The sequence below is a fragment of the Sphaerodactylus townsendi genome, linkage group LG10, assembly GCF_021028975.2.
Source record: "Sphaerodactylus townsendi isolate TG3544 linkage group LG10, MPM_Stown_v2.3, whole genome shotgun sequence".
NCBI lineage: Eukaryota > Metazoa > Chordata > Lepidosauria > Squamata > Sphaerodactylidae > Sphaerodactylus > Sphaerodactylus townsendi.
This window is the reverse complement of record NC_059434.1, coordinates 84,596,398-84,667,579: the sequence shown is the minus strand read 5'-3', so window position 1 is coordinate 84,667,579 and position 71,182 is coordinate 84,596,398. Positions and strand designations below refer to the sequence as shown.

Here is a 71,182-nt window from a genome sequence, read left to right as displayed (position 1 = left end):
AGGTAGGTGGGGCTGAGAGAGCTCCGAGAAGCTGTGACTAGCCCAAGGTCACCCAGCTGGCGTGTGTGGGAGTGTACAGGCTAATCTGAATTCCCCAGATCAGCCTCCACAGCTCAGGCGGCAGAGCTGGGAATCAAACCCGGTTCCTCCAGATTAGATACACGAGCTCTTAATCTCCTACGCCACTGCTGCTCCCTCCCACTGCTGGATTCTGTTCAGTTCTAGAATTTTGGGATAAGGAAAAAAAAATTCTGCTTGTTGGCTCACTCCACCCCATGTGTAATCTTGTAAACTTCTACCATGTCCCTACATAGTCGTCTCCAGGGACGCAGCTACCTAAAGGGGCACCCAGGGGAAGTGCTGAAATTGTGAACCCCCTCCCACCTGGACTCTGCTCCAAAGAACTGTGACCAGCCCAAGGTCACCCAGCAAGAGCGTAGGAGCAGGGAAACAAATCCAGTTCACCAGATAAGAGTCTTCCGCCCATGTGGAGGAGTGGGGAATTGAACCGGGTTCTCCAGATTAGACTCCACCTGCTCTTATCCACTACACCTTGCTGACTCTACACCAATAAAGTGTTTGTTGTTTGGAGGGGAAAGGGAAATGATTGCAAACGTGCTTTGAGGCTGAGAAAAGCGGGGCATAAAAACGAACTCTTCTTCTGTTCCTGTGTACGTCCGCTCTGCTAGCTGCAGATTTGTGGAGGAGCTTCAGTGATTGTTGAAGTATTGGGATTGTAAGGTGAAGGGCATTTCTCCACAATATGTGTCAGCACTAGCTAGGGTTATGTTGAAAAAGAAAATGCTGCATTTCATGACTACTTTTGCTTCTTGAGAAAAAGATCCTCTTTGGCCCCTTCCACACAGGCAGAATAACGCACTTTCGATCCACTTTCACAATTGTTTGAAAGTGGATTTTGCTATTCCGCACAGTGAAATCCAGCTGCAAAGTGCATTGAAAGTGGATTGAAAGTGCCTTATTCTGCATGTGCGGAAGGGGCCTTAGAAGGGGAGACAGTGGAATAAACAGGTGCGAGTATGTAACCCCCATGCTCAGAATGGGTTGACCCAGAAAGGGGTGGAGACTCAAAGCAGCAAGAGGCTGCAGCAGACCTCATGTAGTTGGAGGAGACAAGGCTACCAGACTCGGACCTTGGTTGTATAAGCCCTGAACACCTTGTTAAGGTAACTGCAATATTGTTGGGAACTACTGGGAAGGTCGTTGTTTATTTTTGCTATGTTGTAAATGTTGCAGTTTATTGTTTCAGGGTTTCTTTTTTGTGGTTGTAATGGGTGAGAGTTCTCCTGGAAACCTTTATCTTGTTGAATCCTGTTCATCAAGCCCTTGGAGTCTTCAGGAGCCAACCCACTTGCAAAGAAGAATTGGACTTGGCAGTTATCAGTAGACTGTAAATATAAGGACTTGAAAATGCAACCTGAACAGGACCTTGAAATGTGATGTTATGTGTTAAGAAAGTAAACCATTTTGTTTTAAAAATTTGTTGTTGCAAACTCATTCCAAGATCTGCCCCACAGAACCCACAATCCTACAAGTACAGGTAGGAACAGCTGTTGTTCAGGGACTTCGGCAAGTAGCCAGTCCTACTAGGCTATGTGATTCCCGATTGGTTGGGATCACGTAATTAGTAAAGACATTTTTTAAAAACACAGTTGTTAGGAGGGGTGGTAAATTGGTAGAGAAGATAAATTAGAGAGCATTTGGAGAAGCCGGGAGAAGATATCAGGGAACATAGGTTTTTTTTAATGGCTATGTACCAGAGTGGCAGATAAGTACAGCCCACCCACCCTCCCATCTCAAAATAAGAGGCTCCCATCACAAATCCATGTTGATTAGACAAGGTTTGCCTGTAACTTCCAAATGCAAAAATGAAAGAAGACGAGGATGTGCCTGAAATCAAAGTGCCGACATTGGTGTACTTTGTCGGTAATGACACAGTGCATTTATAGATAAGTGCTTCTCGTCAATAACGCTTTGATAATAATACTTTCCGTGGAAGCAAAAAAGGAAGAAAGGAGCCGGAGAGAACAAACTGTCATAACTAATATTTGGCAGAGTGGGAGGCAAACAGACTCCAAGGTTATCTCGCCCAGCCCCCCAGCCCCAGAATAACAGTATTTGGGGATGAAGCACCTGGTAACCTCTTCCTTATGATCTCTGAGTAACATCCTCTGAATCACGCATAGTGGATGAGGGATACTGTTCCGGGTACCACTTTTTGTGATCAAGTCTGCCAAATTCTTCAAAGAGAACCAGGAAAAATATCTCCACCCCCCTCTCCTTCCTCTTTTTTCCCCCCCTAAAAAAGCATGAAGAACTTAAACCTGGCGCACTGTTTAGCCCTTTTCACACACCCGCCTCTTAATACTTTTCAAGGCAGGAAATAAAATATTTCCTCCATGGGTGTTCGCATTGTTCCCCACCCCACCCCCCTTTGGTTTTGAAAATGTTTCATTTCCAGCCTCAAAACATTTTCAGTGAATCCCTTTCAAACGATTCTTTAGACGGACATGTTTTCAAAACAACTTCGCTGCTGTGCGGTCACTTTAAGAAATGGTCCATCCCTCTCTGCCTTCTCTGAAAGAGTCGTTTTCTCAGTTCATTCACGGTTCCCCCACGCCTGTTTTATTGGCTCATTTCTGTTCCTTATCCTCACTGACAAGAGAGAGAACTTCAAATCAATTCTGCAGCTTCAAACTCACAGGATGCTCCCTGGTCCCTCTACTTCTATGTGCCGCATTCCTCCAAATGCCCACCTCCTGTGTTTGAGAGCTGCCCTCAGAGAACAACCCAGTCAGTGGGGCTTTCTGCACTGACAGAGTTGTACTGGTTTCTATCTAGGTTCACCTCAGTGTATCCGCACTGCAACTGAGCTCAACGTTGTTTTGTCTCAGTCCCACCCCCCCCCCCCCCCCCGCCCTCAGAACTGCGGCATCCCTGTCGCAGTTATGAACTGCACCTTTCCGCTGGAACAAGGTCGATACCGCTTCGAAGCTTCGAAGTGCGGACACATCGAAACGACACCTCATCCGTTCAACCAATCAGGATGCGGAGAACGGGAGAGTTGTGGCGGGCATGTAACTGTAAACTGTAAGCTGTGAAAACTGTAAAAAAAAAAAGAATGCTCCCGTTTCCCATGGTAACACAAGCTCCAATCACGATCGAGGAGCAAAACAGGCACCAAGATGATCCCGCCCACTTAGCTCGGTTCCAGGGGGCCAAGTAAGTTGCTGTGCGGACAGCCTGGAATCCCCCCCCACTGAAGGGAACCGAGTCGACCTTAGTTCCCTTCTGTAGTGCGGAAAGCCCCAGTGTGTTCTACACCCAGTATTGTCTGTTCCATTTTGTCCAGGAAATCCTCAATTCTTCTTCATGGGCTGAAGAGCAGATACTTGCACCTCCAGCTGCTAGAGCTTTTGCACTCCAAATCCCTTTCGCATGTGCTGTTGTCAAGCCACACGCAACCTCCAGCAAAAAAACAAACATACACAGCCGTTGCGGGGGACGGCATCAACATCCTGACCACCCATATTTAGTAGTAGTTGATTTTAGTGTTAAATTGTAAGCTACCCTGAGCTAGTTGACAGGGAAGGGGGCTCTATCAACCAAGCAAATAAACAAATAAAGATGTGACAATCCTGGGCAGGTTTTTTCCTTCTATTTGGAAGTGGTGTGCTGTGCTGCCATCTTGAGGACACCTATGTCACTGCACACGAGTGGGCTTTGAAATGCAGACTGATCAAGGTTCGCTTGGGCCAGGGGTTTGCAACCTGCGGCTCTCCAGATGTTCGTGGACTACAATTCCCATCAGCCCCCACCAGCATGGCCAATTGTAGTCCATGAACATCTGGAGAGCCGCAGGTTGCAGACCCCTGATGGGCATTTCTTCCTATTCTCCAAGTTGCGAAGAAGAAGAAGAAGAAGAAGAAGAAGAAAGAAGAAGAAAGAAGAAGAAGAAGAAGAAGAAGAAGACGTTATAATTAAACTATACATTATACGTTAAATATACATTAAAATGTTTTCAGACAGCATTTGTTCATGATTAATTTTGCATTTCAACTAGCATATCTGTAGAGGAACAGGAATACATATCCTCAGCCCTCATTCTGGATGGTGGTAGGGTTCCAGACCTGCCTGTCTTCAAAGCTATATATATATAAAAAAAACAAGCCAGTAGCACTAGGCAGCAGAATCCAAACTCTGAATCTGCATAGGGTTTGTTTTCATCTTCAGGGGCCAGTTAGGAAAAGTGAGACTCTTTAGTTTGGAGAGGAGACGTCTGAGGGGAGATATGATTGAAGTCTATAAAATTATGCATGGGGTAGAAAATGTTGACAGAGAGAAATTTTTTTCTCTTTCTCACAATACTAGAACCAGGGGGCATACATTGGAAATGCTGGGGGGAAGAATTAGGACTAATAAAAGGAAACACTTCTTCACGCAACGTGTGATTGGTGTTTGGAAGATGCTGCCACAGGAGGCGGTGATGGCCACTAACCTGGATAGCTTTAAAAAGGACTTGGACAGATTTATGGAGGAGAAGTCGATTTATGGCTACCCATCTTGATCCTCCTTGATCTCAGATTGCAAATGCCTTAGCAGGCCAGGTGCTCAGGAGCAGCAGCCGCAGAAGGACATTGCTTTCACATCCTGCATGTGAGCTCCCAAAGGCACCTGGTGGGCCACTGCGAGTAGCAGAGAGCTGGACTAGATGGACTCTGGTCTGATCCAGCTGGCTAGTTCTTATGTTCTTATGAGAGAAGTGTCCACCTCAATTGGACGCTGCTGGTAGCCCATGCAATGGTGTGATGTACACCTCCAATGCACAACTGGTCCAGATGCATAATAGAACAGCCAAATGAAATCCAGGTATCAGCTGGACCATGGAGAGTAAAATGCTTGAAGACCCGTTCACATTTTAGACAGCTCCTGGCGTTGGAAGTCACAGAATCAAAGATCTGGAAGAGACCGCAAGGGCCATCCAGTCCAACCCCCTGCCATTCAGGAACACACAATTGAAGCACTGCTGACTGATGGCCATCCAGCTTCTGTTTAAAAACTTTTAAAGGAGACTCCACCACCCTCTGAAGCTGCGTATTCCACTGTTGAACAGCCTTTACTGTCAAAAAGTTCTTCTTAATGTTTAGGTGGAACCTCTTTTCTTATAGTTTGAATCCATCACTCCTGGTCCTGGTCTCTGGAGCAGCAGAAAACAAGCTTGCTCCCTCTTTCAAATATTGAAACATGGCTATCAAGTCTGCCCTTAACCTCTTCTCCAGACTAAGCATACTCAGCTCTCTTACAAGGGGGCCGGTGTGTGTGCGTTGCACCGGGGGCACGTCTGGGGGGGGGGGGCAGCAAAAAGTTCAGGTTTGTTTTTTGTATTTTTTAGTGTTTTTCAGTTTTTGGCCTGCAGTGGGCACAGTTTTTAGGCCAGCAGCACCAATAATTTCAGGGAGTTTTTTGGGGACTCTCCTGATGATGCCACCCAAGTTAGGTGAGGCTTGGTTCGGGGGGTCCAAAGTTATGGACTCCCAAAGGGGGTGCCCCATCCCCCATTGTTTCCAATGGGAGCTAATAGGAGATGGGGGCTACACCTTTGAGAGTCCATAACTTTGGACCCCCTGAACCAAACTTCACCAAACCTGGGTGGTATCATCAGTAGGGTCTCACGAAGATACTCTGAAATTTTGATGTTGCTAGCCTAAAAACTGCGCCCCCTGCAGGCTTAAAACTGAAAAAAACTTAAAAATACAAACACAAACAAACATGGTGGGGGGGGGGGCAGCAAAACTCAGATTTTGCACCGGGCTCCATTTTCCCTAGATACTCCTCTGTCATAGGGCATGGAATCCAGATTTTTTACCATTTTGGTCACCCTCCTCTGGACTCATTCCAGCTTGTCAATTTCCTTCTTGAATTGCAGTGCACAGAACTGAACACAGTACTCCAGGTGAGAACAGAAGAACATAAGAACAAGCCAGCTGGATCAGACCAGAGTCCATCTAGTCCAGCATTCTGCTACTCGCAGTGGCCCACCAGGTGCCTTTGGGAGCTCACAGGCAGGATGTGAAAGCAATGTCCTTCTGCGGCTGCTGCTCCTGAGCACCTGGCCTGCTAAGGCATTTGCAATCTGAGATCAAGGAGGATCAAGATGGGTAGCCATAAATCGACTTCTCCTCCATAAATCTGTCCAAGCCCCTTTTAAAGCTATCCAGGTTAGTGGCCATCACCACCTCCTGTGGCAGCATATTCCAAACACCAATCACCCGTTGCGTGAAGAAGTGTTTCCTTATAAGAAGGTCTGACCAATGCAGAGTAGAGTGGTACAATTACTTTCCTCAATCTAGACACTATACTCTTATTGATAAATCCCAGAATTGCTTTTTGTCTTGTATTATTTTTGCCCTTTTATGTAATGCAGACTGCACATTATTTAATACACATATCTCTATTCATCAGCAGTATGTGTTTCTTTGATAGCTATTGTATAGTGATTGGGGTTTCATGTGCCCTTCTTTGTACACCTAGTAGTGCCTCACTATATTCCCTATTTGTGTGGCTATTTTCCATTTTAAACGTTTCACCACATCAGCCTCCAGAATCGGGAAGTAGACGCCAGTCTATGCCCATTAAAGAACAAGAGAAAATTATTATTTGGGTCATTTATATCTCACCTTCCTACGTTTACAGGAGTTGCTAAGAGGAACATATAATAGATACCTATTACTTTCAAATGTCTCTGACATGCACAGTCCTGGGGTTTACTCTACCTCGCTTTCTCCTGTGTCTCATATCAGTCGTTGGGTAATCTGGTCTCTGCCTGACCCTTTTCAGCAAAATAAGATAACATGGCTTAAACAAATAGCAGAGTAATCACGCTTCTGAGTAACTTGAAGGGTGTGTGAGAGTGAGAAAGAGAACAGGTAGTGTGTAGAAGCTGCCATCCATCCCCTGAGGGTAGGAAAATCACTCTCCTGAGAGGTTTGTGCAGAAGGCTTGGGGATGTGGTAGAGAGACCACCAGATTGCCAGGGACGACAGACGCAGATCAGCTTTGAAACCCTGTCAGGACATGCATGAAAAGGGGTCTTCTCCAGGGCTCTTCTCAGCATGATTCCCAATCTCATGTTTACCACCTCCATCCTGATTTACTTGTTATCCTTCATCGGCATGATCGGCAACTTGATCGTCCTGTTTGCCTTCATCAGCAACGCCGTCCGGCAGAAGTCGCTGCAGCCGCTGGACCGCATCATCGTCAATATGGCTCTGGTGAACCTCTTCCTCTGCTGCTACAAGGCCATCCCGGGGCTCCTCATTGTGAGCAGCACCAATGTTTTCGGAGAACTGGGCTGCAGGATCCTGCTGTATACGTACCACACGTTGAGACTGATCAGCATCTGGTCCGTCGAGAACCTGAGCTTCCTCCACCTGATCAAGATTCGAAGGCCCAACCACCGATGGTCAAAATTCATCTACAGGCATCAAGGGAAATATGTCAACGTCACCCTTGCCGGCTGTTGGATATTCAGCATCATCTTGCAGATCCCTTACATGCTGTATGAGAAGACCGCGGACGGGAGGAACAAGACAATAGCCTTCTTGGCCACCTCGACATGCTTGAGGTCCACGGAGAGCTTCGCCATGAAGTTCACCACGTACGCATCCGTCAGCTTGGACTTTGTCTTCATCATTCTGGTTGTCGTCCTCAACGGTTTCATCATCGACCTCCTCTGGAAGCACAGCCGGAAAGTGAAGGCCGTTTCCACGATCACCAACAGCGGCTGGAACAGGCACACGGCCCAGGCCACGAAGGTCTTGCTCTCGCTTCTCTCCATCTACGTGGTCTGCTGGATCTCCAACGACATCGTCTGGATCGCCATTGCCTCAGGGCACATCAAGAACAGCTTTGACAACAGTGTCCTCAATGCGATGTACGGCATCCTGTCTTCCGTTTATTACTCAGCCAGTTCGTTCGTTGTGGTGCTGGGATATAGGAAGGTCCGGGAGTACTTGACGGAAGCCTGCTGGTGTTTGAGGTGTGAAAAACCCACTGTGGTTCAGAGGGTGATTCTGAATGGGCCAAGCAAAACAGGTTGAGACCCTTTTTAAAAGCGATTTTTGGAGGGGGAGTTTCCACAGAACTCGCCCCCCAAATGCTGCGAACCCATTTTAGTGGCCAGAACCTGGGTTAAATGAAAGCTGCTAATTTAGCAACCTTTTTTTTCCCATTAAACCGGGTTGCAAACACTTCCTGCTTGCCTGTGCGAAGTGTGGATGAAGAATGTGGAACTCTATGGCGTTGCAGGAGAGGTCAGCACAAAGGATAAACAGGTTACCAGACCCAATGTAGGATTCTCTGACAAATTTTGACCCATGTGACATGCAGGAAGGGAAAGTTGAAACCTGGTTTGACCTCCATAGATAGCATCTGTGACATTTGAAGGTGAACTTGCTCACTGTAAAACAGCAATAGAAATAAACCGTGTTGAGGCTCAAGTGTATAAATGAGTTATTCATAAGCAAGCCACCGCGGTCATAATGGCATTTGCATTATGAGACACAGGAGAAAGCAACTGAACTTCCACAAGAAATGGCAATTTTGGTTTTTATGTCCCTATTCCTTTAAAATACTTTCTGACTGTGGGCATAGCTAATGCAGAGTTTATAAGTTTGCTAGCTTACATATTGGATTCTGCTTTAGCCGTAGCATAAGTTCACATTGGAGAATCTGCATGCTTGATGCCCTTATAAGAGCTTACACTTGATAATTTATTTTGCAGTGTTTACTTTGTGGCCACAGTGCCGTGCTTATGAATAATCCCTTTATACACTTGAGCCTCTACATGGTTTTCTTTGTTGAACTGATCTGATCACTATTTTCTGTGCTGCCCATTGTATTTGTGTAAACTTGCTCACTTTGCCAGCAAGGAGACAGTTTGCCGCCAGGCACTTATATGGTTGAGATCCTCCAGATATATTGTCGAAGGCTTTCATGGCCAGAATCGCTAGGGTGTTGTGGGTTTTCTGGGTTGTATGGCCATGTTCCAGTAACATTTTCTCCTGACGCTTCACCTGCATCTGTGGCTGGCATCTTCAGAGGATCCCGTGAAGATGCCAGCCATGGAGGCAGGTGAAACGTCAGGAGAAAATGCTACTGGAACACGGCCATACAACCCAGAAAACCCACAACACCCACCAGATCCTTAGACTATATCTTTTTAAAAAATAATTTTTTATTGATATTTTGGATTGTTACAGATTTATGTTAGACATCTTTATGTTTCATCCTCCATATCCTTTTACCCCCCCTTTCCCCCTTCTTCTTTTCTTCTTTAAATGTGCAGCAGCAGGTCCATTCTTTCTAGTCTTCTTTTCCAGTTTTCTTCTGTGATTCCAATTTCGTTGAACCAGTCTTTGAATTCAGTCCAGATCCGCTTCATATCCTTTTGTTTTTCTTGCCATATTTGCGGGGGATCATTAGGAAAGGAATTGATAATAAAACTGCAAAGATTGTCATGCCCTTATATAAAGCAGTGGTGCGACCGCACTTACTGTGTCCAGTTCTGGTTGCCGCATCTCAAAAAGGATATTGAGGAGATAGAAAAAGTGCAGAGAAGGGCAACGAGGATGATTGAAGGATTGGAGCACCTTCCTTATGAGGAGAGGCTGCAGCATTTGGGACTCTTTAGTTTGGAGAGGAGACGTCTGAGCGGGGATATGATTGAAGTCTATAAAATTATGCATGGGGTAGAAAATGTTGACAGAGAGACATTTTTCTCTCAATACTAGAACCAGGGGGCATTCATTGAAAATGCTGGGGGGAAGAATTAGGACTAATAAAAGGAAACACTTCTTCACGCAACGTGTGATTGGTGTTTGGAATATGCTGCCACAGGAGGTGGTGATGGCCACTAACCTGGATAGCTTTAAAAAGGGCTTGGACAGATTTATGGAGGAGAAGTCGATCTATGGCTACCAATCTTGATCCTCCTTGATCTGAGTTTGCAAATGCCTTAGCAGACCAGGTGCTCGGGAGCAGCAGCAGCAGCAGAAGGCCATTGCTTTCACCTCCTGCATGTGAGCTCCCAAAGGCACCTGGTGGGCCACTGCGAGCAGCAGAGTGCTGGACTAGATGGACTCTGGTCTGATCCAGCAGGCTAATTCTTATGTTCTTATGTTCTTATTTGGTTTCTTGACATACTTAAGACTATATCAACTCCCATGGTTGCACGGAACCAGCATGGGTAGAACACTGTGTACTCTTTGACGCTCACAGATTTCTGGGAAATGACACAGACTGCCCCTCTCCCCAGCAACACGGAAAGCTATCTGCCTCTGTAAAAGCATCTGTTCCATTCCTACCCTCCTAATGTTTGTAGTGAGTTTGCCCTGACACTTTTCTGCCGTTTTATTGCTGGATACAGATTCATGTTTGACCAGCAGAGACATTCAGTTGTAAATTAGTGCTGTTGAAAGGCCCAGGAGTAGGTCATGGCTGCTGCTGGATGCTTGCAAATGACGGTGGATCCAATTTTTCTTGGGGGATTCTCCCTTATTTTCTTTGAGGGACGAAGGGGTGGTCATCAGAGGCGTTCCTCCCATTGGGCAAAGTGGGCAGTTGCCCAGGGCGCCACCTTGTGGGGGGCACCAAAAATGCAGGTGGGATTTTTTGGAATTTTCAGTGTTTTTTCTGTTTTTGGCCTGCAGGGGGCGCAGTTTTTAGGCTAGCAACACCAAAATTTCAGGGATTTTTCAGGAGACTATCCTAATGATATCACCCAGGTTTGGTGAGATTTGCTTTAGGGAGTCCAAAGTTATGGACTCCCATAGGGAGTGTCCCCATCCCCCATTGTTTCCAATGGGAGCAAACAGGAGATGGGGCTACACTTTCGAGGAGTCCCATACCTTTGGCCCCTAGAACCCAAACTTCACCAAACCTGGGTGGTATCATCAGTAGGGGCTCATGAAGATACTCTGAAATGTTGGTGCTGCTATCTTAATAATTGCACCCCTGACAGCAGGCACACCCTAAATTTCCACAGATTCTCCTTTTAAATCCCCCCTTCCTGCCAATGCTTGTTTTCTTTCTTTCTTTTATTCGTTCAATGCCTAATAAAGGTTGTTGTTGTTGTTGGGGGGGGGGGGCATCAAACTCAGGTTTTGCCCAGGGCTCCAGTTTGCCTAGATACACCACTGGTGGTCGTCAATTTTCAGCTCAGCCTGTGTAACCTCTTTCTGTGGGTTCTGTGGGGCAGTACTTGGAAAGAGTTGCAAAGAACTAAGTTTAAACAAAACAGTTTACTTCTCTTAACAAAGAACACTTTTAAAACATTTAACATTTACACTTTACAGTCCTGTTAAGTTTGCATTTTCGAGTCCTTATATTTACAGTCTACTGATATTGCCCAGTCCAATTCTTCTTTGCTGGTGGTTGGCTTTTGAAGACTTCAGAGGCTTGGTGAACAGGATTCAAGGTGTTGAAGGTTCCCGGAAAACTCTTCAGCATTTACATACACAAAAACCCGGAAACAATAAATTCTAACATTTACAATATAACAAAAATAAATAAATAAACTCCCTTCCCACTAGTTCCCCACAACATTGCAGTTATCTTAAACAAGGTGTTAAGGGCTTAATAAAAATCAATCCAGGTCCCAGCCTGGTAGCCTCGCTTCCTCCAACCTCATGAGTTCTGCAGCCTTCTGCTTCTTTTCAGACTCCACCCCTTTCTGGGTCATCCCATTCTGACACAGGGGTTACACCTGCACCAAAGAGCAATAGCAGCACTTCATTTCTCCCTTGCAGTAGCTGCTTGGACGATGTTACCGCAGGGTGACGGGTTCAAAATATTTAAGCCAAAAAGCTCAAGCCAACAAAGAATAAAATCAAAGAAGTATTTTATTCGGCCAACCAACGGGCAAGACAGCATAAGAGGAGCCGCACCAAAATGGCTAAAAGTTCTTATTTTTATAGGTTACTTCCAAACAGTTCATCAAGAAGAATACACCCCAAAGGTAGCATCATCAATCAATCTTTGCAAAGGGTGGAGATCATCCCCTTACTCAAAACATTTAGGACAAACTAATGCTCTAATTGGAAGATATCAATTTGTCACCTTTGATGTATTATGAACTAAGGTCCAGCCCCACTTTATCAGTATTGTTCTTTGTTGCCCTATTTTCTAGACAAAGAGCCTAAACATTTGGCTGCCAGTGTTGAAAAATACTAGAGTCAAGACAGTGTCTAACCAGCTCCACACAAACACAGGATGACCATAGACAAAGGAAACAAAGGCCAGGATACTTCTATTCAGATGCTCCCACCAGCGACCTTGCTATCTCCATTGTTACTCCCATGCTATAGACTTCATTGTTACTCATACTTCTATTCAGATGCCCTCAACTATTGACCCGGTTGCCTTCTTTGTTACTCACAGACAATGTTTCTTCACCCACCCTGGACACTCCAACAGATATATATACTCCACTTGCTTTCCCAACATCAGATCCTCTGAAGATGCCAGCCACAGATGCAGGCGAAACGTCAGGAGAGAATGCTGCTAGAACACGGCCATACAGCCCAGAAACCACACAGCACCCAAATTTGTCTATGTCTCTTATTCTGTATCAGAAAAGGGCAACTTCAAGGTACTGTTAGAGACATTGAGACCTCAAAAACAGTTTAGCTCACATATTCTTTGGAATTGAGAACAAGGGGCATTCTTCAGGGTTTTTACAAGTCCGGTTAGCAACAGTGAAAGAACAGTAAGCATTAAGGCCTGCCTGAATTCTTTGGTCAGCATCTTTATAGTTGCCATCTCTCCATTATAAAAAAAACTAATGGGGGGGGGGGGAGAGAAGAAGAATCTTACTTATAGATGGAATTAAAATCCCTTTCCCTTTCTCTGCGCCTACAACAATACAGAAGTTAACTTCTTTGATGCTGGATTAAGGTAGGAAGGAGATATTGCAGGTAGGATTTGCACATCATTTGATACTGTGGTGGTGTAATCGTGCCTTGATCTGGGTGGCCCAGACTAGCCCAGTTTCATTAGATCTTGAAAGCTAAGCATGGAGGGTCCTGGTTAGTACTTCGGTGGGAGACTGTCCACGGTTAATATGCAGAGGCAGGCAACGGCAAACCATCTCTGTTCGTCTCTTCCCTTGAAAGATCTCCGGGGTTGCTGTGAAGCCGGTTGCAACTTGATAGTGTCCTCCACCACCATTTTTTGTACAGGCAATAAAATCCAGGACTGTGACAGCCCAACAGCCCAAAACACATGGATTTGACTGACCGTACTGCTGTTTGAAAAGGCGGGTACAAATCTCAAGGCAGTTGCTTCTGAGCAGGGACGGATCAAAACAGAAAAACAAGCCAGCAGCAACCCAATACAAGGCAAACCTAAGAGGCCTGATCAGGAGAGATAGCAACAAGCAATTTCTTCCATCCATTCATGAACACCGATGGCCCCCCGAGATAGCAGCCTCCAGGAATTGTCCCTGTAAGTCAGGGGTCCCCAAACTACGGCCCAGGGGCCAAATGTGGCCCCCTGAAGCCATTTATCCGGCCCGCCAGGCATGGCGGCAATGGCTCCATTCATGTGCAGTGGGGGCTCAAGGGAGAGGAGGAACCGGCCCCAACAGCTGTTGATTGCAATTACATGATGGCACCCCCAAATCTCCATGAATTTTCTGACCCAGAGTTGGAAACCTTACACGTGGCAACTCCTGCTCCGCCCTTCCCTCTCAGCTACTCCATGTGTTGCTCTCAGGCTTTCTGTTCCGCCTCACTCCCATTGGCATCAGCCAGACTGGCAAATCGTTCGCTGGCTGCTAGGGAGGAAAGAACCCAGGAAGATACCTGATCCTGGGTTAGATGGAATGTTTCATTGGGAAAGTTCTGCTTTTTTTTTTTTTTTACAGGGGAAGATATTCCACAGCCTCCCCAACAATATTTGGAGCCCACCCTGTACTTGACATACTTTGGTCACTGTTCTAAAAATAGACCATGACAGAAAGGCTGAAAGGTGAAATCAAACATTTTACAATCATTTGTGCATAGGAATTTGTTCATAGTTTTTTTTAGTCTGGCCCTCCAACAGTCTGAGGGACAGTGAACTGGCCCCCTGTTTAAAAAGTTTGGGGACTCCTGCTGTAAGTTAATGGGCCAACTCACCTGAATCTCCTGCTATATGGACATTCCCTTAACTGTTGATCTACTCTACCTTACTAACTCCATCACCGTCACCTACTTCTGAAATTACTGTTGGCAAAAGATTCCCCGTGATGTTCAACCATAACATGCGGACATCGTTCCGCAGTGGGAGCAGCAGTGGCGTAGTGGCTAAGAGCAGTGGCTAAGAGCAGGTGCACTCTGATCTGGAGGAACCGAGTGGCAGAGGCTTATCTAGTGAACCAGATGTGTTTCCGCACTCCTACATTCCTGCTGGGTGATCTTGGGCTAGTCACAGTTCTTCCAGAGTTTGGATTTCTACCCCTCTGTTAAAAACTTTGAGGAGTCTCCTAGCAACTTACAAACTCCTTCCCTTCCTCTCCCCACGGCAGACCCCTTGTGAGGTAGGTGGGGCTGAGGGAGTTCAGAGAGAACTGTGACTGGCCCAGCAGGCCAGCGTGGTGTAGTGGTTAAGAGCAGGTGCTCTCTGATCTGGAGAACTGGGTTTCATTCCCCCTCTCTGCCACTTGAGCTGTGGAGGCTTAACTGGTGAACCAGACTAGCTTGTGCACTCCGACACATGACAGCTGGGTGACCTTGGGCGAGTCACAGCTTCTCGGAGCTCTCTCAGCCCCACCCACCTCACAGGGTGTTTGTTGTGAGGGGGGGAAGGGCAAGGAGATTGTAAGCCCCTTTGAGTCTCCTGCAGGAGAGAAAGGGGGGATATAAATCCAAACTCCTCCTCCTCCTCCTCCTCCTCCATCTTCATCTTCATCTTCATCTTCTTCTTCTTTAAAATGGCTCTTGTGTTATCGAGCCTGAACTTTTGCTCGGGAGGTTGTGTTCTTCTGACGGGGGCGCCCTCTAAGCAAGGGAGGCCAAGGTGGCTATGCAGACAGCAAACACATTTACTAAAAGATTGTTGCCCGTCTGGCGGTCACCTGGAAAACACAAGCGCCTTTCCAAGGCAAACGGTGGGGGAAACTAGTGCTTACTGTCAGCTGTAGGCAAACGAATAGCTCCAAGCGCTACCATTCTCTCAGAGGTACGGGCTTTGAACAAAACCTTCATTCATAAGTGACCTTTGAGCTCTGAAATATCCTACTAAGTAAAAGGAAGGATGCTTTTTTGCTAGACCCCTCTCCTGACCTTATTCGACTCCGAGAGACAGGATTCCTGAAGCATCAAATGAATTACTAATGTTAGATGGACGATAAATGATATTTCCACCTGCTTGTTTATTGGTTAATGTTTGGAATTCAGCGCGAAAGTAGTAATTCTGACTAGCGTTGCTACGATCTAGATAAGGAGGCAAGCAGATCTCCCGGAATTACAACTGATCTCCAGATGAGTCTCCTTCTTTGGAGGTTTCAATGGCCACCTGTCAGGAGTGCTCTGATTGTGTGTGCCTTCATTGCAGAGGGTTGGACTTGATGGCCTTTGTGGTCTCTTCCAACTCTATGGTTCTATGACAAAGACCATCTCCCCTGGAGAAAATGGCTGCTTTGGAGGGTGGATAGTATGCCCATTCTAACCCATTCCCAAAGCCTGTTTTCCCCAAATCTCTAGGAATGTCCCAACCTGGCATTGGCAACCGTGTCACCCGACAAAAGCAGTTTGCATGATCGCTGATCCCTAGAAATGGAAGTCCCATATATGGACATCTGAGGCTGCCAGTCAAACCAGAGAGCCAGCGTGGTGTAGTGGTTAAGAGCAGGTGCACTCTAATCTGGAGAACCGGGTTTCATTCCCCGCTCTGCCACTTGAGCTGCGGAGGCTTATCTGGTGAACCAGATTAGCTTGTGCACTCCAACGCACGCCAGCTGGGTGACCTTGGGCTAGTCACAGTTCTTCAGAGCTCTCTCAGCCCCACCCACCTTGTTGGGGTGGGGAAGGGAAAGGAGATTGTCAGCCCCTTTGAGTCTCCTTACAGGAGAGAAAGGGGGATATAAATCCAAGTTAGGAGCAGCAGTGGCGTAGGAGGTTAAGAGCTTGTGTATATAATCTGGAGGAACCGGGTTTGATTCCCAGCTCTGCCTCCTGAGCTGTGGAGGTTTATCTGGGGAATTCAGATTAGCCTGTATGCTCCCACACACGCCAGCTGGGTGACCTTGGGCTAGTCACAGCTTCTCGGAGCTCTCTCAGCCCCACCTACCTCACAGGGTGTTTGTTGTGAGGGGAGAAGGGCAAGGAGATTGTAAGCCCCTTTGAGTCTCCTGCAGGAGAGAAAGGGGGGATATAAATCCAAACTCTCTCTCTCTCTCAAACTACTACTATTCCTCCTCCTCCTCACCTTCTTCTTCTCCTATAATGCCACCTTCTACAGCACCTTCTCTATAGCCTGGAGATCAGTTGTAATCCAAAGAGATCTCTAGGTCCCACCAGGAGACTCAGCCCTATTTACATGGAGATCTTCATGCCAGCCATTAAGATTTTGAAGGGGGAAGTCGTGTCAGTGGTATCCTGGCCGCTGCAGCAAGCAGCCGTGCTGTTCTTTCAGGTAGCTTCAAATGAGTGGTTCAAATTGAAAAGTAAACACAGCTGGTTGACTTAACAGGGGTTTGTTTAGCTGTCAGCAGACCGGACCCATGTCCACACCTGAGCCCCGAACAATAGGCAAGCGGGAAGGCGCTCTGCAAACAGCAACACATTAGGACCTGGCAGGACGCTTATCTGTAGATAGCGTTCTCCCTGCCGCTTGCTGTGACTTCCCCCATTAATCAAACCATTGTAAAATCATCAGTTTCCGGCCCTAGAATAAGCGTCAGCGGTTTGTGAAAGGGGCTCGGCATGAATAGGACATACGGCAGGGCTTTTCCCACGCATCAAGATCCGGTTGCCAGCCTACAGGTGGGCTCTGATGTCGACCCATGTAACCTTAGCTTGTGGGTTGCCCATGTAACCTCAGCTTGTGGGTTCTGTGGGGCAGAACCTGGAATGAGTTTGCAACAACAATTTTTAAAAAACAAAATGGTTTACTTTCTTAACATATAACATATAACATCAACATTTAACATCACATTTCAAGGTCCTGTTCAGGTTGCATTTTCAAGTCCTTATATTTACAGTCTACTGATACTGCCAAGTCCAATTCTTCTTTGCAAGTGGGTTGGCTCCTGAAGACTCCAAGGGCTTGGTGAACAGGATTCAACATAATGAAGGTTTCCAGGAGAACTCTCACCCATTACAACCACAAAAAGAAACCCTGAAACAATAAACTACAACATTTACAACATAGCAAAAACAAACAACTACCTTCCCAGTAGTTCCCAACAATATTACAAGGTGTTAAGGGCTTATACAACCAAGGTCCGAGTCCGGTAGCCTTGTCTCCTCCAACTACATGAGCTCTGCAGCCTCTTGCTGCTCTGAGTCTCCACCCCTTACTGGGTCAACCCATTCTGAGCATGGGGGTTACACCCGCTGTGGGTTGGGAAATACCTGGAGGCTTCAAAGTGTGGGGTTTGGAAAGGGGAAAGACTTCAGCGGCCCCTTCCGCACATGCAGAATAATGCACTTTCAATCCACTTTCAATGCACTTCGAAGCTGAATTTTACTGTGTGGAAAAGCAAAATCAACTTGCAAACCATTGGGAAAGTGGATTAAATGTGCATTATTCTACATGTGCGGAAGGGGCCAGTGGGATATAATGCCACAGAGTCCACGTTCCGAAGCTGTCATTTGCTCCAGGTGACCTCATCTCTGTCGCCGGGAGATCCCTCTAAAATCCCAGTTCTCCAGTCACCACCAGCCGGTTGGCCATTCTCTCACCAGATCAGAGACATCTGTTGCTCTGGAGAAAATGGCTGTTTTCTGGACTTCCCTAACACTCCTGAAGGATGTAATAAATATATTATCGAAGGCTTTCACGGCCAGAATCACTGGAGTGTGGTGTGGTTTCCAGGCTACGTGACCGTGTTCCAGTAGCATTTTCTCCTGACATTTCGCCTGCACCTAAGAACAGAAGAACATATCTCTGAAGATGCCGGCCACAGACGCAGGTGAAACGTCAGGAGAAAATGCTACCAGAACAGGATCACACAGCCCAGAAACTACACAACACCCCCGATCTAATGAGTACCTTATAGCAGAGGGGCGATAAGCAATATGACTACCTACCTTCTTATTTGGTAATGTTTGGAAATGAAATTACGTACAAAAGCTGCACTTCTGACTGGAGTTGCTAACCTCCAGGTGAGGCTTGGGGATATCCTAGTGTGGGGCCAGGGCTGCTCTCTGGTCCTACACAGCTGAGTTAGTTTTAAGAAAAACTTAAAATTTGAAATAAAGCAAAAGACATCTGACATTAGAAACAAACAAACAGTTTTACTTAGCAGAATTTGGATCAGTTTACAGAATGTGAACTCTCCCGAGGAAGAGACACGCCCCTGTGCCCTCGGGTGATAGACACGGATTTTAGAACGTTACAGAATACAGATAAGTTACAGAAGGTGACCTCTCCCGAAGGAGAGGCACGCCCTCCCGGGTGGCTCTCGAAGGAGGCACGGCCAGTAGAGGAAGAGCCTTAATTTTTGTAGATGCAAAGACGTCACATAGTCCTCCCCTTTTGTTCCACGTATGATGATTCATATACCTTAAAAATCTAATTGGTCAGAACTGGTCACATGAAGGCAGCCTATATTTCTACGTATCCACATTCCTTCTGTAATTCAAACGCTACATGCTGTTAGCTTATGGCCTCTATGCATATACAAAGAACTGCCATAAAAGCTAGCTTGTTCCTCCAAGAAAAACCCGTTTTGCTAGGTTTCTCCCAGAGAGATCTATGTCCCCAGGGCATCGCAGGTTTGAATCTACATACATTCCTTTAGATCATAAAACTTACTTTTCCCAGCATGAAATGTTTCTAACAATTCCCCAGTTTGAAATGTTAAAACATGGTTTTAACAATTATACAATGATTCTAAGACAATAGAATTATAGTAAAATCCAAATACATGTGAATCACTTATCATTTATGTGTTCATTTAACTATATAGAAAAACACTTTGTTGATTTAACTAATCACATTCATTTCTAACCCAAAAACCAAATAATAAAATGCATCTGTCTGCTGTCACGTAGGCCCTCAGTGCCAAGATGTCAAAGATGTTATCTTGCTGGCCTGCATATTCACCAGCAAGCTTTGACCTACTGCAAAAATGCAGGCTTTGGGTCACTTACACAGAAGCTCCCATTTTGATTCTTTGCTTCTTTGGTTCATTTGGATTTTCCATATTTCTTGATTAAATACAAATTATACACATTCTGGCCCGTCTCCACACTAGCGATACCATGGATCTCTGGACTATGGACATCAGTTCCTCTGGAGAAAATGGACACTTGAGGAAGATGAAGAAAAAAAGTTTGGATATATATCCCACTTTTCTCTCTTGTAAGGTGACTCAGGACGGCTTATAAACTCCTTCTCTTCCCCTCTCCACATGGGCAAGCGATAGTGGTAGAGTTTGCAGAAGGGATGGTCTTCAATGGGAGATAATGTCATAAAGCCCGCCTTCCAAAGTGGAAAGAGATCCTACGAGCAGCAGTGGCGTAGGAGGTTAAGAGCTCATGTATCTAATCTGGAGGAACCGGGTTTGATTCCCAGCTCTGCCACCTGAGCTGTGGAGGCTTATCTGGGGAATTCAGATTAGTCTGTGCACTCCCACACACACCAGCTGGGTGACCTTGGGCTAGTCACAGCTTCTCGGAGCTCTCTCAGCCCCACCTACCTCACAGGGTGTTTGTTGTGAGGGGGGAAGGGCAAGGAGATTTTAAGGCCCTTTCAGTCTCCTGCAGGAGAGAAAGGGGGGATATAAATCCAAACTCCTCCTCCTCCTCCTCCTCTTTCTTCTTCTTCTTCTTCTTCTTCTTCTTCTTCTTCTTCTTCTTCTTCTTCTTCTTCTTCTTCTTCTTCTATCCACCTCTTGGAGGTTGCCAGTTGTAGACTGGAAAATTCCTGGAGATTGGGGGTGGGGGACTCAGCAGGATTATAATTCTTGGAGATTTAGGGAGGAACCTGGGGAAAGGGGAGTTTGGGAAGGGGAGGGTCGGAACTCAACAGGAATATAATGTCAGGGAGTCCACCCTCTAAAGTAGCCATTTTCTCCTGCGGAACTGGTCTCTATTGCTTGGAGACCAGTTGTATCTTCAGGTGATCTCTAGATTCCACCTGGATGTTGGTAACTCTAAGGGATGGGGAAGCACCTTCTTTTGTCCTCCTTTGAGAATTATCCTCATCCGTGATATAAACTCCTCACCACCACCACTTTGGAATCCTGGTGACACCTGGTGGCATTAAGTTCTGATTGGGTAGCTATGTTACTGTAAATCTGTTAATCTGTTACTGTAAATCATGAACAAGAGGCCTGTGGAACTCTGAAGGCTACCCATTGTGGCCACAGCTTGCATGAGCCAAGTTATATTCCCTTCAGATGACACAACGCTGTTAATGTGTATATCTGCAAAAAAAAACCCCAACAACTGTGCAATATTTGCGTTACTTGTAGGCCGGCCAGTAACAAGATCACACATGGAGGAAAAGAGGCATTCCTAGAAGACAGCCAGTCGATTTAAGGAGACTGTTGTAAGGATCAGTGATTATGTAAAGTGCCTTGAAGACTGAACATTCTACATAAATGCCAAGTAACAAGGACTTTTGGGTTAGGGTTACTGTTAACGGAGCAGAACTTGATATGTTTATTTCTTCACTTCAAATATGATATCCCCCACTTTTCTCCCCAGTGGGGAGGGGCCTTTGAGGCTTTAATTTTATTCTCGCGACAACCCTACAAGGTAGGTGGAACTGAGAGAATTGGGGGTGGGGAGTGTTAGGCACAGGTCAAAAGCCCTGCCCTCAAGGCAATAGCCGGTTATGAATAACCATCCCAAAGCTTCTTCAGTGTTCAGAAATTTATTGTTTTCTTTCAATTCTGCGCAGAAGAGGGAACTCTCCTCTGTCAAGCAGGACAGAGAGAAGGTTCGGAGTGCTGCTGTCTGTGTAACATAATTTATAGCTGTAAAAACATACCTCCTTGTCTTTTGCTCATTGGTTTGAGTCAAGAAGACGTACAGACCTGGTTGTTTCATCCCACCTTTTATACACCTTGCCCACTCCCATTTTTAGTGAAACTTAAGTAAAAAACACCTTACATAAAAGGTTTCTATAACAACTACTGGTTTCTATACCAACTAAGATTCTACTTCATCTTTATCTGTATTTGTGAGCTTCTGCTAACTTCTTATCTCTACTGAGGAGCCCTGTTTTCCCAAATCAAAGCTCAGTGTCAGGCTGCTCTATGAGTTTCATTTCTTCCAACAAAAGTAAGTTTTTGAAATGCTTGGTGCCCCGTGAATTACACTCATATAACTTATATTATTAAATACAATGGCTTAAAACATTATAAGCTTAGCATATTTATATCAGGAGGTTCTGCACTGACGCAGGCAAAGGGCCTTGCCACATGGGGGCATCTTTCCTCCTCCCCCTTTCCTACATTTGGACATAAGGTAAGAGTCACTGGAAACAACAATAATGCAAGGAAAAATGGAAGGCAGTAGGAAAACAGGAAGACCCAACATGAGATGGACTGACCCTCTTATGGAAACAAAATTCTGAAGCTACATGCGCAGTTGTTCTCTCGTTGCAGTTTTCTTTACATTTAAAAGTCTGGGTTGCTTCTTAAATCCTGACATTTCTTCTTCCTTCTCCCACCAGCATTTTTTTAAAGCACCCTCTTTTTCCCCTTTATCAAAGCAACATCATTCCGTCCCAATCTTTTTTCTAACAGTTGCTTTAAAAGTACGTATTTCAAGGTATTTTTGCTACAGTGATATTTCAGTGTCACTTCCAAAAGGGTTCACGCCGTGGGGAATTACAGTTCTCCCTTCCACGTGGTGACTTTCCACATCGTGGTTTTGATATATCACGGGTTGGCATAAGAAATTAAACATGATTTTTTTGGAGGGGGGAATTGCATGGAAGTCACAGATTATATGCAAAGGCCAGCAGGCAACACAGAAAGTTTATTATTATTATTATTATTATTATTATTATTATTATATATTGTTGGTTAAGTATATATGTTGTTGTTATTATTATTATTGGCTATTATTGTTGTTGCATTGTTGTTGTTGTTGTTGTTATTGTGTATTATTATTATTATTGTTGTTGTTGTTGTTGTTGTTGTTGTTATTATTATTATTATTATTATTATTAATTTGATTTAATATACCGCCCTATCCCCGAAGGGCTCAGGGCGGTGTACAACATAAAAAACATCATATATAAAATCATCACAGTACTATTATTATATCAGTACTGAGTTTAAAAACTCAGATATGCATAAAATATGTGTATAGTACTGCATATCAACATACTGTAGTTTTTAATACCATAAATATACACAATTTCTTTTTTAAAGTTAGAATAAAATGAAAAAAAAAATCAAGACATTCTTTGGTACAAAGGCAGGGCCCAATTTTTTTTATTTGGATAGAGTGCTGAATCCCTTATGAGCAATATGGAAGGGATAACTGCATGATTTGCAAGTGCTGGTAGAATGCACTCTCTCTAGCAAAACATTGGCAGTTTTTGGAGAGGGGGAGAGAGGAAGAAGAGTTTGGATTTATATCCCCCCTTTCTCTCCTGCAGGAGACTCAAAGGGGCTGACAATCTCCTTGCCCTTCCCCTCTCACAACAAACACCCTGTGAGGTAGGTGGGGCTGAGAGAGCTCAGAAGAACTGTGACTAGCCCAAGGTCACCCAGCTGGCATGTGTGGGAGTGCACAGGCTAATCTGAATTCCCCAGATCAGCCTCCACAGCTCAGGCGGCAGAGCTGGGAATCGAACCTGGTTCCTCCGGATCAGAGTGCACCTGCTTTTAGGCACTGCTCTTAGCCACTACTGCTTTTATTGCAAGGATTTTTATTGCAAGGATTCCTTCCTTCCTTGAGGAAAGTCTGGATAAGGAGGGAGGCATTGCTATCAGTAGGAGAGGCTTTTGGTTGAACGCCTTGGTTCTAGGTTGCTCCCCTATGGGGTAAATTTTTTAGCAAGTGGAAATGCAAAGCTGTGCTTTGGATCTGGTCAGGTGTTTATTTCCCGCTTCAGATCCAGAGGACAAGATGCATGCACGTCTGAATAGCCTCGCCTTCCTTCAGGCAGCCAACTAACCACCTCAGTAGGACCCCCCCCCCGTGTGAATTTGGCTCTAAAGTAAGCCGATAAAGTCCTCTCCTTTAAATCAGACGCTCTAAAAGTCTTCCCAAGCAAGCGCTTAGCCACCAAAAGCATCCTTCTTCTCCGTTAAATCGTTTCAAGGCTGAAGGAGGAAACAATCTGTTCCATCAGGCATCCACGTAAACAGCTACATCATGAAGGCGAGAAGGGTCCTCGCCGGTTGCTAGGCTACGAGGCGGCGGACCTATCAAGGCTTCTCTTCCTTCCACCTCTACTAGGTCAGGGCCCAGAGAGGGAGGAGTGGGCGTGGTTCAGCAGCTCTCGGCTCAGGATTGGATGGACGCCTCGGAGCAGCTGACGGGGAGGGGCGTGGCCAAGAGGAGGAACGAATCAGAGGGGGATCGCGTGGGGGAAAAATGGACCCGGCGCTTTACGTCTTGGCGGCGGCGCTGCTGGCGGCGCTGATCGTCTTCGTCTCCCGCGTGAGGGGACAGGCGCGCGCGGGTACGAGTCCTCAGCGCGGTCCGCACTGCTTGCCCCCGGGCGAGGGGGCCCTTTTCCGAGGGGAGGGGCCTCTGGTAGGGGAGGGGGCGGGGCCTTGGGGGGCAGCAAGCCTACCTTGCAAGACTGTTGTAAGGCTTCTCATGGGGCGAAGTGCCTTGAAAAACTAGGAGCAGTGGTTATTTCTCCCGGAACAGTCTCCCCTGTGTCCAGGAAGCTTTTGGAAACCAGAAGGGGACTTTCTCAATAGCTGAGCCTTCTGGGAACACAATAAAAGAGTTCCCCTGAGTGTGTGCAGAGTGTATTCTGCTTCTAACTCCGGAATGAGGTGGAATCAGTCTTCCCCCTCCCAAATCTGTGACCAGGGTAGGACTACCAACTCCAGGTTGTAAAATTACTGGCGATTTGGGGCGGAAACTGGGAATTTGGAAGGTAGAGATCAGTCTTTTGTGCTTTTTGATCATTGTTAGCAAAACACAAGGATGTTAGTCCACCCATCCCTAGAAGCAAACACTCAATTAAGATGTTCAAAATGAATCTCAAAGCACGAGCCTCTAGGGTAGTGTTTCCCAACCTTTTCGAGGTCAGGGTACCCTTGACCTCACTCTTCATATCTCACGGTACCCCTGCCGCCACTCTCCACCTTCCCCTCCCATTGCCCCTGCTTGCCACACCCCCACCTTCTCCTCCCAGGGTGAAGGGAAGCACTGGGGGTGGTGGTGGCGGCTGCTGACCTTGACAATGGCAGGTTCCCTGCCCACATGGAGGCCAGCTCCCACTTGCTCCTTGCTGGCAAGCTGGTGGGAGACACCACACAAAAAATAAGTAGTGTAGTGTTGCCGTGGTACCCCTGGGACATGCTCACGGCACCCCAGGGTACCAGGGTACCCTGGTTGAGAATGGCTGCTCTAGGGTTTGGAAGGCAGAGATCAGTCTTTGCCGTTGCTTCTTAGTTTATCTCTGATTCACTCGTTGCGCAGATCTGCCTTTCGGGGACTTTGGGGAACTGACTCCTTCAGTTCAGTAACCTTTTTTAGGCATTTACAAAACAAGAAGGGGGAAATGTCAAAATGTAATACAAGGTTAAGCTAAGCAAAACATTAAGTATTTTTCTAAGCATGCAAGACTTTCAAAGGAAATTTAGCTACAACTTCAGATATCTCGACTTCAGTCCTATTAAGCAGATTAATCGTTGTAACGTTATCAGATAATGTCTCAAACCCAACCGGGACCAGTGCAGCAAATTCAGATCTACAGTTATCGTTTCTAGGACAAAACAGTAAGGTGTGTTCAAGGGAATCGATTACAGATGGACAAAATAAGCAATACCGTTAAAGCTGTGGGATTTTAGAAAATTGACCTTGTTGCATCTAGCTGGTAACAAGACCCATCTTTGATTATAAACAAATAATTGATCCAAATAGACAGCAATACAATATTTTTGAGGAATAATACCAACATGTAAAAGAGAGCAGGAAACTGAATTATGTGAGCACATAGTTTCTCTCCCCCTTGTTTAGATCTCATTTTCCTTCTAAGGAGAGAGAGAGTGTGTGTGTGTGTGGGGGGGGGGGCTTGTTTTCCTTTCCACCATTTTTCCTGACAACAGTCCTGCAAGGGGCATTATTAGGCTAAGGGATGGGAACCGGCCCAAGATCCCACCCCATGAATTCAAGGCAAAGTGTGGTTTTGAACCCGGCTCTCACGTGAACAGACTAAGCTGCCTTAAACAGCAACTGAGCCTTGCGCCATCCAAGTCAGTCTTGTCTGTCAGTGTGGTGTAGTGATTAAGAGCAGGTGGATTTTAATCTGGAGAGCTGGGTTTGATTCCACACTCCTCCACCTGGGGACCTAGAGCTTGCTAAGCGGATGCTCTGCCACTGAGCCATGGCCTATCGGCCTTCTCTGAGCAGAGGCGTTCCTCCCATTGGGCAAAGTGGGCAGTTGCCCAGGGCGCCCCCTTCTGGGGGGTGCAAAAACTGTAGGCTCGTTTGTGGGATTTTTTTGTATTTTCAGTGTTTTTACATTTTTGGCCTGCAGAGGGCGCAGTTTTAGAATAGAATAGAATCTTTATTGGCCAAGTGTGATTGGACACACAAGGAATTTGTCTCCGGTGCATATGCTCTCAGTGTACATAAAAGAAAAATACATTTGTCAAGAATCATAAGGTACAGCACTTAATGATTGTCATATAGGTCTAGTAAGCAATCGGGAAACAATCAGTAGTAATGAAAACATAAAATGTAAAATCATAAAATAAAATACAATAAAATAATATGTCAGCACAGGCTATAATCATACAGTCATAAGTGGGAGGAGATGGGTAATAGGAATGATAAAGAAAAAAGTAGTGCAGTAATTATATAATAAGTTATATAATAAAGAGTTTAACACTATCGAGGGAATTATTTGCTTAACAGAGTGATGGCATTCGAGGGAAAAAACTGTTCTTATGTCTTGGTGTGCAGTGCTCTGTACTTAGCAGCCCGTTTAGAGGGTAAGAGTTGAAACAGTTTATGTCCAGGATCGCGAGGGGGTCAGTAAATATTTTCACAGCCCTTTTTTTGACCGATGCAATATACCAAGGTCCTCAATGGAAAGCAGGTTAGCAGCTTAATTGTTTTTCTGCAGTTCTGATTATTCTCTGAAGTCTGTGTCGATCTTGTTGGGTTGCAAGGAACCAAACACACACAGTTATAGAGGTGCAGATGACAGACTCAATGATTCCTCTGTAGAACTGCTTATCAGCAGCTCCTTGGGCAGTTTAGGAGGCTTCCTGAGTTGGCGCCAGAGAAGAGAAGAACATTCTTTGTTGTGCTTTTCTGATGACATTTTGATATTAGGTGACCATTTTAGGTCATGAAGAGGATATGATGGAGTCCTAGAAATTTAAAGGTCTCTACTATTGATACTGTGTTGTCTAGTATTGTGTGAGAGGAGGTAGGATGGGAGGGTTTCTCCTGAAATCTACCACCATTTTCTCACCGGTTTTAAAGTAGTGTTTCAGTTCTAGATTGTTCCGAAGTGGCACCACGAAGGCTAGTTGTTCAACCTCCCGTCTGTATCACCGGAACTTTTCATCGTTGTCTCCGAATGAAGGACCAATCACTGTTAGTATCATCTGCAAATTTCAGTATTTTTTAACAGATGGATCGTTTGAGATTTTTGCAGTCATTGGTATACAGAGAGAAGAGAAGTGGTGAAAGTACACAGCCTTGGGGGGCCCCTGTGCTCATTTTACAGGTGTCTGATGTAATTTTTCCTAGCTTCACCTACTGTTTCCTATCTGTTAGGAAGCTTGTGATCCACTTACAAATATGCTCAGGTACTGCTAGCTGATTTAGTTTGGTTAGAAGAATGTCCGGTCTGATAGTATTGAATGCTGAACTAAAGTCAACAAAGAGGACCCTTGCATAGGTCTTTGGCGATTCAAGATGCTGTAGGATATAGTGATTGTATAGTGACTGTAGGATATAGTGATATAGCAGCACCAACATTCAAGGGATTTTTCAGGAGACTCTCCTGATGACTGGATACTGGATACAACACCATAAAATGTTTTCATAGCAGTAATAAGACATTTTGAAAGCATTTTGAACATGTTTTCAAAAATATTTCTGCTGTGTGGCATGGCCCATTGCTGTGTTCAGATTTGTGAGTTGGGACATGTTCTATAATGTGATGGTGACTTTGAAATGACCTGGTGGAAAAAATCATTGTTTGGTCACGGTGGGAGAGGGTGGCCGCCCATGGGGTTGGGCATCAAACTCAGGTTTTGCCCAGGGCTCCAGTTTGCCTAGGTACGCCACTGTCTCCGAGTGCAAATAACTGATGTGAAATTGAAACACCTTTTTGCTTTTCAATTCTCCCAGTTGCCAAAAAGCATTCTCACTTCCCGCATTTGCATCTTCTGCTCCCCTGACGGCAGCAGGGGACGATCGGCTGGCAGCACCTAGAGCCAGTGGTGGCGAACCTTTGGCACTCCAGATGTTATGGACCACAATTCCCATCAGCCCCTTCCAGCATGGCCAATTGGCTGATGGGAATTGGCTGATGGGAATTGTAGTCCATAACATCTGGAGTGCCAAAGGTTCGCCACCACGGCTCTAGACTATGCCCACGATGCTCTGAAGTCTTTTTTCTTTTCCGCAGCTGATGATGAGCACCAGCAGAATGTGGCGACGTTGGCAGTGGGGAGACCTCAGCCCCACGCTCCGGAACGGGGGGAAGGGATGCCCAGGCGCCGGAGGAACATGAGGAGCAGACTGCTGGCTCAGAGGGGGTTCCAGCAGGCGGAGGACGACGCGGAAGGTAATTGCGGGAGGTTGCCTTGCCTTCTTAGGTTCGTCTTGCTTGACAGTCATCTCAGTTTGTGCTTCTTTTGCACGAAAGTAAAAGTTGATCGTGTTATCTGGTTCGGCCTCCATCTGTCATCCATAAACTCTGAGAGCCAGTGTGGTGTAGTGGTTAAGAGCAAATGCACTCTAATCTGGAGAACTGGGTTTGATTCCCCGCTCTGCCACTTGAACTGTGGAGACTTATCTGTGAACTAGATTAGCCTGTGCACTCCCACACATGCCAGCTGGGTGACCTTGGGCTAGTCACAGTTTGTCGGAGCTCTCTCAGCCCCACCCACCTCGCTGAGTGTTTGTTGGGAGGGGGGGAAGGGAAAGGAGATTGTCAGCCCCTTTGAATCTCCTTACATGTATGGCCGTGTTCTAGCAGCATTCTCTCCTGACGTTTCGCCTGCATCTGTGGCTGGCATCTTCAGAGGATCTGATGTTGGGAAAGCAAGTGGAATATATATATCTGTTGGAGTGTCCAGGGTGGGTGAAGAAACATTGTCTGTGAGTAACAAAGAAGGCAACCAGGTCAATAGTTGAGGGCATCTGAATAGAAGTATGAGTAACAATGAAGTCTATAGCATGGGAGTAACAATGGAGATAGCAAGGTCACTGGTGGGAGCATCTGAATAGAAGTATCCTGGCCTTTGTTTCCTTTGTCTATGGTCATCCTGTGTCTGAAGATGCCAGCCACAGATGCAGGCGAAACGTCAGGAGAGAATGCTGCTAGAACACGGCCATACAGCCAGAAACCACACAGTACCCAACTCCTCCTGTTCTTCTTCTGTACTGTTTTGCAGGTGGGAAAGGAAGTTAGGGTCTGGAAAGGCTGAAATCCCATTGGAGTAGACCAGGGGTCTTCCAGCTATTTGAGCCTGTGGGCAGCTTTGAATTCCTGATGCAAGATTGGGGGGACAGGGGGCATCAACAAAATGGCTGCCACCAGTGTTCCCTCTAATGGCTGCCACCAGTGTTCCCAGTGTTCCCTTTAATTTAATAAATTTAATAAATAATAATAATAAGCCCGTGGTGGCGAACCTTTGGCACTCCAGATGTTATGAACTACAATTCCCTTCAGCCCCTGCCAGCATGGCCAATTGGCCATGCTGGCAGGGGCTGATGGGAATTGTAGTCCATAACATCTGGAGTGCCAAAGGTTTGCCACCACTGCTCTAAGCCATGTAGCCACCGTATTAGTGCCATGCAAATCAGGTGGCTGCCCAGCAGGGGAGCTCTCATTGTGGCTCAGTTCTACATAGCAAGAGCGAGCTTCCACACAGACCCAATGGAAGCCTTAGAGGGACCATTGGTTATCCCAAAATGGTCGTCTCAGGAGGAGAAGCCAGCCACAAAATGGCTGCTGTAAAATGCCTGCTGCAGTGGTGGGGCTGGAGGCTCGCCTCTGAGCTTGCCACCCACTCAGGTTTCTGCAGCCCAATACAGTTGCTTGCTCCTCGGTGGGATGGTGTGGGGTGTCCAGGCGAAAGCACCCTGCACTACTTTAAAATAGTGCCTAGGCAGTGGTGGCGAACCTTTGGCACTCCAGATGTTATGGACTATGTCATGGAAGATGCTATCGCTACAGTAAAGGGAAGTCACATATGACTGTGAAAAGCATCTTTGTCTTTTGATCTCCTGGAGGGAGGACAGGAAACTATGCAGAGGTGCTAGGATGAAACTTCAAAGGCCTAAGTTACCTCATAGCCTGAGTTTTCCTGAGAAGGGGTAAACAAAGGTTTTTGAATTCCATCTTGAGACGTGGTCAGGGAAGCATCTCTGGGCCATGGGTTCCCGGAATGGGGACAAAGAACCAAAAGGAATGTAACCAGTTGAGAATCTCTCACTACATTTATGTTTTATTTCTTTGTTTTGAACTTTTACAATAAATCCTTGAACAATCAGTTGGTCTGGAGTTTAATAGGAGGGAAAAGAACCCGAGATTGAGGTGAGATAAGAGTGGCTCTCCCAAGCTTAATCTCAGCCTCAGTTGTCAGACTACAATTCCCATCAGCCCCTGCCAGCATGGGGCAGGGGCTAATGGGAATTGTAGTCCATAACATCTGGAGTGCCAAAGGTTCGCCACCACGGGCCTAGGACATCTGTCCTCTCCAAAGTGCACCATTGCAGGTGGATTGTAATCTGGAGAACCGGGTTGGATTTCCCAACTGCTCCGCATGAGCGACAGAGTCTTATTTGGCGAACCATATTTGTTTTCCCACTCCTACATTCCTGCTGTGTGACCTTGGGCTAATCTCTCAGCCTCACCTACCTCACAAGGTACTGTTGTGGGAAGGGTGAGGGAAAGAAGTTTGGCAGCTGCCTTGAGTTTGCTTACAGGAGAGCAAGGGCAGGGCTCAATCCAAACTCTCCTTTTCCTTCCTTCTGAGGAAATGAATGAAGAAATACTTTATTTTTGGTTTTAGACCAGCAATTAAAAAGTTAGTATAAGATTTTCTGCGTAGAATTCTGACGCACACCAGATGCACAAGGTGCATGAAGCGTAGCCTCAGTCGGTAGGCAAGTGTGTATCCACATGCTCAGTTATCAGAACTGGAAAACTTAACCTGATTAGGTTTTATTCTGTTTTCCTCCCCTTTTAATATATTTTATTTATTTTATTTTAAATTATGCCTAATAAAGGTGATTGATTGATTGATTGAATGAATGAATTGGAAAACATCAGCATGCATGGAGCTACAGAAGGGCAGGGTTGGGGGAGTTAAAGAACCTTCACAGGGTATTATATCATAGAGTCTACCCTCCAGAGCAGCCATTTTCTCCAAGGGAACAGATCTCTGGCTTCTGGAGGTCAGTTGTAGTTCCAGGGCTGTGGTGGCGAACCTTTGGCACTCCAGATGTTATGGACTACAACACAACACACAACACAAACCTTTATTGGCATATAAAACAGGACAAATTTTTAAAACAAAACAAGGTTAAGAAATACAGTTAAAATTAGTAATTTCCAGTATATAATTTGCAACAGTTTCACAAAAGAGCCCATCAGAACTGTTCAGGAGATTGGGTATCTTATAACACTCATGCCACTGCGAACATTGCAAAAAATGGAATTCATGTATTTCATGCGAATCTTATTGTATTTAGGGCATAGAAACAAAGAATGGTCAAGTGTTTCAACCGTAGTCATATCACATGAACAAACTCTTTTAGAACGTTCCATATTCTTAAATCTTCCCTCCAGCAGAGCTGATGGCAGCACATTGCATCTTGCAGTAGCCAAGGCTCTCCTCTGGGTGGATTAATCAGCAGACGAAGATATGCTGCCATAATTCCTCGCTCACATGGGATTAATAATGTACTCGGAGAACAGGTTGTCTTGGCAGCACGAGTCAAATTATGAAAATCAAGATCCAATTGGCCATGCTGGCAGGGGCTGATGGGAATCGTAGTCCATAACATCTGGAGTGCCAACAGTTCTCCACCACTGTTCTAGAGGATCCCAGGCCCCACCTTGAGGTTAGCAACATTACCCTGGGACTTTCACATCTGTCTGTCTGCCTGCATGTCTGTCTGTCTGTCTGTCTGTTGCATTTAATATACCGCCCATACCCAAAGAGCTCTGGGCAGTGCACAAAGATAAAAACCATTAAAACTTTATTACAGTATTTAAAACCAGAATAATTAACATACATCAGAACAATAAAAGCCAAACCACAGATGGCATCTCAGAGAAAAGACCTCCTACCCTCCCGGGTGGGGACTAGGTGTACCAATAATGGTAACCAGTGAAGATGTTGTACAGAGGATGGCAAATCAACGGCTAGCCTTCCCGAAATCCCGGCGGAACAACTCCGTTTTACAGACCCTGTGGAACTGTCCAAGGTCCCGCAGGGCCCTGATGGCCAGAGGAAGAGTGTTTCACCAGGCAGGGGCCAAGGCCAGCTGCATCATTGAGGGGCCGGGAACTTTCTCGATCAAGCAAAGGACATGCACACGCTGCTTCGTGCTGCGCTTTCGTTCTGTCTGGCACCTCGGAACCCAGATACATTCTTCAAGCCTCCCCATCAGTCGGAATTTTGTAAGCGCAAAACCTAAAAAAAGGCACGCGGAGAAGCGTGGCGCCCCCGGGTGCCTTCCTGTTTGATGGTGGGAGCGGGGTGGGGGGGGGGAGTTTGAGGCTGTGCTTTTCTACTCCGAATCTCCCGTCTGATTTCCAGGCAGGCTCTGCCTTTGTTCTGGCTGCCTGTGCGCCCCGCTGAATTCCTGAGCGTGCCGAGCCGAGCCGAGCGGCGCGCAGATGGCAAATTGACAGCTCTGAACTTTTCAACTCTGGGCGCCTCTCTTTGAAGTGCGAAGGCATTTCAAAAAGAATGAAGTCTCGGGGTTGGAGGGAGCGCGTTTGATGTTTTCAGGCTAGGCTGGCTCGTAATTTCTGTCAAATTACCGAACTCCCTTGAAGTCGTCTCAAAGGCCTGGCCTTGATGGCGTTTAATCTTCCCATTGCACTGCAGTCCCAGCACGCCTGGGACGATGCTCGCGAGAAGACGGAGGCTCAGGATGATGGTGGCGTTTGGCCCTCCAACTGTTTGACCGTGTCAGAGACGGTCAGATTTTCCCTGTGCCCCTGTAAGGAGAATCATAGAGTTGGAAGGGGCCAGATAGGCCACCTAGTCCAACCCCCTGATCAATGCAGGATCAGCCTAAAGCAGCGATGGCGAACCTTTTTGAGACCAAGTGCCCAAATTGCAACCCAAAACCCACTTATTTATCGCAAAGTGCCAACACGGCAATGTAACCTGAATATTGAGGTTTTTGTTTGGAAACAACGGTTGGCTCCGAGGCGTGCGTTACTCGGGAGTAAGCTTGGTGGTAGTCGGTGGCTTTGCTTTGAGGCAACCGTGCAACTCTTCCAACGCATGAATCACGATCCTAGGAGGGTTTACTCAGAAGCAAGCCCCATCGCCAGCAACCTAGCTTACTCCCAGGTAAAGGATCGCGCTTTAGTTTAAAAGCGCTTAACAGGGCTACCTACACTACTTCCCCAAAACTAGGTCTTAGGTTTAATGCTAATAATCGAGCCCAGCGGTCCAGGCCAGCCTAGATCTGTGGTGGGGGTGACTCTGCGCGTGCCCACAGAGAGGGCTCTGAGTGCCACCTCTGGCACCCGTGCCATAGGTTCGCCATCACTGGCCTAGAGCAGGGGTGTCCAACTCTGGCATTGGCCCTGCCAGCAGTGGCTGATGGGAATTGTAGTCCATGAACCTCTGAAGCGCCAGAGTTGGACACCTCTGGCCTAGAGCATCCCTGGCAAGTGTTTGTCCAGCTGCTGCTGGAAGTCTTCCTGTGAGGGGGAGCTCACCACCAGCGTGGTGTAGTGGTTAAGAGCAAGTGGATTCTAATCTGGAGAACTGAGTTTGATTCCCCACTCCTCCACATCAGTGTTGGATGAACCAGATTAGCTTGTGCGCTCCAGCACATGCCAGCTGGGTGACCTGGGGCTAGTCACAGTTCTTTGGAGCTCTCTCCGCCCCACCCATCTCACAGGGTGTTTGCTGTGAGGGAGGAAGGGAAAGGAGTTTATGGGGGGATATAAATCCAACTCTTCTTCTCCTTGCTCTCTCAGCACTCCTACATTCCGGCTGGGTGACCTTGGGCTAGTCACCGTTCTTCAGAGCTCTCTCAGCCCCGCCTGCCTCGCAAGGTGTTTGTTGTAAAGAGAGGAAGGGAAAGAAGCTTGTAAGCCACCCTGAGTCTCCTTACAGGAGAGAAAAGTGGGGTATAAATCCAAACTCCTCTTCTTATGTATACAAAACTATATGTTTCTCTCAATCAGTTCCTTTCTAAGTATAATGAATGGGAATGTAGCTTTAAAAAAAGTAATCTCTCTGGCAGAGCCACAGACATATCAGCAGTGCTCACAAGATGGTATAAAAATGTGTGGTGTGGTCCTTAAGAGTGTTGGCCTAGGACTGAGGGGATGCAGATTCAAATTCCTGCTGACTGGGTGATTCCAAGCCCGTCCTCTTTTAGTCTCATCTCCTTAACAGGCACGTTGGAAGGATTATTTATTTATGTTATGTACTTCATTGATATCCCAGCTTTCTGCCCAGCGGGGATCCAGAGCATCTTACATCGTTCTCCTTTTCTCCATTTTATCCTCACAGCAATCCTGCGGGGTGAGGTAGGCCAAAAGGGCGTGACTTGCCCAAGGTCACCCAGGGAGCTTCCGTGGCAGGGTGGGGATTTGAGCCTTGGTCTCCCAGATCCCAGCTCAACACTCTAACCCACAGGTGTCAAACTCGCGGCCCTCCAGATGTTATGGACTACAGTTCCAATCATCCCCTGCCAGCATCATGCTGGCAGGGGATGATGGGAACTGTAGTCCATCTGGAGAGAAACGCGAGTTTGGCTACCTATGGAGACTAACCCGGTGATTCTCCAACCCAGGAGGGTTCCGTGAGTACCCTAGGGGTACCATGAACCACGTCCCAGGGTACCATGACAAGTGCTACCGCCTGCCCCTGGAATCAAATGGATTTTTGGAAGCCGGGGGGGGGTTGGAGGCTTTCCATAGGCTCCTACACTTTAAAGCAACACTGAAAAAACTAGCATTTGTTTTATTTGCCCTAAATTCGGTGTGGATTGGGAGTGGTGGTAGATTTAAGCAGAGCTCTCCCTTTAAATCCCCCCTGAGGAAATCATGTAAATTTAGAGCAAGAACAAGCCACTTGTGACTGTCAATGCTGCTTTCCCTCCCCTCCCCCTGCTTGCCACTCCCCCCACCTACAGGCCAAAAACAGGGAAAAAAACCCCTAAAAAATGCAAAAAAAAATCAAATGAACCTCAGGGGTACCCTGAGATATGAAGAGCGAGGTCAAGGGTACCACGATGTCGAAAAGGTTGAGAAACACTGTTCTAACCCATAGATGTCAAACTCAGGCTCTCCAGATGTTCATGGACTACAATTCCCAGCAGCCCCTGCTAGCCTGGCCAGTTGGCCCTGAGTTTGACACCTATGCTAACCAGTGTGACACATTGAATAGTATGGAGGAGCGGGCCTGAGCTACTTAGTGAAGGGAGGGATCAAAATTGCCTTGAATAAATAGTGGAAATTACCAGGGATGAGCACAGAGGAGAAGAAGAAGAGTTTGGATTTATCCTTTAGTTGATAGCTCCATGGGAATGTCAGCTCAATGCATGGCAGCCGTGAAAAAGACAAACTCTATCATTAGGAAAGGAGTTGATAATAAAGCTGCAATGATTGTCATGCCCATATATAAAGCCGTGGTGCGACCGCACTTGGAGTACTGTGTTTAATTCTGGTCGCCACATCTCAAAAAGGACATCGAAGAGATAGAAAAAGTGCAGAGAAGGGCAACAAGGATGATTGAAGGACTGGAGCACCTTCCTTATGAGGAGAGGCTGCAGCGTTTGGGACTCTTTAGTTTGGACAGGAGACGTCTGAGGGGGGATATGATTGAAGTCTATAAAATTATGCACGGGGTAGAAAATGTTGACTGAGAGAAATTTTTCTCTTTCCCACAATACTAGAACCAGGGGCATTCATTGAAAATGCTGGGGTGAAGAATAAGGACTAATAAAAGGAAACATTTTTTCACACAACGTGTGATTGGTGTTTGGAAGATGCTGCCACAGGAGGTGGTGATGACCACTAACCTGGATAGCTTTAAAAAGGGCTTGGACAGATTTATGGAGGAGAAGTCAATCTATGGCTACCAATCTTGATCCTCCTTGATCTCAGATTGCAAATGCCTTAGCAGACCAGGTGCTCAGGAGCAGCAGCCGCAGAAGGCCATTGCTTTCACATCCTGCATGTGAGCTCCCAAAGGCACCTGGTGGGCCACTGCAAGTAGCAGAATGCTGGACTAGATGGATTCTGGTCTGATCCAGCAGGCTAGTTCTTATGTTCTTATGTTCTTATCCCCACCTTTCGCTCCTGTAAGGGGTCTCAAAGCGGCTTACAAACTCTTTTCCCTTCCTGTCCTCACAACACACCCTTTGTGAGCTAAGTGGGGCTGAGAGAGTTCAGAGAGAACTCTGTCACTAGCCCAAGGTCACCCAGCAGACTTCATGTGGAGGAGCAAGGAAACAAACCCAGTTCTCCAGGTAAGAGTCCGCCGCTCATGAAGAGGAGTGGGGAATCAAACCTGGACCACCACTCATAACCACTGCACCACGCTGCCTCAGATTTCAGATAGGTCCAGCACTGTTGAATATAAGCCCTTTTTTTAAAAAAATCGCTGTTTCTCATGTGACTTGTCCCAGATTTGAAGCTGTTGGCTTCTTTCTTTCGCAGTGAATCTTCTCTGAACACACGTTTCTCATCCTCTTCCCTTCAAGCTCGATTATTACCTAACATTCATGTGTTGGTATTTAATATCCGATGCCCTGCCAACCTTAAGGTCTCTCACTTCTGCTTAAAACCACACATCCTGAAATTGCAAAGTGTATATGAGCATCCGTGAAGGACGAACAAACTATCGTGCAAGGGTCGGTCTCAAAGCTGATTGGCAGAGTTTGCTTCAACAGCCCCAGATTGTGCTAGAGGAGGAGGAGGAGGAGGAGGAGGAGAAGAAGAGGAAGAGGAGGAGGAGGAGGAGTTTGGATTTATATCCCCCCTTTCTCTCCTGCAGGAGACTCAAAGGGGTTTACAATCTCCTTGCCCTTCCCCCCTCACAACAAACACCCTGTGAGGTGGGTGGGGCTGAGAGAGCTCCGAGAAGCTGTGACTAGCCCAAGGTCATCCAGCTGGCGTGTGTGGGAGTGTACAGGCTAGTCTGAATTCCCCAGAGAAGCCTCCACAGCTCAGGCGGCAGAGCTGGGAATCAAACCCGGTTCCTCCAGATTAGATACACGAGCTCTTAACCTCCTATGCCACTGCTGCTGAGCGAGCTTCTCAGGAGTTTCCTGAAAGCCCGGAGGGAGTCGGCTGGATGGGTCCCCCGTGGGGTGATACCTTTGATAGCGGACTTTTGAACATTTTCCTTTCTTAATGACCAGATGCAGATGACAACGATGGCGCTGAAGCAGGAGAGCCCCAAGTTTCCGGGAAGATTGGAGCAAAGAAACAAAGGAAGCTAGAGGAAAAGCAAGCCAGGAAGGCGCAGCGAGAGGTAAGCGTTCCCCGCAGATTGAGAAGTGTGAAGGAAGGGCAGAAGAGCTAGAAATAAGGAAAAGGCAGGAAGTGTATTTCTTTCTTTTTGACATATTTCACTTATTTCAGAAAGCGTTTAGGAGTAAGATTGAGAATTAACCTGAGCCCACGCAGCAGCCCACCCTGGGATTTCAGCATGAGTCACTGAACTGGATTGCAAGGCCGGAACAGTGACTCATGCAGAGGCACATAGAACACCTTCCCTTGTAGGCGGTTTTGGGGTATCTCTGCATAATACAGTTACACCTGATAGAAATTTGTTATGCCAAGTCGTGTCTTTTTGTGGTGCAGAGATGCAGTGGCGTGGACCACCAACAACTGAGGCGTAGATGCAATATTTGATCTGTTTTGGATGGCTATAGTTCTCATTGTGCCTATTTTTTATTTTAATTTTTTGCAGCTGAGTTATTGGCTTGTTTTCTTTAAAATTTCCTAAAGAATAAGATGTTTTCTTCCATTCTCTCTCCAACCCCCAACCCCCCCCCCCAAAAAAAAAAACCCTCCTGAAAGGCTGACGAAGCTGAACGCGAGGAGCGAAAGAAGCTCGAGCAGAAACGGGAGGAGGAGCGGCGCAAAGAGGAAGAACGGTTACGCCAGGAGGAGGAACAGAAGGTGGGCCCGTTGGTTTGGGGTGGTAGTTGAATAACACTGCATTTAGAAATGGCCAGGACTTCCGGTAGGGCAAGCAGCTTATTAATGGTGCTATGCCTGTTGGGTAACAGGCAATATGCTCAAAGACTCAGAGGAGCAGGTGGATTCTAATCTGGAGAACCAGGTTTGATGCCCCACTACTCCACCTAAGTGGCAGAGGCTTATCTGGTGAACCAGATGTGTTTTTACACTCCTACATTCCTGCTGGGTGACCTTGGGCTAGTCACAGTTCTCTCAGAACTCTCTCAGCCCCACCTGTCTCACAAGGTGAGAGGAAGGGAAAGGAGCTCGTAAGCCACCTTGAGTCTCCTTACAGGAGAGGAAAGTGGGGTATAAATCCAAACTCCTCCTCTTCAGATTTCTAGATAATTTTTTCCAAAGGTGTCAGCCACCGGGACGTTGCTGAATACGTGTCAGCCGCTTGCCTCTCCCTCACTTCCACTATGAGAGACTTCGAATCATTTTGGGGCACCTAAAGAAATGCTTTAGGTTTATCGCCCTGTTGCGAACAATAAACGTTGACTGTTCTTGGAAGGCGGGCACATGGCTCACGCTGTTTCACATGCACAAAAGCACACTCTTCAAAGCACCTCTTTGGCTAATGGGATGTGAAACCTGAAAATACATGTTTAAGATAGCGGGTTTCCTCTGAAAAGTCCCAGCGGCCTGATAAACTCTGTTCTGTAGGGCGTCCTGGCTCTGCCGTGGCTCTTTGCTTCCGCTTTGCACGGCCCTGGGAATTTCCCTCCTGCCAGTGGAGTTTTCTCAGCAAAGGAAATGGTTGACCACGGACACCGATCAGCTAGAGCGAGTGTTTCATGTTGCAGAGCTGCCGTCGTCTCGCTGGCACCCTGTGAGACTTTGCTGTTTTAAAAAACTCCTGCCTTTCTCCTCGTATGTTTCTCCTGTATTTCTCCTCGTTGCAGAGATTCTGTTACGAGCAAAATGGATGCATTTCTGATATAATCCAGGATCAAAAAGAAGGGGAGCAGGAAAAGCTTTGATCAAAAAAGTTAAGGCTCTCACAAACCCAGATTTCAAAATGTTTGGATGTGAGTTACGGCTCTGAGCTTAATCTGCACCCGTGGTCAGCTAAGAAAAACAGTATTTCAATTTCTCTGCTGTGATGTGGACTCCTTCATCCGTTCCTTTTGAGCTTTCAGCCCCTTTGCAGTTTGAAGCCAACTCGGAATATGTTGGTTGCGGTGGGTTTTCCAGGCTGTGTGGCGGTGGCCTGGTAGATCTACCAGACCACGGCCACGCAGCCCGGAAAACCCACCACAACCAGTTGAATCCGGCTGTGAAAGCCTTCGACAATACAATGGAATATATTGTTTCCTCCCATGTTCCAATATTACAGGGTATTCGTGTTGTGGGGAAGCTGCACCTGTTGATTGTCTGTCTGGACACTTAACGGCAATGGTTTCTGTGGCAGCAGAGCACTGTGCCATTGAGAGACATGTCAGGCAGAATTAACTCTTTCTGTAACTCATGATTGGAACTCTGCTGTTCACTTCATGTTCCCCCTTAACCTTTGCTTCTCCAAACTAAGCATCCCCAGCTCCCTAAGTCTCTCTTCATAGAGCATGTAATCCAGATTTTTTACCATTTGGTTGCCCTCCTCTGGACCCGTTCCAGCTTGTCAATATCCTTCTTGAATTGCAGTGCCCAGAACTGGACACAATATTCCAGGTGAAGTCTAACCAATGCAGAATAGAGAGGTGCAATCGCATCCCACGATCTTGACATTTTATGCGAGGAGAGACTTAGGGAGCTACCCTGTTTCCCCGAATATAAGACATCCCCCAAAAATAAGACATAATAGAGGTTTTGCTGAAGTGCAAAATATAAGGCATCCCCCGAAAGTAAGACGTAGCAAAGTTTTTGTTTGGAAGTATGCCCGACGAACAGAACACAGAAAAATAAGACATCCCCTGAAAATAAGACATAGCGCATCTTTGGGAGCAAAAATTAATATAAGACACTCTCTTATATTCGGGAAAACACGGTAGGGATGTTTCGTTTGGTGAAGAGAAGGTGAAGAGGTGACATGAGAGCCCTGTTTAGATATTTGAAAGGATGTCATGTTGGTGAGGGTCAAGCTTGTTTTCTGCAGCTCCAGAGACTAGGACCAGGAGTCATGGGTTGAAGGTGAAGGAAAAGAGATTCCACCTAAACATCAGGAAAAACTTCCTGACAGTCAGGGCTGTTCGACAGTGGAATGCACTACCTCGGAGTGTGGGGGTGGAGCCTCTTTCTTTGGAGGTTTTTAAAGAGAGGCTGGATGGCCACCTGTCAGGGCTACTTTGACTGTGTGTTCCTGCATAGCATGGGGTTGGACTGGATGGCCCTTGGGGTCTCTTCCAACTCTATGATTCTATACATGAAGCCTGCTGGGTGACCTTGAGTCAGTTGCCGTTCTCTCCAAACTGTCTCAACCCTCGTGGAGGCAAGCAATGGCATACCACCTCTAGTGGGGGTAAAGCATTATACAGGCTTCAACAGGTTTCCGGGGGAGGGCGGTATACAAGTATAATTGTGGCAGCTGCTGCATTGATGGGGTCCATATATTGGTGCATGCATATGTTAATTAATTAATTAACATATGCATGCACCAATATATGGACCCCATCGATGCAGCAGCTGCCACATTCCGTGCAAGATGAAATTTCTGAGCTTTTCCCAAAGCTGATCATCTCATGGCGAATGCAACGCAGGAAACCTGTGCATGTAACTCGGCACATGTAACTGTGGCCAGATCAAGGCCAATTTTGTGGCAGCGGGAATGGCGATTTGTGGTGCGCAGAAATGAGCTCTTGATCTCGCACCTGCTCTTGTGCAGACCCAACAGCTGAGAAAGGATATGCTGGCTGAGGTGGGGGAGGAACTTCCTGTTCTCTGAAGAGTGATCGAAACAAGCGTGGGCAAAAAAGAAAACGATAGAAGGCCATCGGTCTCCCTCATTGCTGAAGTTAGCGCAGGTGTGTGTGTGGTTCAGAGCTTCTGCTCTTTAGAGGGGGAGGATTGCTCGAGACGCTGCTGGTGAAATGAACAGAGCAGATCAGAAGTGCTTACCCCAGTATAGTCTGTTCGTTCGTGTGAATTTGAACCCGGCTCCTATGGCAAGGTAAACTGGGATTTGGTTGCTATGAAATTGTAAGTCTGGTTTTGCAAGTTAATAAATTGGTGTCTCTTTTGTTTGTGAATAAAGCCTGGCTTTTTGGCGGCCCCTCGTCCGCCGATAAACATACAACTGAGAGATTAGTTTTGCGCCGCTTTTTAAAATAGCGGCGTGTGCTAACGTTCACCTTTTCCGTGGCAAACGGTCTGTTGTTTTATTGTGCCCCTACAGAGCAAAGTAAACCTTAATAATTAAAAAATAATACAAATCAGTGCAATGTTGCTTCTAGGAAGAAGAGGAGAAGAAGGCTAAAGAGGAGGAGGAGAAGCGAGAACACGAGGAATATCTCAAGTTGAAGGAGAGCTTCGTCGTGGAAGAAGAAGGGTTGGATGAAGCCATGTCAGAGGAGGAGGTGAGTTACCGTTATGAAGAGAGACTTAGGGAGCTGGGGATGTTTTTGGCAAAGAGAAAGTTAAGGGGTGACCTGATAGCTACGTTTAGATATTTGAAGGGATGTCATGTTGTGGAGGGAGCCATCTTGTTTTCTGCTGCTCCAGAGACTAGGACCAGGAGTCATGGGTTCAAGGTACAAATAAAGAGAGTCAAGGGTGGATTAATTGTCTGTTCCTGCAATGGCAGGGGGTTGGACTTGATGGCTCTGGGGGGGTCTCTTCCAGCTCTATGATTCTATGGTTCTTCCAGCTCTATGATTCTATGACTCTATGATTCTATGATTGTATTCTGGCTGTTCGCGATTGCCTCAGTAGTATCACTCGATTGTTTTTTCAACCAGGCACAACTCTACAACCTGTGCTTCTCGTTTTGAGCTCAATAACAAAATAACAAAAACAAAGTGAAAAATTTCCATTGTCGGCAATAGATTCCGTGTGTGTTCTGTACAAAATATTTCGTTGTCTAGATCCCGGTTCTCAATTTATTAAAGATTATTACATATTTTCAATTCTGGAAATTCCATTAAATATCTTGCAAGATTATTCCAAATTCTGCTAAATCCATCTTCCTTTTTTCTTCCTTGTGTGTTCGAAAATTATGAGTTAATTTTTTTAGTACTATGAAATGCCTTATTTTAATCTGCCATCCCTAAGGAAATATTACTTGCATTTTACCAGTTTGCAGCAATAACCATTCTGGCCGGTAATACAAGAAAATAGATCCGCATTTTTTGCTTACGGTGCGCGTTATCATTAGAAAATATGTTTAACAGAGCTAATTCAGTCATTGGTTCTAAGTGCTCTTTTATAATCATACTAATGTCAGCAAAAACAAATTCCTAAAATCCACCATCATCGGGCAAGACCACATATGCATAAAATGTACCCAATTCCCCACAATCTCTCCCAACAATCTTTATTTCCAGCCTTCATTATGTGATAAATCCTAACCAGGGTATAATGCCATTTTTAAGTACTTTTCACCCGTGTTCTTATACATTCCTCAAAACTGACTTGGATGGAACTTGCTGAAATGTTTTATTCCATGCATTATCATTTATAGTTGTATTTAATTTTAATTGTTTTTTCCTAGTTCTTTTTAATAACCTGAGGTGGCTTTTATTCGTGATCCAATAATATCTTACATATTTTGTTGTTAGTTCTTCCATCTTCCTTTTCTAGTTCTTCCAATTTATTAAGGGGTCTATTCACCTGGTCTCTAATCTTTTTTTTTTTTTTTTTTGCAAAAAAGTTGAAATTTGATATTTCTCTATCCAATTACATCCTATGGGAATATCACTTCCAAACCCTGTTAAGTCCTCTTTCTCTAAGATTATATTTGCATTTCTTTAAAATACATTTTCGAAAAGGGGCTCTTTGGGGCAAAAACCATAATGTTTTGGATGATATAGAATCGGAGTCAAAGGTGATATTGAGCTCTTCTCCATTTTTTCATACCAGAATTGGACTATGGAAGGTTGATAATGCGTTGAATTTTAATTTTTGAAGCCCTCCATATTATATAACATCTGACATGCTCGCATTTCCTCCAAATTAAATATATCTATATCCAGCCATTTCCTGTTTTTCGAACATGATGAGTAAGGAATTAAATGTCTTAGTGTGTAAGTGTCATAAGACAGCGATATATTTGGAATACCCCAACCTCCTTCTTTGATAGGGTGATACCTTAACCTTTTTTCTGTTCTCGGTTTCTTAGACTTAAAAACAGATCCGCCTCTTTCCATTTGCCAGTGTCTTAAGGTCTTCTCTAGAATATGTCATGGCAATAAATAGAATAAATATGATAATTTAGGAATTACCGACTGCTAACCCATCTTTTCATATCTATTTTTAACTGCTTCCGCAGTGTTTCATAAATATATTGATGCATTTTATTTAAATTTTTCATAATAGAAATTCTAAGATATTTAAAACTTTTTTATGTATCAGTGGAACTCCTCAGGTATGAGAAGCTTCTAATAGGACCATCGGGAGAATCGCATGGTTTTTTGTTTCTCATTCTTGCTACACATCTGAATTAATAACTATTGGTGCATTGTATTTAAATTTTTCATAATAGAAATTCTGAGATACTTAAAACTTTTTTAATGTACCAGTGGAATTCCTAAGGTATAAGACGCTTCTAATGGTACTGTCAGGGGAATCGTATGGTTTCTTGTTTCTCATGCTTGCTACACGTCTGAATTAATAACTGTTTTTCTTCCTCTGCCCAGTCTCGCAGCTTCCTCACGGAACTTCTCAACTACATTAAGGTATGTGACTTTTCCTCTCTTTTAGCTCTTCTCTTCTCTCTTTTTGCTCCTCTCTCTTTTTTTTCTGTTCACTCTTTTCTCTTCTCCATTATTTTATTTAAACCAATAATCCTTTTTCTAGAATAGCTCCATGTGGCTGAATCAAACATTATCCAAAAACAGATGCCGGGCAGCAGCCAGTACCCACCACGTGTCTTTGCCGCAGCTGCCTGGTAGTCACTGGGCTGCAGTGGTTCTGCTTGGGGCGGGGGGGGGGGGGGGGGGGTCAACCTAGCATCAAGGCCAGCTGCTGTTAGTAACATAACCAAGCACTTCTGGGTTTGGTCACTAAACTCACGCCATTGCAAAAAGCAAATGCCGTTGTCCTGGAATAAATTAGTGCTTGTGACTTAATGTGTACTTTGCGATCATGGGAATGGACAGTAGTCTTGGGGTAGGTCATATGTCAAGGCTTGGGGGTGGAAATTGTGGGTACATCCAGACATACATACCATAAGTAGCGAACCTGCTAAGGAACTACCATGCATTTTGGCGTGACATTGAACCGTAGGCTCAGGGGAAACCCGTATATTCTCTGCAGAAGAGGGACCCATGTATTGCTCTGATCTTTCAGACAGTCTCAAACGACCTCTCCTTCCTGGTTCACTGCAACCTTTTCGATAGTGGGTTGTTGTTGTTTTTTTAAAAAAGAGGCATAGAGGATCGGGGCGATCTTGCAAAGTGCTGAAAACGTTTGAAAAGAAAGCGCTGCCCGTCTTCTTGACCAGGGGGGTGCGAAGAGGAAATCGCAGTTGGGTTCAGAAACAAGCTCATATGTCATCTGAGAAGTGAAAAACCAAGTGGGGCTGAGAGGGTCCCCTTTTTGTAGGAAGGGTTGGCTGCGTTCAATAGATGCTTGCTTTCGAAGCGATGCTGAGTGTGTAAAAAGAGACTTCTGGGATGGGGGATGTTGCACAGCCACAGATGTCCTGGGCCAATCGTGTGCTGGTCCCCAAGCGGGCATCATCAGTACGTTGTGCCAGCTGTTGATTCATTTCCAGGTGCGATTCAAGGCAGTAAGCAGCTAAGGACCCCGTGGGCTTGCCCTTCAGTGGAGCTAGTCCGCCTGTCTTCAATAATTGAGATGAGGTATTCTGCTATCTGGAAAGTGGGGCTTTCCCATTTATACCTTCCCTACGCATTTCACTCCCTCCCCGGAGATGTTCTCCTGGTGTCCCGCTTATTGTATTTTTGGTACTAGAGCACGGGTGTCCCAACTCTGGCCCTCCAGATGTTCATAGACTACGATTCCCATCAGCCCCTGGGAATCGTAGTCCATGAACAGTTTGGGGGCCAGAGATGGACACCCCTGTACTAGAGGAAAGATGATTTCTTTCCTCAGTTCTTCAGCTGGAACCCATTGTTTCATGAACTTTACCTGATTTTGGAATATATTCTGTTTCTGTTTGCTTTGTCTCAGGGCTTTGTGGCTTCCATTGTTGCCATGTCATTTTGATATTGTTACACAGTGAGCAGCAGTGGCGTAGGAGGTTAAGAGCTCATGTATCTAATCTGGAGGAACCGGGTTTGATTCCCAGCTCTGCCGCCTGAGCTGTGGAGGCTTATCTGGGGAATTCAGATTAGCCTGTACACTCCCACACACGCCAGCTGGGTGACCTTGGGCTAGTCACAGCTTCTCAGAGCTCTCTCAGCCCCACCCACCTCACAGGGTGTTTGTTGTGAGGGGGGAAGGGCAAGGAGATTATAAGCCCCTTTGAGTCTCCTGCAGGAGAGAAAGGGGGGATATAAATCCAAACTCTTCTTCTTCTTCTTTGCTCTTTAGTCTTCAACGCTGCTCTGCTGGTATTCCCTTTTTGTTTAGTTCTGCTTTTAGTCCAAAAGTAAGCCATCGATCTTTTGGCATTGCAAACTGAATTTGGGTTGTGTTAAAAAATTATAAGACCATCTTTCATCCCTCCCCTCCCTTCTCCCCCAGTGAGTCCACACTGAGAAGCTTTGAACTAAAAGGCAGGATATAAATATTTAAAATAAAGTTCATCATAAATAAGTAAGGCCATCATGGTCTCTACCTACCCCATGAATTCCTGAAATACCGAACGTGGCATATGTGTACAGTGGTCCGCTTCACAATTTTAATGCAACACTAAACGTGTAACCCGATATGGATAATTTTCTTTTCGCACGGTCTCGGTTGGAGTATTGGAACTAAGATCCAGTAGAAATCTTTACTCTTATCATGAAGGCATTTGGGTAACCTGTGACCACTCGCACACATTCTCAAGTCAACCTCTGGGAGCCAGAGTAGTGTGACCAGATGTCCCGCTTTTGGCGGGACAGTCCCACTTTTAAGCAATTTGTCCCGCGGGGTTTTTTAAATCTCCCGATTTTTGGAAGGCTGCGCGCGACTGCTCTCTGGAAGCTCCTCTTTTCCCGCCTCTATAACAGGGTAGGAAACGGGAGTCAAGAAGGCAGTCGCTGCAGCCTCCCGTGCATGTAATAGCGGAGCGCACTGCCTTTTAAAACGCTCCCCAGTTTCCCGCCTCCGGTCACAGGGCTGGAAACGGCGGCGCTTCCCCAGAAGGCAGTGCTGCAGCCGCCTCCTCACAGACGCTGACGCCGCAGGGAGCTGACTGCCTTTTGGGGCGCTCCCCAGTTTACATTTTACTTACTTACTCCCCAGTTTACGCCCTGTGACAGGGGGGGGTGGAAACAGGGAAGCCTCTAGAAGGCAGTGCTTGCGGCTCCCTGCAAGGCTCCGCTTAAAAAAAGGTGAAAATCTGGTCACCTTAAGCCAGAGGCATATCTAGGAAAAATGTAAACCCCCCTCCCCCACCACGACTGAACAACCTTTTTTGCACTAGGTCTTGAAGTCGGAGCATGGATCCTGGGGGAAGGAGGAGTGGTGTGTGTGTGTGTGGGGGGGGGGATTTTCCACCTCCCACGTGACTAAATGGCCGCGGCCTGGGGACATTTGACCCCATATGTCCCCCTGGACGGTATGCCCCTGCCAGGAGCTGTTGTGAGGGTACATTGAGGCAGAGAAAACCATGTTTACTGTCCTGAGCTCCCTAGAGAAAGGAAGAAATAACTGTTTAAGGGACTGGGGATCCTTGTAGGTTCTATGGCAGAGGTGTCAGTAGCTGTTCCCTCTCAGATAGTTAGTGGACTTCACAGTTCCCATAATCCCCTGCCATCATGATGCTGGCAGGGGATTATGGGAACTGTAGTCCATAACATCTGGAGGGCCGCGAATTTGACACCTATGCCCTATGGCATCGGTCAACACTTTACCTGGTGCTTTCTAGGTGGTTTTTGGATGTGGGTGCAGAAGGGGGTGGAGTTTTTGGCTTCAGACAGGCCATGGGAAATCCGATTGGCTGCGCAACTTCACAGCGTGACTGTAAGGAAGCTGCTTATATAGCAAGAACATGTGGTTTTTTTTAACAATACGGTCATTTTAAACAAAGCATCTGCTTGAAATATTGAAGAATTACCGTTAGAGTGATGCATGACCTCACTTCCTGACCTTCTGTGGTTGACTCCGCCTCCTGCGTCAGCCATTTTATCGTTGGTTCCGATGCTGGTAGCTGCAGCCATTTTGCGGTTGCCCCTACCATCCTGTGTCAAAATTTCAAAAGTGCCCGTGGACTCCGAAAGGTTGGGGACTTGCGCACTAGAGAGGCAGACATTTCAGTTGTGTGGAACTACGCCCATTTTATTCCTTGCATATTTTGGGGTGGGCTGGGGGGGATCAGGAAACATCCCCCCCCGCCTTAAAAGAAAGTGGGACGGAGGTTAACTGCTGGTTTTCAGAAATTGCAGCTCTTCCAACGCATTCTCTTACTCAGGGCTGAATTCCGCCTTCTGCGGCCAGAATGTAAATCCATTAAACAATAGCGGGGGATTAAGAAAAATAATAATTCTCGTCATGACAAAGCAGAGGCCAGCACGCTGCCTCGATTCTTTTCAGCATCCAGGAATTCTCTTTAACAACACCCAAGAGAGATTTATTGTAGCAAATCTTTTAATGGCTGCCGATATTGTGATTGCAGCAGCGTGGAACCCTGCTCGGACCCCTGAGCGGCTTGAAAGCCCCCGGAAAGAGCTGAAAGGGGAGAAATTAGTGGTTTGCTGCCAGTTGTATAGCTGCTGCTTTAAGATGGTTTTAAACTTTTTCATTGTTGTATGTTAATATTTTGTAAGCTGTTGCGAAAGCCTTCCCCCCCCCCCCCAGCTGTGCTTGTGGGATATAAATTTAATAACAGTAATAAATTAAGGGAGGGCGCTACTCAGACTGAGTAGCGGCTGCTTGGATACGCGGCCTCTGTTTTTCTTAATTATGGGAGTAATTTTTGCAGCTGGGTTCCTGTTGAACGTAGCAATTACGTTCTCTATGCTACGAGTTTCCAGTGCTTAAATGTGAAAATTTTAAAATTTGCCAATGGGGTGACCTGCGGATTGCCCCAGAAGACAGATTACTGGCTTCGGTCAGGAGAGTTAATTTGAAATCCACGCTCAGCCACAGTCTCAGAGTAACTGTGAGCCAACAATTTTGTCCCTGCCTTTGCTACTTCCACGTAAACCGGGGCACCCAGCGTGGTGCCTGCGGGTGCCCTGCCCACCCTAATACCTTTCCTGGCATCATCAAATGTTTTCAGCAGATTCACAGGGCCAGTTGGGGCTTTTGCCCAGCGGAGATTCTGATTGGTCATTGATGAATAGATTGGCCATGAAGACTTTTTAAAATCCCGGTTGGGCCTCAGCCGCTATCACAGCACAAACATCCCAGTATCCTGGAGATCAGAGAATCCCATAAAAGAGGAGGAGAGGAGAGGAGAGGAGGAGGAGGAGGAGGAGTTTGGATTTATATCCCCCCTTTCTCTCCTGCAGGAGACTCAAAGGGGCTTACAATCTCCTTGCCCTTCCCCCCTCACAACAAACACCCTGTGAAGTAGGTGGGGCTGAGAGAGCTCCGAGAAGCTGTGACTAGCCCAAGGTCACCCAGCTGGCGTGTGTGGCAGTGCACAGGCTAATCTGAATTCCCCAGATAAGCCTCCACGGGTCAGGTGGCAGAGCTGGGAATCAGACCCGGTTCCTCCAGATTAGATACACGAGCTCTTAACCTCCTACGCCACTGCTGCGTAAAGGAGGGGATAGAAAAAAAAATTCTGCCTAAGCAAGGGATTGACGGAAGGGAGGGAGGGTGGATGGCGAGGGGAGAGGCTAGAATTGATAACCGTTAAATTCCCACTGAGGGTGGAACAAGTTAAACTGAAGCAATCCCCCGCCCTGACCACCATACAACATGATCTTACCAGTGCAAAAGGGGAGGGGAAAGGGAGGCCCGTCAGAACGAATCACGCTCAGTTGCTGCTCTCAACTATAGACCTTTACCAGGTAACATCCAGTCTGACCCTTCCAATTCGCTTCTCTCTCGAAGAGGTTCCCCCCTCTGCGTATATTTTTGCACAGCACATCTTAAATTCTAAAGGTCACCCAGACCTTTTGGTACAGCTGCCTGCCTGCGCCCCCCCGCCCCCCCCGGTCAGGTTGCCAAACCTGGAAATGTGAATCAACCTTTTAGTGCTACGAACAACCCTTCGTCCTCATCGTGCCAGCTGGTAACAAAAAGCCTTCGCTGGCGTGCAGATCTTTGCAGATATTTTTGGAAGAAGATGGGAGAAACAGACGTGTGAAACCCTAAATGCAAGGAGGGGATCGTTCATGTGAAGTCTTTTAAGCGAATGTCTCTCAAGTAATAACCACAGTGAATTCATTTTTCACCTCTCCGTTCATTTGCCTCTCGGAGTCCATGCCTTGCCTCGAAACCTCTGCCAGCTTGCCGCACGTCGACTGCCCCTTGAATGTGCTTTCCACACACAAGTGCACACACAGACACAAGGAGAGGCCCTCTGGACTGTCCCATCAATCAAAGAATCTGATTTCCTGTGTATGCAAGACAGGGCCTCTTCGGTGGCAGCCCCACAATTGTGAAACAACCTCTCCAAGGAGCTGTGTCTGGCCCCCTCTTTTCTTCGTTCTTCAGGAGGCAGCTGTCAATTGGCTTTATTCAGGATAGATCTGATCCGTTTAGTTTATTCCACCTATTCCTAGTTGTAAACTGTCGGTCTAATTTGCAGCTTTTTGTGTATTTTCATGCGTTTTGTTCCGGTTCTGTTGCTTCGAGTTCTGTAAGGCGGGCAGGTGGCACGTAAACGTTTTAAAATAAATAAAAAAACAAAACACCCTTTTAAAAAAGAAGATTCGCAGAACCCTGGCAGTTCCAAGCTCTGAGAACTGGTTTTCATGGACTGGTTCTAGTTCTATGCGTTCAGTCCATAATACTCAGTTCTCTAGCTTGACTGTATCTGACTTCATAACTAGGGGACTTGTGAAGCTGGGTTTTTATGTAACGTATGATCTCATTTCCTTATACCGTCTTTTTCTTCTTCTTTGAAAAAAAAAAAAAACTGCTTTACTTCCCCTTGCCATAGAAGCCAGAAATAGAACATGAGGAATAAATATTTTACAGTCAGAATCGGAGCCAAGAATTTAGGATGACTGGTAGGGCATTCCCACCCTCTCCCCACATTTATATAAGAATAAAAAATCTTAAAAGCTGAAATAAAAAGCACATGATTAATTTGTGGGGTTCTCTGTCGCAGAATGTACTGAAAAGCTGTTAGCTTAAAGAACTGAACTAATTCGTGGAGGACGGATCTTTCAGGGTCTCATATTTGCAAAACAGAGCCTCTTTCTGCATAATAGGCATAAAGAATAAGGTTGCTTAGTCGTCAAGAGCCGTTGCTTTGTGTCTTCATTTCCCAAAGCATCTCCCTGGCCCCTGTCGGAAACGGAATTCCGGCTTAGGTGGGACTTTGGTATTCTTACATCCTTGGGAAATGAGCCGCTCCTTTCAGGCAGCGTTAAAACGTGAAACTGTCAGCAGTCTGAGTGGTGTGAGTACAAAGAGGCTGAAGTCCCAAACTACTCAGAAGTAAAAGTTTAGAAAAAGACTGGAGGAGCTTTTTCCGTAGCTTTGCCTCTTGAGCGTCCCTGGCTATCAGAAAGCCTTCGACCTAAAATGGGGGAGCTGGAGTACAGAGTATTAAAGGAGGATTTTGATATAGTGGGCATTACAGAGACATGGTGGAATGAGGAGAACCAGTGGGATGCTGTTATACCAGGTTACAGGCTCTATAGGAAGGATAGCACAGGGCGCATGGGGAGTGGAGTTGCCCTTTACATCAAAGAGAGCATAGTGTCACATAAAATAGACAATGCAAAGTAGAGTTGGGGTTCCCCTACAGAATCACTGTAGGGTATCAAATACCCAGGGTGTGAGAAGGACGAGTTTAATATTAGGAATATATTATCGCCCTCCTGACCAAGAAGGGTGCACAAGAGGATTCTGAGATGGAAAAAGAAATTAGAGAGGCCAACAAAAGCAAAAATGTAGTGGTAATGGGTGATTTTAACTATCCCCATATAAACTGGAAAAATGCATGTTCAGGTCATAGTAAGGAGAGAACATTCCTGGATATGCTAAATGACTGTGGCTTAGAGCAGATGGTTGTGGAACCAATCAGGGGAGAGGTGATCCTAGATCTAATTCTAAGTGGGACCCAGGACCTAGTGCAGGAAGTCAGTGTTGTTGAGCCGATAGGGAACAGTGACCACAATGCTATCAGATTCAGTATCTCTGCATGCGAACAAGTGACAACTACTAATGTAGTTACATTTGCCTTCAGAAAGGGAAATTTCTCAAAGATGAGGGGGATAGCGTGCAGGAAGCTGAAAGGGAAAATCAAGAGAGTCAAAACTGTCCAGCACCCCCAGAGCTTTGTACTGTTATTTATTGATTTGATTTAATATCCCGCTCGCTGAGATCCGACTTGGTGTAGTGGTTAAGAGCAGGTAGACTCTAACCTGGAGAACAGGGTTTGATTCCCCACTCCTCCACCTGAGTGAAAGAGGCTTATCTGGTGAACCGGATGTGTTTCCACACTCCTACATTCCCGCTGGGTGACCTTGGGCTAGTCACAGTTCTTTGGAAATCTCTCAGTCCCACCTGCCTCACTTTAAGGTGTCTGTTGTGGGGAGAGGAAGGGAAAGGAGCTTGTAAGTCACCTTGAGTCTCCTTGTAGTAGAGATAAGTGGGGTATAAGTCCAAACTCTTCTTCTTCCTGCTGAAGTGGAGTCAGAGCAGCTCATAGTACATTTATACAATACAGTTTCTGAAAATACCATATAAAATAAAAATAGATAATCTGGCACAGTGATGGTGAACCCACTTATTGATCGCAAAGTGCCAACACGGCAGTTTAACCCAAATTATGAGGTTTTAGTTTAGAAAAAAACAGTGGGCTCCAAGGCGCTCATTACTCGGGAGTAAGCTTGGTGGTAGTTGGTGGCTTTGCTAATGTAGTTACATTTGCCTTCAGAAAGGGAAATTTCTCAAAGATGAGGGGGATAGTGCGCAAGAAGCTGAAAGGGAAAATCAAGAGAGTCAAAAATGTCCAAGATGCTTGGAGGTTATTTAAAAACACAGTGTTAAAAGCTCAGCTGGAAAGTGTTCCACAGGTTAGGAAAGGCAGTGCCCAGTCCAAAAGAAAGCCACCATGGTTAACAAGGGAGGTTGAGGAAATTATTAGGAAAAAAAAAGATGTCTTTTTAGAAAATGGAAGTCCAACTTAACTGATGAAGAATACCAAAGAGAACACAAATGGTGGCAAAAGAAGCCAAGTTAGCTGTAAAGGGGAGGCAAAAAAGGATTATGAAGGAACGCATGGCTGCTAACATCCAAGACCAGCAACAAAATAAGTTCGTTAAATACATCAAAAAAGCAGGGAAAGCCAGCTATAGGGGAAGCAGTAGAATCAAGTTAGATGAGATGAAGGAACAAAAGGTGTGTGCTAAAAGATGACAGGGAGATTGCAGAGAAGCTGAATGAATTCTTGCATCTGTCTTCACCTAAGAGGAGAGTGAGGAAAATTCCTGCCACCTGAACCAAGCTTCTTAGGAGGTGAATCTGAGGGAACTAAGCTAAGATAATGGTAGACAAGGAAGAAGTTCTGGCAGCCATTGATAAACTAAATAAGTTACCAAATCCCCTGGTCTAGATTGTATTCATCCAAGAGTTCTTAAAGAGCTCAAGCATGAAATTCATTGTTGATGTTCCTCACATTAATATGCAACTTATCCCCTGAAATCTGCCTCCATCCCTGAAGACTGGAAGATGGCCAATGTCACACCAATCTTTAAGAAAGGATCTAGGGGGACCCGGGAAATTACAGGCCAGTCAGTTTGACATCTGTTCCTGGAAAATTAGTAGAATCTATCATTAAAGATAAAATTATTAAACATGTAGAAAAGCAAGACCACTTGCTGAGGAAGAGTCAGCATGGCTTTTGCAGAGGCAAATCCTGTCTTACAAACTTACTAGAGGTTCTTTGAGGGTGTAAACAGGCATGTGGATAAGGGGAACCAGTGGACATTATTCACTTGGATTCCAAAAGGCTTTTGACAAAGTTCCTCACCAGAGACTGTTGAGAAAAAACTCAGCAATGAAGGAATAAGAGGGGAAGTCCTCCTATGGGATTAAAAACTGGTTGGAGGAACAGGGAAACAAAGGGTGGGTATAAATGGGAAGTTCTCACAATGGAGAGATGTGTAGGGAGTGGTGTCCCCCCAAGGATCTCAGGTATTGGGACCAGTGCTCTTTAACCTATTCATAAATGACCTGGAAGTAGGGGTGCTTGGGTAGCGCAGGCCAAGTTTGCAGATGATACCAAATTATGTAGGATGGTGAGAACCACAAAGGGATTTCTCATGTAAGAGCCTCCAAGCTGACCTTGATAAATTAGGGGGTGAGAATTATGGGCTCAAGAAATGGCAAATGCAGTTCAATGTAGCAAAATGTAAAAGCGATGTACATAGCAACAAAATCCAAACTTCACATACATGCTACAGGGGTCCAGTGCTATCCAGTCACAGACCAGGAAAGGGATTTGAAGCGCTCCTAGTTGATAGTTCCATGGGAATGTCAACTCAATGCATGGCAGCTGTGAAAAGGCAAACTCTATGCTGGGGATAATTAGGAAAGGAGTTGATAATAAAACTGCAAGGATTGTCATGCCCTTATATAAAAAAGACGCAGCGAATTAGGCCGCACTTGGAGTAATTGTGTTCAGTTCTGGTCAGCCACATCTCAAAAAAGGATAATAAAGAGATAGAAAAAAAAAGTACAGAGAAGGGCAACGAAAGGATGATTGAGGGGCCTGGAGCACCTTCCTCTTATGAGGAGAGAGGCTTCACGCTTGGGAACTCTTTTTTAATTTGGAGAGAAGACGCCTGAGGGGGGGGGATATGATTGAAGTCTATAAAATTATGCATGGGGTAGAAAATGTTGATTGTGGAGAGAAATTTTTCCTCTCCTTTCTCACTAATAATTAGAACCAGAGGGCATTCGTGCATTGAAAATGCTGGGGGGAAGAATTAGGACTAATAAAGGAAACACTTTCACTTAACGCAGATTGGTGTTTGGAATATGCTGCCACAGGAGGTGGTGGGATGGCCACTAACCCGGATACAGTTTTAAAAGGGCTTGGACAGATTTCATGGAGGAGAAGCTCCATCTATGTATTACCAATCTTGATTCACTTGATCTGCAAATGCTCTTGAAGCAGACCAGGTGCCTTCGGGAATGGCAGCAGCAGCAGAAGGCCATTAAGCTTTCACCTCCTGCATGTGATTCCCAAAGGCACCTGGTGGGCTACCGCGAGTAAAGTAGAGCGCTGGACTGGAGGTGGACTCTGGGTCTGATCCAGCAGGCTAGATTCCTATGTTCTTATGGCTTATGGTTAATGTAGTTACATTTGCCTTCAGAAAGGGAAATTTCTCAAAGATGAGGGGGGGGGATAGTACTTAAAGAAGCTGAAAGGGAGAGAAAATCAAGAGAGTCAAAAAATGTCCAAGATGCTTGGAGGTTATTTAAAACACAGTGTTAAAAGCTAAAACAGAAGGTGTTCCACAGGTTAGGAAAGGCAGGGGCCAGTCCAAAAGAAGGGCACCATGGTTGAAAAGGGAGGATGAGGAAAGTAGTAGGAAAAAAAAAGATGTCTTTTTGAAAACGGAAGTCCAACTTGACTGATGAAGAATACCAAAGAGAACACAAAATGGTGGCAAAAGAAGCCAAGTTAGCTGTAAAGGGGAGGCAAAAAAGGATTATGAAGGAACGCATGAAAACAGCTAACATCCAAGACCAGCAACAAACAGTTCTTTAAATACATCAAAAAAGCAGGGAAAGCCAGCTAGAGGGGAAGCAGTAGGCCCAAGTTAGATGAGATGAAGGAACAAAAAAGGTGTGCTAAAAGATGACAGGGAGATTACAGAGAAGCTGAATGAATTCTTGCATCTGTCTTCACCTAAGAGGAGAGTGAGGAAAATTCCTGCCACCTGAACCAAGCTTCTTAGGAGGTGAATCCGAGGGAACTAAGCCCGAAGATGTGGTAGACAAGGAAGAAGTTCACAGCAGCCATTGATAAACTAAATAAGCTACCAAATCCCCTGGCCCAGATTGCATTCATCCAAGAGTTCTTAAAGAGCTCAAGCATGAAATTCATTGCTGATGTTCCTCACATTAATATGCAACTTATCCCCTGAAATCTGCCTCCATTCCTGAAGACTGGAAGATGGCCAATGTCACACCAATCTTTAAGAAAGGGTCTAGGGGGACCCACTTGAAATTACAGGCCAGTCAGTTTGACATCTGTTCCTGGTAAATTAGTAGAATCTATCATTAAAGATAAAATTATTAAACATGTAGAAAAACAAGACCACTTGCTGAGGAAGAGTCAGCATGGCTTTTGCAGAGGCAAATCCTGTCTTACAAACTTACTAGAGGTTCTTTGAGGGTGTAAACAGGCATGTGGATAAGGGGAACCAGTGGACATTGTCTACTTGGATTTCAAAAGGCTTTTGACAAAGTTCCTCACCAGAGACTGTTGAGAAAAAACTCAGCAATGAAAGGAATAAGAGGGGAAGTCCTCCTATGGGATTAAAAACTGGTTGGAGGAACAGGGAAACAAAGGGTGAGTATAAATGGGAAGTTCTCACAATGGAGAGATGTGTAGGGAGTGGTGTCCCCCCAAGGATCTCAGGTATTGGGACCAGTGCTCTTTAACCTATTCATAAATGACCTGGAAGTAGGGGTGCTTGGGTAGCGTGTTGTGGGTTGCAGATGATACCAAATTATGTAGGATGGTGAGAACCACAAAGAGATTGCTCATGTAAGAGCTTGGCGGACCTTGATAAATTAGGGGGTGAGAATTATGGGCTCAAGAAATGGCAAATGCAGTTCAATGTAGCAAAATGTAAAAGTGATGCACATAGAGACAAAATCCAAACTTCACATACATGCTACAGGGGTCCAGTGCTATCCAGTCACAGACCAGGAAAGGGATTTGAAGCGCTCTTAGTTGATAGTTCCATGGGAATGTCAACTCAATGCATGGCAGCTGTGAAAAGACAGAGCTATGCTGGGGATAATTGGGAAAGGAGTTGATAATAAAACTGCAAGGATTGTCATGCCCTTATATAAAAAAGACGCAGTGAATTAGGCAGCACTTGGAGTACTTGTGTTCAGTTCTGGTCAGTACATCTCAAAAAAGGATATTGAAGAGATAGAAAAAAAAAGTACAGAGAAGGGCAGCGAAAGGATGATTGAGGGGCCTGGAGCACCTTCCTCTTATGAGGAGAGAGGCTTCACGTTTGGGAACTCTTTTTTAGTTTGGAGAGAAGGCGTCTGAGGGGGGGGGATATGATTGAAGTCTATAAAATTATGCATGGGGTAGAAAATGTTGACAGAGAAATTTTTCCTCTCCTTTCTCTCAATAATACTAGAACCAGAGGGCATTCGTGCATTGAAAATGCTGGGGGGAAGAATTAGGACTAATAAAGGAAACACTTTCACTTCCGCGTGTGATTGGTGTTTGGAATATGCTGCCACAGGAGGTGGTGGGATGGCCACTAACCTGGATGGCTTTAAAAGGGCTTGGACAGATTTCATGGAGGAGAATTCGATCTATAGCTGCAATCTTGATTAGCCTTGATCTGCAAATGCTCTTGAAGCAGACCAGGTGCTTTCGGGAATGGCAGCAGCAGCAGAAGGCCATTGCTTTCACCTCCTGCATGTGAGCTCCCAAAGGCACCTGGTGGGCCACTGCGAGTAGCAGAGTGCTGGACTAGATGGACTCTGGTCTGATCCAGCAGGCTAGTTCTTATGTTCTTATGTTCTTATGCTTTGAAGCAACTGTGCAACTCTTCCAACAGTGAATCATGACCCTAGGAGGGTTTAGAAGCAAGCCCTATTACCAGCAACCGAGCTTATTCCCAGGTAAAGGATTGTGCTTTAGTTCTTCCCATGAAATCAGAGGGGTTTAACAGCACTTAATAGGGTTACCTATCGCCCCCCCCCCCCACATGATGAACTCTGTGCACGCGTGCCCACTGAGAGGGCTCTGAGTGCCACCTCTGGCACCCGTGCCATAGGTTCGCCACCACTGATCTAGCAGAAGAAGAGTTTCGATTTATACTTTTCTCTCCTGGAAGGAGTCTCAAAGCAGCTTACAAACTCCTTCCCTTCCACCCTTCACAGCAGACACCCTGTGAGGTAAGTGGGGCTGAGAGAGTTCTGAATGAACTGGGACTAGCCCAAGGTCACCCAGCAGGCTTCATGTGGAGGAGCAGGGGAACAAATCCAGTTCACCAGATATTGTCCACTGCTCATGGAGAGGAGCAGGGAATCAAAAATGGTTCCCCAGGTTAGAGTCCACCGCTCTTAACCACTACACTACGCTTGCTCTCAATAAGCAATTCACCCTTCCCAATTCATGTTTTTACCCCAATTTTCATGTGTCAAATAGTCTCCTTCCGGAAGCTGTTGGTTTTCCAGGTGGCGTGGATTAGATGCCCACTTAGAAGAAGAAGAGTTTGGATTTATATCCCCCCTTTCCCTCCTGCAGGAGACTCAAAGGGGCTTACAATCTCCTTGCCCTTCCCCCCTCACAACAAACACCCTGGGAGGTAGGTGGGGCTGAGAGAGCTCCAAGAAGCTGTGACTAGCCCAAGGTCACCCAGCTGGCGTGTGTGTAGGAGCGTACAGGCTAATCTGAATTCCCCAGATAAGCTTGCACAGCTCAGGCGGCAGGCAGAGCTGGGAATCAAACCCGGTTCCTCCAGATTAGATACACGCGCTCTTAACCTCCTACGCCACTGCTGCTCTTAGAGCATGTTTGAGAAGTCCCGTGCAGGTATACCAGCGTAGTGTAGTGGTGAAAGTGTCTGACTAGAATCTCGTAGACCCAGTTTCGAATCCTCATTCTACCCTGGGGGTTTGGGCCAGTCAATCACTCCCAGGCTAATCTACCTCACAGGGTTGTTGCGAGCATAGCTCTTTCGCATTTCCGTCGGGGAGAAAGGCCGGGTGTAAACGAAGTGAGTACGTTTAAAAATACCAGCGCGCAGCAGGGATGGACGATTATATCGATAACTGTCTTCTAGCACAGGAAAAAAAATATATGTGTTTTTGGCAAGCTGATCTGAGACCCTGTCTCTTTCCACAGAACATGAAAGTGGTTCTTCTGGAGGACCTGGCCTCTCACATGGGGTTGAGGACACAGGTACATGTTTGCATGGGAGACTACGGCAGAATTGCGTACTTCGTAGGCATCCCGTGGTTGCCGCTGGAAACCTCTCCATTTCAAGTTCTTCCCTTCCCTACTTCCTGCATACCATGTGTCTAGCTCCCCCCCACCCCCCGAAAATCTGCACGAAACAAGCATCTTGATAAGGGTGGAGGCATTACGTCCCTTAAAAGGGACGCTTGCCAAACCTCTTTGGAAATGCGCACGTTGTCTCCAAACCTTCTAGCACACCTGCAAGCGTGAGACGTGCCACTCACTGGATTGTTTTCTCTCAACAGGAAGCGATTAACAGAGTACAGGACCTGATGGCAGATGGAACGCTAACAGGTACCGGTGAAAATATGACGGGGGTTTGTGTGTGTGGCTGAGGCGGAGGCAAATGTCTGCGGCACAGAAGTTGCGCACCTGACTGTTGATTTCGCCTTGTTTATTTTATAAGCATATGCATAAGCATTTTATTGTCATTGTGCACGCACAACGAAATTTACAGCAGCATTCCTCGATGCACACAATTTCAGACTCATACATCCATCATCCTCACTTTCCCCTTCCTCCACCCATCCCTACACAGCCCCAAACACATCAACACGAAGCCGCGTTCAGCATAGCCACAGCTCTAAAGCTGTCTCTAAGCCTCTTTGTCCTAGTTTTGATAGACCTGTCTCGTCTGCCGGATGGTTACAGTTCAAAAAGAGAGTGTGCTGGATGAGACGGGTTTCTCAGAATATTTTGGGCTTTTTTTAGGCTTCGGGAATTATACAGTTCTTCCAAGGAGGGGAGAGGGCAGCCGATAATCCTCTGTGCAGTAGTGATCACCCTTTGGAGCGCCTTCCTATCTGCCGCTGTGCAACTGGAGAACCATACACAGATGCAGTAGGTTGAGACACTCTCTATAGCACAGCGGTAAAAGGACACCAGGAGTTTTCCATCCAGTTGTTGTTTCCTTAAAAGTCTCAGATAGTACAGTGATTGATTATGACTTTTTTTTAATACCGCCCTTGCCTTGACGGGCTCAGGGTGGTTTCCAGCCTCCAATCAAACAATATGTAATACAACAAATAGTTTAAATTCAAATAGCAACAGATTTCCGTAGACAATCAGTATGTCTGTGCATAGGTCCCTCTTCCTGCTATACTCCGTAATATTTAAACTGGGTAGGATTCCAGCAGGAGGGGTCTCTGAAAAGCAACCCTCGTCTTCCCTGGAGGTCTCTCATCCAAGTACTGACCAGGGATCTTGCTTAGCTTCCAAGATCTGACAAGATCAGGCTAGCCTGGGCCGTCCAGGTCAGGGCCGGATGTCTTTCCAGCCATGGTGACAGCTCAAAAAGAAGAAGAGGAGGAGGAGGAGTTTGGATTGTTATCCCCCCCATCTCTCCTGTAAGGAGACTCAAGGCAGCTTACAAACTCCTTTCCCTTCCCCCCTCACAACAAACACCCGGTGAGGTGGGTGGGGCTGAGAGAGCTCAGAAGAACCGTGACTAGCCCAAGGTCGCCCAGCTGGCATGTGTTGGAGTGCACTAGCTAACCTGGCTCCCCAGATAAGCCTCCACAGCTCAAGTGGCAGAGCGGGGAATCAAACCCGGTTCTCCAGGTTAGAGGGCACCTGCTCTTAACCACTGAACCACGGTGGGATATAATGGGTATGGGGGGGAAGGAAGGAAGGAAGGAAGGAAGGAAGGAAGGAAGGAAGGAAGGAAGGAAGGAAGGAAGGAAGGAAGGAAGGAAGGAAGGAAGGAAGGAAGGAAGGAAGGAAGGAAGGAAGGAAAAACAGAAGAAGGGGAAAGGGAGTGGGAAGCGAAGGGAAGGGGGGGCTGATGACAGTCACACCGTAGCTGCCTCAACCATATGCTTTCAGTTTTATTTAGCTGCCTTTCCAACTTGCAACCTTCTAGGGTTGCAAATTTCAGCTGTTTGCAATAAAAATAGATATGCTTCTGAATGGGTTGAAAACAGCAAATGGAATGGGGGAAAGTCGCTTTTGAATCACCTCGAATGTCATCGGGCGTCTGTGGGTAAAAGTTGCAAGGTTTAGGAGGATGAAGAGAGATGGCCCGGACGTAGCGTGAAACAACGGAGCGTGGCGGAAATCAGCAGGAAGACAGAGGCAGCACTTTGCCTTTGCTCTACTGATCTGGCCACCCACATGGCTGAGGAGGACAACCAGTCCTTTGGCCAGTTTACCCAGGGAGCCGGTGGAAAGTGAAAAGGGAGCAAAATACGCTTTGGACATCATAAGAACATAAGAACAAGCCAGCTGGATCAGACCAGAGTCCATCTAGTCCAGCTCTCTGCTACTCGCAGTGGCCCACCAGGTGCCTTTGGGAGCTCACATGCAGGAGGTGAAAGCAATGGCCTTCTGCGGCTGTTGCTCCCGAGCACCTGGACTGTTAAGGCATTTGCAATCTCAGATCAAAGAGGATCAAGATTGGGAGCCATAGATCGACTTCTCCTCCATAAATCTGTGCAAGCCCCTTTTAAAGCTATCCAGGTGAGTGGCCATCACCACCTCCTGTGGCAGCATCTTTGGCCTGCAAAACACCAATCCTGCGTTGCGTGAAGAAGTGTTTCCTTTGGTGAGTCCTAATTCTTCCCCCAGCATTTTCAATGAGATGCCCCTTGGTTCTAGTATTGTGAGAAAGAGAGAAAAATTTCTCTCTGTCAACATTTTCTACCCCATGCATAATTTTATAGACTTCAATCATATCCCCCCTCAGACGTCTCCTCTCCAAACTAAAGAGTCCCAAACGCTGCAGCCTCTCCTCATAAGGAAGGTGCTCCAGTCCCTCAATCATCCTCAATCTCACATCAGTCGCTTGTGTCAGACCGCAGTGGGACATGGTGGTTCCCAGAGGCTGTTCCAGGAAGGCGGATGAGGAATGACATACATCAATAATGAAGAGCCCCATTGAAAGGAAGGAGGCCGAATCTGCTCACGGGAGCGCTGCCGTGCTGGCAGACTCACCCTCCTCGGGACACTTACCCTGGTGGAAGGGTGCTGCCCCCCCCCCAAGTGCTAGAACAGGGTCCTGGATGCTGCACTACCTTCCCAGGGCCCTTCTGCTGCCAGCAGTATAGAAGGGGCAGGCTGGGGGTGTGGCCAGGGGAGGAGCTGACCTTAGTTGGCTTCCTTGTGCCCTTTGCTGGCGTTATGCTGGTGGCCCATACTTTTGGCAGCTTAAGTCTGTTGAGCCCCATAGAGGCTTTGGCTGCCAGGAACCGGCTACCAATCTTGATCCTCTTTGATCTGAGATTGCAAATGCCTTAACAGTCCAGGTGCTCAGGAGCAGCAGCAGCAGCAGAAGGCCATTGCTTTCACATCCTGCACGTGAGCTCCCAAAGGCACCTGGTGGGCCACTGCGAGTAGCAGAGAGCTGGACTAGATGGACTCTGGTCTGATCCAGCTGGGCTTGTTCTTATGTTCTTAACCCTTTTTGGGGGCCGCAGCCAGCTGCAGCACTGTATCCAGCCACCCTGCTCTTAGATGCGATTGCCCGTGTGCTGTCAGCCAGTGGATCCAGTGGATCTTCAGTCGATCCAGCAGGGCTGCTCTTACTTTCTTATGGAGCGCTTCATTCCCTGGCTCTCCGTACAATCATGCCCATGAATATTTGCACGTTTGGATTTAACCAGCGTTCAAGATGAATTTCCTTACAGCTGACAGATGTAGGGAGCGAGATTTGAGTCTCGTAACAGCTTAAAGACCAGCAAGATTTCCAGGCTTTAAGCTTTTAAGAGTTGAAGCTCCGTTTGTCAGATACTATTTGTGCCTCAAAATCACACGATGCTGACTTTCTCAAAGGAATCCATGGCTCTGATTTGAAGTGGAAGTGATCACATTTGTTCCCCCTTCCCTATCAGACTGCCACGTACAGGTTATCTGGGTTCCGGGACATGAGTTTTTCCTTTAAACCCCTGCCTTTGAGCAGCAGTGGAGAATTAGTTAAGAGCAGGTCACTCTAATCTGGAGGAACCGGGTTTGATTCCCTTCTCTGCCACTTGAGCTGTGGAGGTTTATCTGGGGAACTAGATTAGTCTGTGCACTCCCACACACGCCAGCTGTGTGACCTTTAGCTAGTCACAGCTTTTCGGAGCTCTCTCAGCCCCACCTACCTCACAGGGTGTTTGTTGTGAGGGGGAGGGAAAGGAGATTGTAAGCCCGTTTGAGTCTCCTTACAGGAGAGAAAGGGGGAATATAAATCAAAGTCTTCTTCTTTTAATAGATTGGTTTAAATTTGAGGGTTCATTAGCTCTCCCCTTGTGGGGGGCATATGGGACCTTCTTTGAACTGTACTTGACATGCACACTCCGCAAAGTATCCTGACCTACAGTGATAGAGTGATACTGGAAAACCTACAAGGTAAGTGCTTCATCGATTAATTTAGTAGACTTGCTTTGCTAATAACTTTTTCACGCCCTAATAGTGCCAGTTAATCAATCAAAGGGGTTTTGTGGGTTTTCTGGGCTGTATAGCTGTGTTCCAGTAGCATTTTCTCCTGGCATCTTTAGATGCAGGCGAAACGTCAGGAGAAAATGCTACTGGAACATGGCCATACAGTAGACATAGACAAGCCTTTATTGGCATTCCAAAATACAATAAAACAATTGTCCATAAAAGACAGATAGATACAACAGCCATTCAGAGTCTTATCAATAGTTTAGTCCAAATGGGCTCATCAAAAGTGCCATTCCTGTACACCTCTCCACAGACCAGACTGAAAACCCTCCAACAGAGCCCAGGCATCACAACAGCATACAGTATCAACACTCCACTATAAAACACAGAGTTTGTTAGAGTGGCACCTAACACAGAACAAGGGATAGGGGGCGAGGAAATGGGCAAACAATTGATTTGACTCCCATAGGTTAAGCCACAGCCTTTGGTTTGTCACTCCCATCACGGCAATCCGTAACAAAACTGCTGACATCTCTCAATGAATCACCCACAGGTTATTTGACTTTGGGTGACCGTGAACCTACAGGTTGCTGGCAGGGAGTGCGCACTGTATGCCAGTAGCAAATAGTTAATGTAAGCAACATTGTTGTTGTTTTGATGGATAGCAATCTAATGCTTAGTATCCATCTAGCGTTAGTCTATAATCTTTAAAAGATATTTTGCTACGCTTTCGCAAAAGTAAGGATCAAGATTATCTAAGATTAAAGGAATCCTAAGAGCATCGGTTAAATGATTGTATAGAATTGGAAGCAATGATAGGTTGGAGTGTTCTGATCCTTAGCCAAATCTTGCACAATGAAACAGAGTGTGCTCCAGTGTCTCTACTTGGCCTGAGTTGCATGGGCATAGCCTCTTTTGTTTATCTATGTGTTGGTATCTGCCTTTAAGGAGCATAGAGGGCATTAAATTGAAACGGGCCAAGGTTATTGCTCTTCTGTGCCTTGGATTGGTAAGCCAGAAAAGGTAGTTGGCTGTATGTCCTTGTTCAAAAGGGATAAGCAACATGGCCATACAGCCCCAGAAACCACACAAAACCCCAGTGATTCCGGCCGTGAAAGCCTTTGACAAGAAGTTAATCAATCAAAGGTTGCAGCCTGTGAATTTATGTGTTGTAAACTTATCCCAGACTTTAAAAGGGAGACCAATCGGAGAACCCCGTTCACTAATTAAAACTATTACTCAAAAACTCTGGAGTTTAATCCTTCATCTGACTTTGTCTGCAGGCGTCATTGACGATCGTGGCAAATTCATCTACATCACACCGGAGGAGTTGAGAGCGGTGGCCGAATTCATTCGCCGGCGAGGCCGCATCTCCATTACCGAACTGGCCCGGCAGAGCAATTCTCTCATCAACCTGGAACCCGAGGCCAGAGCGGTCGCTAAGGGAGCGGCCTAAAAAAATCCGATGCCCCGCTATGAGAAAATAAACCGTGGTCAGAAACATGACGAAGCCCCTGCATGGTTTAACTAGCTTTCTGAAACATTCAGAAGTCTTCACCTGCTGCCAGAAGATGGCCGGTGGCAGCTAAAAATGGCGCATTCTTTTTTTAGTCCAATTAGGCCTACCCCGTTTTTATTACATTTATCATAAGAACATAAGAACAAGCCAGCTGGATCAGACCAGAGTCCATCTAGTCCAGCACTCTGCTACTCGCAGTGGCCCACCAGGTGCCTTTGGGAGCTCACATGCAGGATGTGAAAGCAATGGCCTTCTGCTGCTGCTGCTCCCGAGCACCTGGTCTGCTAAGGCATTTGCAATCTCAGATCAAGGAGGATCAAGATGGGTAGCCATAGATCGACTTCTCCTCCATAAATCTGTGCAAGCCCCTTTTAAAGCTATCCAGGTGAGTGGCCATCACCACCTCCTGTGGCAGCATCTTCCAAATACCAATCACACGTTGTGTGAAGAAGTGTTTCCTTTTATTAGTCTTAATTCTTCCCCCCAGCATTTCCTGCCCTTCCTCCAGGTTGCAATTCAGAATGCATGCATGAAGGAGGAGAGTTAGTTTCAGAGGTTTGCCGTGTTGGTCTACAGTAGAAGAAGAGTTGGTTTTGTACGCCCTGCTTTTCTCTACTTTTAAGGGGGCTCAAAGCGGCTGACAATAACCTCCCCTTCCTCCCCCCACAACAGTCACCGCTCCCTTTCCCTTCATAGTGGGTAGGCCTTGACCAGAGGACGGGCCCCATCCCTCCCATTCTATTATGGAGAACCAGGTTTTGATTTCCCACTCCTCCAATTGAGTGGCAGAGGCTTATCTAGTGAACCAGATGTGTTTCCGCACTCCTACATTCCTGCTGGGTGATCCTGGGCTAGTCACAGTTCTTCCAGAGTTTGGATTTCTACCCCTCTGTTAAAAACTTTGAGGAGTCTCCTAGCAACTGACAAACTCCTCCCCTTCCTCTCCCCACGGCAGACCCCTTGTGAGGTAGGTGGGGCTGAGGGAGTTCAGAGAGAACTGTGACTGGCCCAGCAGGCCAGTGTGGTGTAGTGGTTAAGAGCAGGTGCTCTCTAATCTGGAGAACTGGGTTTGATTCCCCGCTCTGCCACTTGAGCTGTGGAGGCTTAACTGGCGAACCAGACTAACTTGTGCACTCCGATACATGCCAGCTGGGTGACCTTGGGCGAGTCACAGTTTTTTGGAGCTCTCTCAGCCCCACCCACGTCACAGGGTGTTTGTCGTGAGGGGGGAAGGGAAAGTAGATTGTGAGGCCCTTTGAGTCTCCTTACAGGAGAGAAAGGGGGGATATAAATCCAAACTCTTCTCCAGTTGTAGGAGAGGGGAATCCAATCCGGTTCTCCAGATTAGAGTCGGTCGCTCTTACTCCCCCACGCTGGCTCTGGCAACAGCAAACCTACTTCTGATCTTTGAGCGTTGCCGTGTTGGCTGCCGTGTTGGGTGCAGTTTTCACCACCAAAAGCACATCTAACTGCCCCATGCGTGTAATTTCACAGGGCTTCTGCCGCTCCCCTCCCTCCAGGGGGATCTCATTCGCATTCAGCACCCAGCCAGGCTGTATCGGCTCATGGATAGTCGGATGCCAGGCCCCCGGGAGGACCGCAATAAAGGGTCCGTCAGGGTGCCACCAAAGACATCTGTGACTCAGACAGGCTTTGAATTCGGCGCTCTGAAAACTTCAAGGGTGTTTTTCCCCCCCCTTCCACTGATGTTTGATCTCTTGTGTTCTGCTCGTGGCTTGATCGCCTGAGTTCTGAAGCGGTGCTGCCGTTCAACGGGGCGCTCGCTGTTTAATTCAGAGCGGCGCGCCACTGCCTCGTCTGGTTTTCATTATAAAAATGGGACAGCCCTGCCTGTCTTGGGAGAAACTAGTAGAACTCAGCTTGTTCTTTTGGTTTTGGGGACTTTGGGGCTTAAAACTGGGACTGGGATTCTTACACGTGTGAATGGGTTGACCTGGGTCCATGGATTGCAGCCTTTTAGGCGAACCGGCTCCGGACACGTCATCGACAAAACGGTAGGAGAAATTTTCATTCGCGAACTGGGTTTGCCTGTGCTGGCTTGGCGAATGGCAGAAGATCTGGAGCGTAAAATACGAGGAGGATTTTCGGGGTCTAAAGCTTTCAAGCTGTTCATAAAATAAGGATGAAGGGAGTGTTGACTTTTGAAAGGTGGTAGCTTAAAAATCTTTTTGGTCCGTAATGTTCTACTGGACACCAGTCGAGCTATTCTGATGCCATCCGATATAGCTACCTTCTGAAACCGTTCTTTAAGTCCTGTCCACAAGGAATGATGTACAGCAGGGGTCTCCAACCAGTGGCTCTCCAGAGGTTCATGTACTACGATTCCCATCAGTCCCTGCCAAATTGGCAAGAGTTGATGGAAATTGTAGTCCATGAGATCTGGACATCCATAGGTTGGAGAACCCTGCTGTACGCCAATCTGTAGCCCATTCCTTCCTCACTGCAATCTCCAAACTTCGCATACACGCTACAAGGGTCAGTGCTATCAGTCACAGACCAGTTAAGGGATTTGGGCGTCTTAGTTGATAGTTCCATGGGAATGTCAACTCAATGCATGGCAGCTGTGAAAAAGGCAAACTATGCTGGGGATCATTAGGAAAGGAGTTGAGAATAAAACTGCAAGGATTGTCATGCCCTTATATAAAGCCATGGTGCGACCGCACTTGGAGTACTGTGTTCAGTTCTGGTTGCCACATCTCAAAAAGGATATCAAAGAGATAGAAAAAGTGCAGAATAGGGCAACGAGGATGATTGAAGGATTGGAGCACCTTCCTTATGAGGAGAGGCTGCAGCGTTTGGGACTCTTTAGTTTGGAAAGGAGACGTCTGAGGGGGGATATGATTGAAGTCTATAAAATTATGCCTGGGGTAGAAAATGTTGACAGAGAGAAATTTTTCTCTCTTTCTCACAATACTAGAACCAGGGGGCATCCATTGAAAATCCTGGGGGGAAGAATTAGGACTAATAAAAGGAAACACTTCTTCACGCAACGTGTGATTGGTGTTTGGAAGATGCTGCCACAGGAGGTGGTGATGGCCACTAACCTGGATAGCTTTCAAAAGGGCCTTGACAGATTTATGGAGGAGAAGTCAATCTATGGCTCCCAATCTTGATCCTCCTTGATCTGAGATTGCAAATGCCTTAGCAGACCAGGTGCTCGGGAGCAACAGCCGCAGAAGGCCATTGCTTTCACCTCCTGCATGTGAGCTCCCAAAGGCACCTGGTGGGCCACTGCGAGTAGCAGAGTGCTGGACTAGATGGACTCTGGTCTGATCCAGCAGGCTAGTTCTTATGTTCTTAAATGCCGCAACGAGATTACCTGCTCCTTAGCATCAGAGGCTGATGGCACTTCCCATTGAACTAACCAAACAGAAGTCATCAGCTGGATCGGGGTGTTGAACACATTTGATTCATGAAAGCCAGACATGATATAAATATGACTTAGAATCATAGAGTTGGAAGAGACCCCGAGGGCCATCCAGTCCAACCCCCTGCCGTGCAGGAACACACAATCAAAGCATTCCTGACAGATGGCCATCCTTTCTTTTAAAAAGAAGATTAAGAGGTGACATGATAGCCCTTTTAAGATATCGGAAGGGATGTCATGTTGGTGAGGGAGCGAGCTTGTTTTCTGCTGCTCCAGAGACCAGGACCAGGAGTCATGGGTTCAAGGGGAAGGAAAAGAGATTCCACCTCAACATCGGGAAAAACTAGGGCTGTTCAACAGTGGAATGCGCTACCGCACTGCAGAGTGTGGTGGAGTCTCCTTTGGAGGTTTTTAAAGAGAGGCTGGGTGGCCATCTGTCAGGGGTGCTTCGATTGCTCCTGTATTGCAGAGGGTTGGACTTGATGATCTCTTCCAACCCTATGATTCTGTGACTTGGATTCTCTCGTCCGCAGGGTTCAAAGGGCGATCCTGGGCTTGTCCAGCAGATGGCGGTAGTATCTCGATTTCACTATAGCAACCAGACGCCATCCAGATTTTTTAAAAAAGCCTAGTCAGCAAAATCACAGCCGAATGGAGAATCCGCATGTGATTTGCTCTGCAGCCGTTGCCCCGCTGGCCGGTTTTCATTGCGTTGCATTCCTCTTTTATTTATTTATTTATTTATTTATTTATTTATTTATTTATTTATTTATTTATTCGGCTTTTATACCGCCCGATCCCCGAAGGCCTTTTCCTTTCTTCTTTGCGAGCGTACCAGCCTCCGGCAAGGCTCCGCACGTCTGAGCGCTCCGCCGGCCTCAGTGTCCATTAAAGGTTATTCATTCACTTTTAGGGGTTTGTCGTTTTCATGCCAAGCAAACAGTGCGCATGAATAGGAGCATTGTGCGATGGGAAGGCGAGGCCCGGCCCTACACAAAGAACCAAGGAAGAGTATAAAGTGGAAAGACAAGATGTTTAGCAAGAGCTTCTGTCAAGGATAATAAAGGTCTACCAGAAGTAAACGGACTGAACGGCACCCCCCCGTTCCTGGCCTTTACAATTGCATGTAACTGATTTACAGTCCTCCGTTCTCCCCCGTCCCGCTTGGCTTCTCTGCCCTTTCCGCCAATAAGCTAATCTGAAACTAAACAGCTCGGTAAGTACCGAGGAATGTAGTTCCAATAACCTTAGCTATTAATAGGACTTGTATAGCAGAGTTCTGTTAGCAAACTACCCTGTTTCCCCTAATATAAGACATCCCCGAAAAATAAGACATAGTAGAGGTTTTGCTGAAGTGCAAAATGAAGGCATCCCCCAAAAGTAAGACATAGCAAAGTTTTTGTTTGGAAGCATGTCCGACGAACAGAACACAGAAAAATAAGACATCTTCTGAAAATAAGACATAGCGCATCTTTGGGAGCAAAAATTAATATAAGACACTCTTATATTCGGGGAAACACGGTATCACTGAAACCAAGTTACATTAAGGGGGGGGAAATCACATGTCTCCATACTGATTTCCCCTTCCAGTGAAGAAGAAGAGAAGAGTTTGGATTTATATCCCACCTTTCTCTCCTGTAAGGGGACTCAAGGTGGCTTACAAGCTCCCTTCCCTTCCTCTCCCCTAGAAAATGCCTGGTGGAAGAGCTCCGTCTTGCAGGCCCTGCGGAAGGAACTCCAATCCTGCAGGGCCCTCATCTCGCTTGGGAGCCCATTCCATCAGGTGGGGGCCAGGACCGAAAAGGCCCTGGACCTCGTTGAGGCCAGCGGGGTGTTCTTCGGTCTGGGGATTACCAGCAGGTTTTCCTCCGAAGAATATTCTGCTAAGGTCACTCCCGTCCCTAAATCCTCCTCCTCGGGTTCCGAACTCCAGGAATTTCCTGACCTGCAGATGGCATCCCGACCGACTTGAGGGGTGGTAACAGAGGTGTCCAACTCTGGCGCTTCGGATGTTCATGGGCTACAATTCCCATCAGCCCCTGCTGGCATGGCCAATTCTCTGGCGCATCAGATGTTCATGGGCTACAATTCCCATCAGCCCCTGCTGGCATGGCCAGTTCTCTGCCGCTTCAGATGTTCGTGGACTACAATTCCCATCAGCCCCTGCTGGCATGGCCAATTCTCTGCCGCTTCAGATGTTCATGGGTTACAATTCCCATCAGCCCCTGCTGGCATGGCCAAATGGCCGACGTTTAAAGTTGCTTGCTGTAAGGAGGAAAAATCAATCGTCCAGTGTCAAAGTTCGCCATTCCTTATATTTAACTGTCAGAGGGAACCTTTGTCGTCGTCATCTTCCCCTTCCGCAACTGACCCTGCACCAGCGGACACAACGGCTCGGGAAGTGGTCCTTAACATTAATAGAACGGGCTAATTGCATAAATGCCGTTAGCAACAGCATGCATTATTTCGCGGCAGCTTCCTGCAGCCAGCCTGCCATTCAGAGCTCTGCCACCACCCCCTGGCACCTTTTGTGCTCTGTTTACCCTTCCGGATGCCGTCACTGTGCAAAATGCAAGGGTAAATGCCACTCTGGGACCACGGAAATCTGTAATCAAAAGTCTGGCGCTTTGAATCTTTGTATGCGCGGGTCGCAGGGCACCAGCAAGAGATGAGAAGGGGCAAAAGGAAAGGCCCAATGGTTTGTTCAGCTTTGGCTAGCGCCAAGCTTCCCGCCATAAGGTCCTTGAAGAATGGGGCCGTGGTAAAGCAGAGGCAAAGAAAGTCCTCAAAGGAGTGACTGTGTCATAGGCGTAGGAGGTTAAGAGCTCGTGTATCTAATCTGGAGGAACCGGGTTTGATTCCCAGCTCTGCCGCCTGAGCTGTGGAGGCTTATCTGGGGAATTCAGATTAGCCTGTGGACTCCCACACACGCCAGCTGGGTGACCTTGGGCTAGTCACAGCTTCTCGGAGCTCTCTCAGCCCCACCTACCTCACAGGGTGTTTGTTGTGAGCGGGGAAGGGCAAGGAGATTGTCAGCCCCTTTGAGTCTCCTGCAGGAGAGAAAGGGGGGATATAAATCCAAACTCCTCCTCCTCCTCCTCTTCTTCTTCTTCTTCTTCTTTTTCCAAGAGATGAACCATTCAGACTTGCTAAGGTTTTGGAACTGTTATCATCTCAGCCGGCTTGACATGCTCAGCAAAGCGTTCCCATAGGGTTGGGGCCATCACTTAAAAGACCTAGGGTGACTGTAGCACAGGAGTCCCAAATCTTTTTGAGCACGCAGGTATCTTTGGAATACCGACGCAGTGGGGTGAGCGCAACC

At 46.5% G+C, this 71,182-nt stretch overlaps 2 protein-coding genes across 2 annotated transcripts; both read left to right on the top strand.

Annotated features, from left to right (window-relative positions):
• The first annotated feature begins 7,130 nt into the window (after positions 1–7,130).
• On the top strand, positions 7,131–8,117 carry LOC125439653 (vomeronasal type-1 receptor 92-like). The gene has a single exon (XM_048508769.1). The coding sequence runs from the start codon at positions 7,131–7,133 to the stop codon at positions 8,115–8,117; it is 987 nt and encodes a 328-aa protein (XP_048364726.1).
• A 15,628-nt stretch (positions 8,118–23,745) lies between these two features.
• On the top strand, positions 23,746–64,459 carry DDRGK1 (DDRGK domain containing 1). The gene is made up of 9 exons (XM_048509971.1): positions 23,746–23,877; positions 28,027–28,185; positions 37,200–37,312; positions 37,864–37,965; positions 41,415–41,537; positions 43,815–43,853; positions 58,478–58,534; positions 58,837–58,885; positions 64,237–64,459. The coding sequence occupies exons 1-9, from the start codon at positions 23,790–23,792 to the stop codon at positions 64,407–64,409; spliced, it is 903 nt and encodes a 300-aa protein (XP_048365928.1). The 5' UTR covers positions 23,746–23,789; the 3' UTR covers positions 64,410–64,459.
• The last annotated feature ends 6,723 nt before the right edge of the window (positions 64,460–71,182 follow it).

What these genes read in the sequence shown, in the direction of transcription:
- LOC125439653 (XM_048508769.1), top strand. Translation starts at nt 7,131, where the DNA reads ATGATTCCCAATCTCATGTTTACCACCTCCATCCTGATTTACTTGTTA.
- DDRGK1 (XM_048509971.1), top strand. Translation starts at nt 23,790, where the DNA reads ATGGACCCGGCGCTTTACGTCTTGGCGGCGGCGCTGCTGGCGGCGCTG. An exon ending in GAGGGGACAGGCGCGCGCGG is followed by an intron (nt 23,878 to 28,026) that starts GTACGAGTCCTC and finishes TCTTTTCCGCAG; the next exon opens with CTGATGATGAGCACCAGCAG. An exon ending in GCCAGGAGGAGGAACAGAAG is followed by an intron (nt 37,966 to 41,414) that starts GTGGGCCCGTTG and finishes TGTTGCTTCTAG; the next exon opens with GAAGAAGAGGAGAAGAAGGC.